General features: G+C 45.5%; 1 protein-coding gene across 1 annotated transcript; it reads right to left on the reverse strand.

Annotated features, from left to right (window-relative positions):
- Window positions 1-19,434: 19,434 nt before the first annotated feature.
- LOC147707757 (trypsin-3-like) lies at window positions 19,435-59,946 on the reverse strand. Its single transcript, XM_086926609.1, has 5 exons — window positions 59,840-59,946; window positions 51,770-51,938; window positions 47,734-47,993; window positions 31,229-31,365; window positions 19,435-20,479 (listed from the first exon to the last, which is right to left on the reverse strand). Exons 1-5 carry the CDS (start codon window positions 59,883-59,885, stop codon window positions 20,327-20,329), a joined length of 765 nt encoding a protein of 254 aa, XP_086782735.1. The 5' UTR covers window positions 59,886-59,946; the 3' UTR covers window positions 19,435-20,326.
- Between the last annotated feature and the right edge of the window lie 12,143 nt (window positions 59,947-72,089).

Raw genomic sequence — 72,089 nt, forward strand, 5'->3', positions numbered from 1 at the left:
CCTTAGGTATCATTTGTGGATTGGTAGTTGCAATGGATAGTCAATTTGGGGAATCCAGGTCAGTCAGGGGTTGGAATGTATTTCTCAATTCCAGGAGGAGAGGGAACTCCTGTCTCACAGTAGGTTTCTTATTGAATGACTTAGTGACTGGGGTATTTAGGCCTGCGCATTCGAGGTGCCTGTAGAAAAACCCAAGTGGCACAATATCAATCCCGCGTCTTGGCCTCTGAATTAGTGGATTTTTCCCGCAGCTGAGCATCTGCCCTGCTAGCATTGGGGATCTACAGTTTATGATAATGCAATCTCCTGCTATATGTTTACGGAGTGGTCCGACCTAGCTTACCCGTCCTATAAACAGTATATCACTATAGTTGGTATTTGAGAAATTTGTATTCTGGGTTAGCCAGTGGCAGACTTTGTTTTTCAACTGGTTTTGTGATTCCATTCGATTTTCCTGTGTTGGGGGGACATTGGTTAGAATTTCTACATAGGAGCAGCCGTATGGGGTAAGATGTAATGTCACCTTATTATCTTGATCCTTCAAACCATTTTGATTCAGCAATTCAGAGTCAGGGAGAGTCTGTTTACTACAATCTGTTATATTCCTTGCGGAGGTGGTGTTAAGAACAGGAGGCCCAGTGTTACTAGAGGGCAACCTAACACTCTCCAGGTGACTAGAAAGTAAGGGTCGTGTCATTCCTATTTGTTCCAGTATTTAGGGTACAGGATGGTAAATCTACATTTCTGATGAAATGCCCCTCACAGTAGTTTAAGACCCCGTCAAATTGTGCCCCCTTCACATATTTTCATGTTTACCCCTGCGCCAGATAATATATTGGCAAACGATTTTTGAATTTGTTCCACACTTGTCTCCAGTTTGTCAAGTCTGGCCGGAATGGGCAAAACATTATTGGAGATGTTTTTTTCTATGCATGACATTAATGTTTCAATAGTTTGAGGGGAAAGACCTTTCGAGTGGAGCGGCAAAACAGTGTCTAAGTCAATCAGAGAAGAAGACCTTTGCCTTGTGTCAGTAGATGCTTCTGGAACTCATTCCTGGATCTTTTTCCTGGATCTAGTCCTTACAACCCATGGAGGTTCCAAGTGTTTCACCTTCTTTCGCTTTTTAGCTGGAGTTTCACAAGGCGGAGTCGCCGTTAGTTGTAGTAGAGGGCGCTGAGCGGGGGATGAGAGAGATGGGCTTTTATTGTGTACATGAATGTTCTGACTAGAATCACTTGTTGGTGCAGTTTGTACAATGACCTCAGCAATAGGAGCAGAAATTAAAGCAGCTGAACCGCCTTCTACAGACAAACGTCGCTCTGCAACCTCAATTTCCTTGTCAATGGCCTTGGAGGCCCGTAGTAGGAAACAGATGAGTGTAGAGGTATACAGAGGTTTTGGAGTGACCGCATTTCCCCCCTTGATTTCAGTTTAGCTGACATTTCAAAAAGGGGAGTATACCTGGTGTGTATCAAACTTACCTGAGGAAGAAGACTCTGTTCAGGCTCCTCCTTGGGATTCGGCGTAGGTTTCGAAAAGTGGAATAGCCGGAACCAAGAACCAAGAGACTAGGCCCGCCCCTATCATCTTCCGAGCTCTGACAGGCAAGGACGCCCACGAGCAGCTTTAAGGCGCCTCCGGGTGCTGGCAAATGACGTGGGGGGCAGCGGCCGCGTGCGAGGCTGGGACCGGAAGTCCTGGTCCTCCTCTCCCCCACTGGTAGCTGGAGGCAACAGGCAGCAGTGACAGGACGGGCTTCTAGGAACGTATAATCTCTCTGTATTTCTTGTAACCACATTTAAGCAGGCATTACAAATACTCCCTTACAAACTGAATAACTGCCTAATCTCCTGATACCTTGCATTGGGGTAAAACCTACAAATGTTGTTGCCCTCAAAACCGTAGTGACCCTGAAGAATCAAGTATTCCTCCAGGTTCTTTTAAATTGCTTGTGGGAGCACCTCAGATCAATTTCCCAAGTAAATCAAGGAACTGCTCCATATAGACCATTTGTGTGTGGACCTTCAAACACATACCTAGATGCTGAATGGCACTCTAGCGTCTTTTTACATACCAATCTAGGGCTTCATTAGCCTCTCAGGCCATAGCGTAGTTGACACAGACCGCTACTATCCTTCATCTTATGCTTATGAGTTACATTGAGTATTTTATGGCTTGGAACATGCTTAAATCGCCTGTCTGGCAGAAAACGTCAATACAAAACGTCTTCAAACTGTCTTGAAAGCCCAGAGTTCACAATGACGAACCCCACTCCCCCCCAAAAAAACCTTTTTCATCCCAGTTTTCTCAGAAAGCCATAGGCTATTCTCACATCACTTCAGGCTAGAGAGTACAAAAACATGATCTCTTTTATGCAGTAATAAACAAATCTATAACAGAACTCCTTAGAGAGAACTGTAAAGACTGATCTGTGTCCAGAGAGGCCAGAATATGGGTGTCATCTCTTCCCCACATTAACCACTCCCTCCAATTTTCCAATTGTCTTTCTCACATACTGCATTACATACTGGGTACTGAGCATTCCCAATAACCCAGACAGCAACAGTTTCTTTATGAAGTCAGGGGAGCGCCCGCTGGAAGCTACGCTAATTGTTAAAAATAAAATGGCAATTAAATGATTTCATTGACATTTTATTTTTAACAATTAGATTGACTTGCAGCAGCCGCCAGCCTGCACCCGAGCCAGGAGAAATGGGGAAGTGCCCTGATTGTCCTATGCTGGCGATTGGCATCACATAGGATTGGCAGATACTGCAAAGTATACATGTCAGTTTGTCTGTCTTATGATGGCCCGCCTGACATGCGCACTTTGCAGCTCTCCACTCAGCTGTCTCAGACAGCTAGGTGGAGAGCAGGCACAGGCCTCCAAGGCCTAAAGGAGCATTGGTGCAACCCGCTCCATCCAATCCTGGTGCTGCTCCCATGCTGGTTAAGGGAGCTCTTTCTTCCACAGACTACAGAAGAACTCAGAGGAGCACTCGTCATAGCCGTGGGTAAGTGCAATTTACTTTTTATTTCTTATATATTAAATGTGTAATGCATTTAGTTTAGTTTGTGTTTAATTTTGGGCTTTTGGAGGGAGGGGTTGTTTGTATTTGGGCTTTTGGAGGGATGGGTTGTTTCGTTTGGGCCTTTGGAGGGTGGGTTTGTTTAATTTTGTTTTTTTTGGAAGTGGTGGGGCACTTTGCTCGCCCGCCACTTTCAAAAGGTATCAGCCGCCCGTTAGGTGTGGGCGGAAAATCCGTTCCGCTCGCGGATTTTGCGGATTTTCGGGAAATCCGCAATCCGCGAGATTTGCGAATTTCCCGCAAAATCCGCAAATCCGCGAGCAGCGGATTTTGCTCGCACTGCTCGCACTGTTCGCGTGAGTTCGCGCCCCGCGAATAAGTGCAAAATTGCAGAAATACGATTTTAGCAAAACTGAAAGTAACTACTTACCAGGTTCAAAAGTTCAGGCACATCATTAGTAGCCATTTCCTGTAGTGCTTCCTGAGGGGCCCCTCCAGAGTTCAGTTGCCAGTTGAAACTATTATGTGACCCTGCTCTGAACCTCAGAATAGTTACACATATGCCACAAAGGTCCTGAATTACAGCTAAGGGAGACAAGCAGGAGCCAGGCTGGAAGTTAAAATCCATTAATCAGCCCCTAATTCATTATTGTCAGTTGGGGCAGGGCAGGTGTTGTAACTAATTTTGCAACAATGAAAGCACTTAGCAAGTGCAAAAGATCACTAATCAGGGCGCACTAAGGAAGCAGGTGCCAGCTAAAAAAATATTCTGTGACACATTAATCAGCCCCAAATTAATTCAGGTCACTTGAGGCAGGGAAGGTGTGCTTTGCTTTGCCGAAAATAATGTACACTGGACAACCAGAGGGTGTGATGATGAAACAGAGGGTGGCATGGGTGGGCCAGAGGGTGGCATGAGTAGTCAGAGAGTGGCAGTGGTGACAGAGAGTGGCAGTGATGAAGAAGAGTGTCCCAAACAGGCTGGACACGTAGAAACAACAAGTTCGCAAAACTTGCGACCCGACAGGTAAGTTCGCAAATTGCGAAATTGTAAAAACCCTCGCGAACTGGCAGAAACACGGGCGAACACAAAAAAAAAAAAATCCGCAAATTCGCGGGAATTCGCGGATTTTGCGGATTGCGAATCCGCAAATCCGCAAAATTCACGAACGCGAGATCCGCAAAATTCGCTCATGCTTACCGCCCGTGAACCCAGATGTCAGTGAGTTAAGACTCTCTTAAATGTAAGCAGTCCTGTCAAGTGTCACGCAACACGTGTGACACTCACGCATTTCAGTGCGGTGATCCGCATCACCGCACTGAAATAAAATGTCACGCATTTTGCACCTGCTGCCAGGCGAGCCACCAACGGCGCCTGTCACTGTGCCCGTGGCTCTCTCTGCTGCGAGGTGCGCCTGCTTCTGTGTCCCATAACAGTTAACCAGACTGCTGCAGCTCTCTGAGAGAGCCGGCGCTACAAATGTATCGACTGCAGCAGCACTGACTCTGTCTGCCAGGGGCCTGTTGCCCTGGAAACAGAATGCGGCAATTGGTGCGGCTGCGGGCGGCGCCAGCAAGGCTCATGACACAGCAGGGGGCCGGGCTGCCTGCCTGTCAGTCCCGATAACTGCAGCGCCAGAGCCAATGAATCATCACTGTGTCACCAGGGGGCCGGGATTTAATCCGGATGTGCGGCGGACTGCCGTCACGTCCGGCAGGGCCAGGAACAGGAAGAAGTAAGCGGCGCGGGCGGGGGAATCAAATGCAGGCTACCTTGCTCACTCACAGCCTAATGGGGGTCCGGCCGCATGATCGATTGCGGCTGCCTGGGCCCGCCGCCGCCGCTGCAAACTGGCCAGCTGAGCAGAGCTCCACCAGGAGGACAAGCGGAGCGGCGCGGCTGCGGGGGTGGTGTCCGACACTCGGGGAGGGCGAGGCAGTAAGCAGTAAAATAGCTACAAATACCCCACTTTGAAATACAGCTTTCAAGTCCTTGTGGCAAAGGCGATAAGGTACATGGACTCTGTTTGCACGACAAGCCGCTAATAATGGCAAAATGTGTGCTTTAAATGGTTTAAATATTTAGATTACCTGAGCCATATTTTACAACGTTCCCTGGCAACACAACTTGCATGAGCACCCCCTCTTTGTGCCCGGGGGCCAGTTTGGTATTACAGAAGGAGTCGCAGGTGTTTGCATAGCTCCAACTCAAATACAGATCTCGTTGGCACTAAATATACATCAGTGCGAGCTCCAGGGGGCTTCCCTCATTTCCTTGTGGTGTGACCCCATGCAAATGAGATAATCTTTTGCTTTTGTGCCTGCGCCACATTAAAGACACTGATGCAGAGGCAAGGCTGCTGTCAGGCAGCCACTGACTGTGCGCAATGCAAAGGAGATGCAGTCAGCGCGCTCATACAGCTTCCGTTTGCAAAGGGGGTATTAAGGCTCCCATAGGCCTCATCCTGAAGGGGGTTACAGTCACTCACTGCACCAACTAGCAGGGGGACCTCTGCCCTCCAGGCTTGGTTACTACTGTAGAATGAAAGGCGGCCTGGCAGCTTCAAACAGCTGGTCTGCCTATGAACAATAAATATATTGTTCCTGTGAGAGGTGCTAGTTTTCTTCTGCGCTAGGAACAGCACATTTGCTGTGATTGGCACAGTGTCTGGCCTGTCCCCGTTGCACAGATTTAACTGCACTGTGGTGCAGAATGCGTCAGTGCGTCACATGTATACTGTGGCTCCTGGTTGGTGTAAATAAGGCAAAGCTTTGCAAAGGAGGGTTGTAAGAAAACCATGTTGATAAAATGACTGCCATATAGACTTGCATTAAACCTCTTCACGGCTCGTCATGAGGCACAGTGGAGCTGTGCTCATGACAAGCTGAGCTCGTCATAACAGCCGTGGAACTCCCACGCGGGGCAAATTCCCCTCCTGTACGGGGCATTCCATTAAGTAGGCGGAGTCATGACGAGCTTAGCTCGTCATGAGCACAGCTCTGCTGTGCAGCATGACGAGCTGGGCTCGTCAAGAGTACTGCGGCACCGCGCGCGGGCCCCCTCCCGCACACCGCGGGGGAATTAGTCCAGCGGCGAAGGCGTTAAAAATATAGATCCAAAATTCCCTAGACTTTAAGTACTAGCCCACAAAGTCCTGCAACAAATGTAAATCACTTATATTCACTTCTCCTAATGTGATTGCTCATGACTTAGTAATTGAGATGATTGTATCCTACTAACCTGAGCTGGGTTTTAAAAAGTGTATGTTGACACTCAGCACATGATATGTGTTGGACCCAGCCCGTTGGGCAGGTTCACCCCTAGACTTTTTGCTTTTTCCTAGCCTGTTTATGGAACCTGGTGTTGGTGATTTTAGGCCTCTGCGCACTTTTTCACTGTGGTACAGTGTAAAGTGCTTGAGCTCTCTGTGAATGAATGGTGAGTGACCTGCCCTCCCATAGGAATGAATGGGGAATATGTATGCCCATGGTAGTTCCTGATGTGTGGGGAGTGCAGGGGCGAGTTTGGTATGTATGAACTCGTGAGAATGAATGCTGCAAAATGATATATGCGGCATGACTGTGTCTAGTCTAGAAGTACTACTTTTGGAAGTTGGCATATTTGTGTAAGTTGGTGCTGGCGTGTGATTGGCTGGTGAGCCTGGCCCAGAGTGCCTGGGCCTGCTTGTGGATTGACTGTCTGGTTTGAGGATGACAGGGGCTGGAGAGCCCAGGAGGTTGTCTGAAGTCAGCACATGGATGAAAGGCAGCATCTGCTGCCATGGAAGTGGGAGGAGATGGCACCTGATAGTGAAGGGCTGTGCCTGCCTAACTACAAAGCTGGCTACACCTCCCGCTGGGCGACTGTCACCTCTGTCCCTGATACTGAAGGGACTTCCCTATAACCAGTTCTGGCTGGTTCTCACACTGCCTGCTTCAAAGGACTTCAAAGGACTTCAAATACTTTTTTGTGTATAAGAAGGGGCTGTGTCCCCTTCCAAAATGTTCTTGTTTCTGACTTGAATCTACCAGGGGCGGGCGCTGCCCAGCCCCTGGATGCCTGGAGGACTTCTGGGGGGACCCCTCTGCCCTGCCTGGGCTGAGGGGGGAATTTGCTGGACTTTCTGCCCCCCTAAGCACCTGGAAGTGCTTTTTCTGTGCTGTAGCGCTTGGGAGCGCTGGATTTGTCCTTCTTAGCACAGGGAGCGCTTTAAATTTCCTTTAGCGCTTAAGAGCGCTTTATTCCTGCTCCTGGGAGCGCTGTGGATCGTCATTTAGCGCTGGGAGCACTTTATTTACTTTGCAGGTGCCCACCCTGCTTATGGTTGCTCTAGCGAGTGCCCACCTCGCTTATTTGCTAATTTTTTATATTTTACTCGAGGGAGCCCACTCCTCGGTAAATTCTCCCCAGCCTCTGAGCCCCTGAAACGGGCCGCCGCGCTGCCCGCGGCGACCCGGAAGTGCTTGGCCGGCTGGCCAATCACAGCGCGGCCGGCCGGAAGTCCCGCCTCGCAGCCCGGGTGCCGAGGAATGGCGACCGTGATGCGAGGGGAGAGAGAGGAGGCAGCATGGCGGCCGGATCGCAGGGCTCCCGTGATGCGAGGGAGCCCTGCTGCAGGATGGAGACCGGAGAGGAGCCTGGAGGTGCGAGGAGGAGGGCAGCTTCAGGCGCAGGCGGGGCTCCGGTGTCGTGGAGAGCCCCGCACTGCCTCAAGAAGAGCCTGCCGACACCAGAGGAAGATTGCCGGTGAGTGGGGCAGACAAAGGGGAGGGGCGCCGGGACTCATTGTCGGTGTCCGCCCCCCCCCCCTAAGCGCGAGCCCGTGCTTCTTGGCAATGTGAAGCCATGAAGGCTTCAAGGGCGGCCCCGGTTGGCAGTGGGTCGCCCCAACGTGCACGGAGCCCGGAGCTCCCCGCCTCATTTTGTATTTAAAGCCCTGGGAGGCTCTGGGGGCATTTTGAGAAGTTAGAGTCCCCCGTAGGGGACTCCACCGTGAATGGAGAGTCAGGGCGGCCCCGTTTGCCAGTGGGCCGCCCCAACGCGATAGAGAGCCCATGAGAGGCTCTTGGGGGCCTATTTTAGTTAAGAGCCACGAGGGCTCTAGAGGGCACAGTGAATTCCTGAGCCAGATGGCTCCAGCGCCCCCCCCTACTTCTTTCCAGAGCCCAGAGAGCTCCAACGCTTTGGGGGCATGTTTTGCTGTGGAGCCTGTGTGGCTCAGGCTTGTTTCCTTCCCAGTGTAAGAATTGGCTTTTGTAGTTTGGTTTGCCCTGTTCCCATCATGCAGTGGGACAGGAACAGACTAATTTGCATACAGCCAGGTTCTGAAACTGGGATGGTGCAGTGAGCTAAAAATCGGTGTTGGATCTAGCCCTGATCTCTTGACTGGGCGAGAGCTTTCTGCTTAATTCAGAGACTCTGTCCCTCACCACCCCTTGTTGTAAATATATGTGTGGCTCAGGTGGCGCAGATTTGTTCTAGGGGCTACTGAGAGCCCTGCCACAGCTTTTTGATCCCAGCTGCCCAGCACTTTGTGGGCAGCTGCCACGTTTAGGTTTTGGTACTTTTGGACTGGCGCTGCATGGCAGCGCGCCCTGACATTGGACACAGGGCATCTGAGCCCCAACAAGGCCAGTTGGCCTAGGGACTGCCACAGGTGGTGGCTTATGTAAGTCATGCGCAATGTGATTCCTATGTTTTTAATAGTAATTGCCTACTGTGTGTTTTTGCGCTATTGACTTATGTTCTGGCACCTCTGAATGTGTAGGTTTATGCATTCTGTGTCTTTCTTTCCTTGCGCTGCACCTCTGAATGTTTAGTCATCATGTGTCTTCTTGCGCTGCACCCCTGAATGTATTTTATTGCATCATGTGCTTTATTCTTAACACCTCTGAATGTTTTAGGCATCCTGTGTTTCTCTTTATTACTCCTCTGAATGTGGTTTATGCATCATGGGTAAGGTGTTCTGGTTTATACCCCTAAATATGTTTATACTTAGGTGGTTGTCTTTTCTACTCCTCTGAATGTAGGTTTATTGCATCATGAGTAATGTATTCTTTCTTAGACCCCTAAATGCTGTGTGATACTTAGGTGGTTCTTCTTTTTTTAGTACAGGTGGTCCTAGTAAGGTCCTGGTTCCTGTTACCAGTGGATACTGGTTGTGATCTTTGTGATTACCATTTTATGTTTATTATTTCTTATTCTAGAAGTACTATATCTGATCTGACAGTGGCCCATGTGGCCCTGTCTTGTAAATAATCCCATGTGAATATTACCCGTGCCAGTTGGCACCATGTATATGTGTGATTTTATCTGATGTGTTTTTACAATACAAAAGTTATTTTTATAATAACCTTGTGTGGAGTCTCTTTTGTGGTGTGCCTAGTATGTTGTTGCTGTTGTGCGCTGGCGCAAATGCTTTACACATTGCCTCCGAGTTTAGCCTTACTGTTTGTGCCAAGCTACCAAGGGGGTGAGCAGGGGTTATCTTGGCGTGTGACTTCCTTGCCCTGACTAGAATGGTGGTTTCTGCCTGGCTTTGGCGTCCAGAAATAGCCAGTTCTAACATTGTTGGTCAGCGGTGCGGATTTGGACTTGTGTTTGCGCAGTGCCATAGCGACAACTGGCTACATTACAAAACTCTGCAATTGTTTTTTTCAGATAGTCACATGTTTGGGATTATTGTTTTTGATTTTTTTCCTCAAGAGTGTCATTTTCAAATGTGTTTTCTGCACTTTATGTTTAGTGGCAGATGAGAGAAATTGACAGGGCGGGACGCCAGTAGAGGGGGAGGTTCCCATAGCTTAGGAATTCCTTGCTGGGTCCAGTGTCCAATCCCAAATCCTGTCCCTGTGTGGGTAGATGGAAGAGAGGGAGTGTGAGGAGAAAAGACTAGCTCAGGAGGGTGGTTGTTCCCTGAGTGTAGTGTGTGTGTCTGGATTCCCCAGTGTGGTAGGATCCAGTGGTGGCAGCTTAAATGTGTCCAGTGTGTTAATTCCCATTCCCCGCTCCCAGAGTTTGGTACCTGTGTCACGTGTGGTCAGGTGGAGTGATCAGGGGTGGTAGAAACTGCCCTACCAGTCCGAGGGGGGGGAGTGTGCGAATGAGTGATGTGCTGAACTGGAGGAGTTGGTGTGAGTTTTCTTTTTGTTAAAGAGCTTGCATGAGAGGTGTACCTTTGGTGGTGTGCAGGAGGTCCTGCAGAGGCACTGGACAAGAAGGTGGATGTCTGGCGGTGTGCTAGATGTCTTGCAGAGGCATTAGGGAGTGATTCTAAAAGGAGTGGCTTGTGTATCTGATGATCCTGTGAAGGGGAAGAGGTTCATGTGTAACCCAGCTAGGTCCCAGTAGTATGGTAGGGTTGTAGGGGCTCACGCCCTGTCTCAGTGGAGGCGGAGTGAGTGTGGGACGGTGTGTCCCACGTCGGCCTGAAACCCTATCTCAGGGCCTGGAGGGTTCCCTAAGGGAGCGCCAGGTCAGGGGCCTAAGCTGTACCTAGGTCATTTGAGGAGGATCTTCCTGTGTCTAGAGGATGGGGAGTGTCTGTAACCAGAACTCCGGCGGTCCTAGTGTTGGGCAGTACCGCTCCTAAGTGGAGGGTGCAGAAGTCCTGGCTCGCTGAGCATCTGACCGTCTAGAGTGCTTGACCATTTGTGGGGCCTCTGGAGGTCGTTCCCCGAGGAGGGGGGAAAGCCGGGTTGGGGGTATGGCCTGACCTGGAAGGAGTACTGGAGGAAAGTGTGTCACTGATACGCCGCTGGCGTGTGCTCTGTCTAGCCTGGGACATACTGAGAATTACCCTGTGATAGGGAGTACTGGAGGAGAGTGTGTCGCTGATACGCCGCTGGCGTGTGCTCTGTCTAGCCTGAGACATACTGGAACTGGAAGGGGGTGCAGAGGGACGGTGTCCATACTTCTGACCCCGGTGCAACCTGAGGGTTTAGATCTTAGGTTGGGAGATTAGGAAACTTCTAGGTCAAGAGGAATCTCCGCCAAAGTGGATCAGCTGAAGAGACTGAGGGGGCTGCCCTTGCTGTGTGTTCTGGGGCCCACCTGCAGTTTTTTGTTTCCACTAAGGTAGAGGAAAGGGGACTTTGCTGTGTGCTGTGTCCCCCCACCTGCTTGAAAAGGGACTGTGCTGTGTGCTTTGTACCTCAGAAGTGGAATAGTTTCCAGGTGGTAGACCAGTGATGGAGTAAGGTCCTGATCTGGTAGGAGAATTGTGTTCTGGTGAGTGCTTCTCTGTGAGGGTGCGGAAACCCAGAAGTAGAGGTAGGGTGGGGCATTCTTGACCGTGACCTCTGGTCAGCCTGAGGGTGTGGTCCCTAGGTTGTTGGATCAGTGGTAGTTGTAGCTACCCTGAGAGAGAGAGTGGAGAATGGCTATTGTGTGCCAGGGGTTACTACCCCCCACTCTGTGGATTAGTTAGGACCTGTGATTTGGATGGCCTATGGCCTGGTCTTGGCTGTGGATGACTAGGAAGTACCAGTGGGGTATCCTAGTTGTGTCAGAGAGTTATTGTTTGGAGGTAACCAGTTGGGTCAGAGTGGCGTAAAACCGGAAGGTGTCCCTGCTGTGCGGGCCCATGTCCGTGTTTTGTCGCCCAAAGCAAGGAAGCCCATCAGTGGAGTGATTGGTCTACCCTGCGTTTTGGCTGGAAGGGGGTTGTGTTGGACCCGGCCCGTTGGGCAGGTTCACCCCTAGACTTTTTGCTTTTTCCTAGCCTGTTTATGGAACCTGGTGTTGGTGATTTTAGGCCTCTGCGCACTTTTTCACTGTGGTACAGTGTAAAGTGCTTGAGCTCTCTGTGAATGAATGGTGAGTGACCTGCCCTCCCATAGGAATGAATGGGGAATATGTATGCCCATGGTAGTTCCTGATGTGTGGGGAGTGCAGGGGCGAGTTTGGTATGTATGAACTCGTGAGAATGAATGCTGCAAAATGATATATGCGGCATGACTATGTCTAGTCTAGAAGTACTACTTTTGGAAGTTGGCATATTTGTGTAAGTTGGTGCTGGCGTGTGATTGGCTGGTGAGCCTGGCCCAGAGTGCCTGGGCCTGCTTGTGGATTGACTGTCTGGTTTGAGGATGACAGGGGCTGGAGAGCCCAGGAGGTTGTCTGAAGTCAGCCCATGGATGAAAGGCAGCATCTGCTGCCAGGGAAGTGGGAGGAGATGGCACCTGATAGTGAAGGGCTGTGCCTGCCTAACTACAAAGCTGGCTCCACCTCCCGCTGGGCGACTGTCACCTCTGTCCCTGATACTGAAGGGACTTCCCTATAACCAGTTCTGGCTGGTTCTCACACTGCCTGCTTCAAAGGACTTCAAAGGACTTCAAAGACTTTTTTGTGTATAAGAAGGGGCTGTGTCCCCTTTCAAAATGTTCTTGTTTCTGACTTGAATCTACCAGGGGCGGGCGCTCCCCAGCCCCTGGATGCCTGGAGGACTTCTGGGGGGACCCCTCTGCCTTGCCTGGGCTGAGGGGGGGACTTTGCTGGACTTTCTGCCCCCCTAAGCACCTGGAAGTGCTTTTTCTGTGCTGTAGCGCTTGGGAGCGCTGGATTTGTCCTTCTTAGCGCAGGGAGCGCTTTAAATTTCCTTTAGCGCTTAAGAGCGCTTTATTCCTGCTCCTGGGAGCGCTGTGGATCGTCATTTAGCGCTGGGAGCGCTTTATTTACTTTGCAGGTGCCCACCCTGCTTATGGTTGCTCTAGCGAGTGCCCACCTCGCTTATTTGCTAATTTTTTATATATTACTCGAGGGAGCCCACTCCTCGGTAAATTATCCCCAGCCTCTGAGCCCCTGAAACGGGCCGCCGCGCTGCCCGCGGCGACCCGGAAGTGCTTGGCCGGCCGGCCAATCACAGCGCGGCCGGCCGGAAGTCCCGCCCCCGCAGCCCGGGTGTCGAGGAATGGCGACCGCGAGGCGAGAGAGAGAGGAGGCAGCATGGCGGCCGGATCGCAGGGCTCCCGTGATGCGAGGGAGCCCTGCTGCAGGAGGGAGACCGGAGAGGAGCCTGGCGGTGCGAGGAGGAGGGCAGCTTCAGGCGCAGGCGGGGCTCCGGTGTCGTGGAGAGCCCCGCGCTGCCTCAAGAAGAGCCTGCCGACACCAGAGGAAGATTGCCGGTGAGTGGGGCAGACAAAGAGGAGGGGCGCAGGGACACATTGTCGTCGTCCGCCCCCCCCACCCCCCGTAGCGCGAGCCCGCGCTTCTTGGCAATGTGAAGCCATGAAGGCTTCAAGGGCGGCCCAGGTTGGCAGTGGGTCGCCCCAACGTGCACGGAGCCCGGAGCTCCCCGCCTCATTTTGTATTTAAAGCCCTGGGAGGCTCTGGGGGCATTTTGAGAAGTTAGAGTCCCCCGTAGGGGACTCCACCGTGAATGGAGAGTCAGGGCGGCCCCGTTTGCCAGTGTGCCGCCCCAACGCGATAGAGAGCCCATGAGAGGCTCTTGGGGGCCTATTTTAGTTAAGAGCCACGAGGGCTCTAGGGGGCACAGTGAATTCCTGAGCCAGATGGCTCCAGCGCCCCCCCCCCCCCCCCCTCCTACTTCTTTCCAGAGCCCAGAGAGCTCCAACGCTTTGGGGGCATGTTTTGCTGTGGAGCCTGTGTGGCTCAGGTGGCGCAGATTTGTTCTAGGGGCTACTGAGAGCACTGCCACAGCTTTTTGATCCCAGCTGCCCAGCACTTTGTGGGCAGCTGCCACGTTTAGGTTTTGGTACTTTTGGACTGGCGCTGCATGGCAGCGCGCCCTGACATTGGACACAGGGCATCTGAGCCCCAACAAGGCCAGTTGGCCTAGGGACTGCCACAGGTGGTGGCTTATGTAAGTCATGCGCAATGTGATTCCTATGTTTTTAATAGTAATTGCCTACTGTGTGTTTTTGCGCTATTGACTTATGTTCTGGCACCTCTGAATGTGTAGGTTTATGCATTATGTGTCTTTCTTTCCATGCGCTGCACCTCTGAATGTTTAGTCATCATGTGTCTTCTTGCGCTGCACCCCTGAATGTATTTTATTGCATCATGTGCTTTATTCTTAACACCTCTGAATGTTTTAGGCATCATGTGTTTCTCTTTATTACTCCTCTGAATGTGGTTTATGCATCATGGGTAAGGTGTTCTGGTTTATACCCCTAAATATGTTTATACTTAGGTGGTTGTCTTTTCTACTCCTCTGAATGTAGGTTTATTGCATCATGAGTAATGTATTCTTTCTTAGACTCCTAAATGCTGTGTGATACTTAGGTGGTTCTTCTTTTTTTAGTACAGGTGGTCCTAGTAAGGTCCTAGTTCCTGTTACCAGTGGATACTGGTTGTGATCTTTGTGATTACCATTTTATGTTTATTATTTCTTATTCTAGAAGTATTATATCTGATCTGACAGTGGCCCATGTGGCCCAGTCTTGTAAATAATCCCATGTGAATATTACCCGTGCCAGTTGGCACCATGTATATGTGTGATTTTATCTGATGCGTTTTTACAATACAAAAGTTATTTTTATAATAACCTTGTGTGGAGTCTCTTTTGTGGTGTGCCTAGTATGTTGTTGCTGTTGTGCGCTGGCGCAAATGCTTTACACATTGCCTCCGAGTTTAGCCTTACTGCTTGTGCCAAGCTACCAAGGGGGTGAGCAGGGGTTATCTTGGCGTGTGACTTCCTTGCCCTGACTAGAATGGTGGTTTCTGCCTGGCTTTGGCGTCAGCCTTAGCCTACCAGAAATAGCCAGTTCTAACAATATAGGAATGATTTTTTGTTTAAACATGATAACTATAAGCAGTTCTGATGGCATTGGTGTTTGAAGATAAAGGGGCCGATTATGATGTGGGCGGAAGCCTCCTCTTGACAGTCGGAATCTCTTCGACCGCGTCGGAGCCCTTCCGACCGACTCGGTTGATTTATATGATGACCACCCGATTACGATGTTCGCGGTCAGAATGCAAACCACGCGGTCATTCTGAATTGGTTCAGAGCGACTCGCGGAGCATTCGTGTTGGTCAGAACTGCATCGTACACCCCCATGGACATCGTTCCACCCTCGGGATTACGATGTCAATTTTCCAACAGCCTTTCCACATCAGCCTGTCAAACACGAAAAGGCTGTTGGAAAGTGACTTTGGGGGTCCCTGGCAGGGCCTTCTATGCCCCGTGGCCTACGGTTGATGTCCAAGGAGGTACCTAAGGGATCCCTCTGTAAAATCCTGCACATAGTGGCAGGCACCATGGGGTGCTTGTGACAGGGTGCAGGGTTGTCGAAAAACACCCCATTTCCCCATAGGAGCCTGTGTTACGACCGATTGTCGGGCGGAACACGAGCTCCCATAGGAAACAATGGGATTCCGACCGAACAGTGTTCAGTCACATCATAACCAGTTAGTCAGAACCACCAACCGCAAACCGATGGGCCCGATTCCGAGTTGATGTTGGGTGACGGCTTTCCCCCGACATCTTAATCGGCCCCAAAGTGTATTCCCAAGAGCACTCTGATTGTTAGGCAGGGCAACCTGGAAAATCAGCAGATCTTCTAGACTCCAAAGCTAATGATGTTTGGCAGAAACAGGCTAAGGGTTAATGTGACTCCAAGTGAAAGAAACATTTTTCCAAGCTCACAGTCTCTGTGGTGGGTGTAATATGGCATCCCCTTTTGATGATATATACATATATATATAGCTTTGCACTGCTCTAACTTCTGCCGTAACGTGAAAAGACAATTTGTGATAAGAAAAAAATTAGCAGTAAAACATAAGGATGCATACCATCTGTGAAACTACCATGTTGATGCATGGACATAATTTTTGGGCTGCAGCTGTGACCACTGGCTTGCAGCTTGTGACCCCTGACTTGCAGCTTGTGACCCCTGGCACTGCTTTTGCAACCACTGGGCTCAGAGCTGGCAACAACACAGTGGTCTTGGATTGTTGACATGTTCCGGTCTTCTTGATTTCTGCTCATTTAGAAAAAAATATAATAATAGAATGTAATTGTGTATTATTCACTATTAGTGTAATAGAAAATGGAGCAGCAGGAACTGTAGCAGGGACCTTTGCTGGTAGCTGAGGTAAGTAAAAATGGTTTTAAATGTATGTTGTGTGCATGCTTGTGTGTGAGAGTGTTTGTGTGAGAGACAACAAGCATATGTGTATGAGTATGACTTAGAGTGAGTGAGAGTAAGAGTGACTGCAAGTGAGAGTGGGTGAATGAGAATTAATGAGTGAGGATGAATTTGAGGGAGTGTTAGAGTGTGAGTGACAATGGGTGAGAGTGACAATAAGTGAGTGTAACTGTGAATGAGTGAGTCAGAAGTGAGAAAAAATGAGAATGTGTGCAAGTGAGTGTGACTAAGCATGAGAGAGTGAGGGTAAGAGTGAATGTGAATGTGAATTTTAATGAATGACTGAAAATGAGTGAGTCAGAGTAAGTGAAAATCTGTGAGAGCGAGTGAGAATGAGGGCATTATTAAGAGTGAGTGCAAGTATGTGAGTAAAAATATATGAATTTCAAAAAGAGTAAGACTGAATGAGAGTGAGTTCAAATTAGTTTGAATGAATAAGAGTGAGTGTAAAGAAGTGAGTGAGACTGAATGACTAGAAGTGAGGGTGAAAGAATAAGTGTGAATGAGCAAATCAATCAATCAATCAATCAATCAGACATTTGTAAAGCGTGCTACTCACCCGCGAGGGTCTCAAGCACTGAAGGCAGGGGGGGCAGCTACAGATCGAACAGCCAGGTCTTGATACGTCTCCTGAAGGTCAGGAGGTCCTCAGTCTTGCACAGGTGGATGGGGAGGGTGTTCCATGTTTTGGCGGCAAGGTGGGAGAATGATCTTCGCCGATGGTCGTTCAGCGGATACGTGGGACCGTGGCGAATGCGACACCGGCGGAGCGGAGCTGGTGGTTTGGGATGTAGAAGGATGGTCATTCGTTGAGGTATGCTGGTCCGGTGTTGTGGAGCGCTTTGTGAGCATGGGTGAGGAGCTTGAAGGTGATCCTCTTTTTTGACCAGGAGCTAGTGCAGATATCTCAGGTGGTTGGTGATGTGGCTGTGGCAGGGGAGTCCAAGGATGAGGCATGCAGAGGCGTTTTGTATGCGTTGGAGTCTCTTCTGGAGTGTTGTTGTGGTTTCTACGTAGAGGGCGTTGCTGTAGTCCAGCCTGCTGCTGACGAGTGCTTGGGTGACCGTTCTTCTGGTTTCGGTGGGGATCTATCCGTAGATCTTGCGGAGCATGCCGAGGTTGTTGAAGCAGGAGGAGGAGACCGTGTTGACTTGCTGGGTCATGGAGAGCATTGAGTCCAGGATGACTCCCAGGTTGCGTTCATGGTCGGTAGGTGTCGGGCGGCACCCAGCGTTGCCGGCCACCAGGAGTTGTTCCATGCGGTGGGGGTGGAGCCAAGGATGAGGACCTCCATCTTGTCCGAGTTCAGTTTCAGCCGGCTCGTCTTCATCCACCCCTTGTGGAGGTTGGATTTGGAGGTGCCCGGGTCCTTGGTGAGGGAGAGGATCAGCTGGGTGTCGTCGGCGTATGAGACGATGTTGAGGTGGTGTGCTCGGACGATGTTAGTGAGCGGTGCCATGTAGACGTTGAAAAGGGTCGGGCTGAGGGATGAACCTTGGGGTACGCCGCTGGTGATTGTGGTGGCTTTGGACCTGAAGAGGGGAGGGGGACTCTCTGGTTTTGCCGGTGAGGAAGGAGGTGATCCAGGCCAGGGCTGTGTCTCGGATCCCTGCGTCATGGAGGCATGTGCACAGGGTGTTGTGGCAGACGGTGTCGAAAGGCGGCCGAGAGGTCCAGGAGGATGAGGGCGACAGTTTCGCTTTTGTCCAGTTTGTTTCTGATGTTGTCAGTGGCAACGATGAGAGCGGTTTCAGTGCTGTGAGTGCTGCGGAAGCCAGATTGGGAGGAGTCCAGGGTGTTGTTCTTCTCCAGGAAGTGGGTCAGTTGTCTGTTGGCGGTCTTCTCAATTACTTTCGCCGGGCACGGGAGCAGGGAGATGGTTTGGAAGTTCTTGAGGTCCTTTGCAAATGTAATTGAGTGTGAATGTGGTGTTACACTTTTGAGTCTGCCAGTGGCATAATGTAAGTAATCATACATTTATAATGGCACCCATGGCAAAATACTGGTGTTTCATACTGGAGGCAATTCTCAGAATGGTGGCCAGTTGTAACAACAAACTGGCACTAGCATAATGGAGTAACTTGTCATAACAGGCATCCCTGCAAAAATGCTGGTACTAGTATACAAGAGGTATTTCTTTCCATATGGGCACACATGGACAAAACCTGATTTTGGCATAGTTGAAGAACCTCTTGGGGTAGTAGGCACCTATGGCAAATAATGGTAGCACAATGGAGGTAATTCTTTCCATAAGAGAGGATAACCGTAGCATATGGGGGTGAGGGGAATCATAACAAAATGCTGGCCCAATATTTGTTATAAGATTCAGCCATGGTATATTGACGGCAATAAAGGCAACGTCCTGGTACTGACATGCTGCATGCAATCTTTGCATAAGGGGCAGTCATGACATATGAGGGTCACCCAGGAAAAAATGCTGACCCTGGCACAATGAAGGTCATTTTCGAAATATGGGGGCACCCATAGCATATTTTGAAAAAAATGGGGTCAACAGCTGGGGAGATTCAGGTTACACTGGCTTGGCACATCATGAATGGGCTTTAATATTTAATAAGTGCCCTCTCAAAGCCTGTGACTTTTTAGCAGGTCTGTGTAAAAATTGTGCTTGAAAATGAGCTATGCCCCCAAGTTTTTGGAAATGTTCTGGAGGCAGAACTTGCCCACCCCGAATCCTTTTGGAAGAGAACTACTGCACTCACTTCATTAGTTTGCTACAATTTTGGGAAAGTAATACACCCCATCCCTTTCAAAGATCATGTCAGCACTCTAATAAGTGGTGTCTAACGTAGGCATTAGTCTGTTTTGTGTTGTTATATTAATCATGCAGTCATTATGGCACTTCAGCAATGTCAATTAGTATGATGTCATCATGGTGAAGGTCATGTGACATCACTTCATAGATGGATTTGCGGTCATAGTTTATGCAACTTCCTTCCTGACATTTCATTAAGGTTATATGGTGTGTGATGCCACTTCTACTACTCCTGCCAGTTTTGTGAATCAACATCCATGTGTTGATGTAGCTATCCAGAAAGCTGAGGACAGAGCATGATTTACATAGAAAAAGGCAATCATGTGACTTTCATAGACAAATAAACAACAATAGCAACAATGAACTGCAAAATGCAACCAACCTTTGGTGTATGAGATTAAAGTCAAGGCTTTAGTGCAGGAGACATCAAGAATTAGCACTATCATGGTGCTGTAGTGCTGGTGCAAGAAAATCACAACACAAGGTAATAGGATTTCGGCGAATTAATAGTCTGGAACATTTTTAGTTGCAGCTTGAATGTTTATTAAGGAAGTACAGAGAATCATGTAGGTTCCTGAACATATAGAAGTCTTGCTGTTCTGGAAGGGAATATTAGATATGGTGTACAATTTACTTGAAGTCACACTATCACTATAATCGTGAATGACAGCAGAAATCTCCAGACTGCAAAGGGCACTGTATTTTTATACACTTTACTTGTTACAGAACTTTCTTTCACTTTCAGCTGGATTACAAATTCATTACAGACCCCTGTTTCATATATGTAAAAGCCAGTTTCTGGCTTCTTCGGGTGCAAAGCATTCTGGTTCAACTCATGGGGCGACCAATGTATCATATGTTGACCGATTCATGTATACTATAGACATGGCCACTGGAAGTATGCGATTCCGCGGGCGAAGCTTGTTCCGCATAAGTATGGATTTGCCACACTTGTCCCATATTCCATCATCTGCTCATTTTAACAGAAATATTATGTGGTTCTAGAACAAATGGATAAAATGTTAGTAAAAACTTGGTGACGTGGTTCGCGCAGTGTTAGGCTAGTTTCAAAGGTTAATTTGTAATATTTCGGTTGCTATTTTCTGTAGCTGGCTGTTAACTGGTTAACTAGTACTAATGAGGAGAAATCTTTGCCCGGACAGTATTACTGTGTATACAAATTAGAAAATAATGAAGTGATAGTATCTAAAGATGTGCCGCATAATGCAGCACAATTTGCCTTTTCTTGCCTCATAATTTAGTCGACCCTGACACATAAATTGGTGCTCCCCTGCCGCACAATTCCAATGGCTCTGACTATAGATGGCAACATGCATTATTTTGTTATGAGATTGTTTTGGGTGAAAGAACAACTTTTAGGTTTTAATTTTGCTTATATAATGTCAATGCATTAATTATTAGCTATGACTTGATTGATCCACGCATTATAGTTGCAGACTTTAGTGTATACAGTTGGGGAGTCCTTCGAGGCACACTTGCCAGGTCCCCAAGAGACAACACCCTGAAGCTGTCTGTTGCACTCCAGGGGTCCTCCCGAGTCTCCCTGCAAAAGAAACACAAAAAATACCTATTAGATACTGTACTTTTTTGTTTCTTGACAAAACAGATGTCCCTTGGTGTATAAACATGTATTGCAGCCTCTTACAGAGGAATGGCCTAAGGATTCGAATTTTTAACAAGTTAATACGTTTTTATAACTACCATTTTTGCTATGCAAAGATATATGGTTGAATATTGCATTATCATTCAATAAAGAACAGTAGGACAACTCACTAAGGTGTACAGCTGCCAGCAGATTCTGGCAACATGATAGCTAAACAATAATCAAAGCCTAATGGGTTTGTAAATGCCTCCAGAAGCCTGGGAAAATATCACATGTGAAATAATAATCTAGGCTTCCCATTCTTCCATAATCTGTAATATGCAGGAATTAAGTGTTTCTTGTGAACTAGGAATTTTGAAACCTCTTCTGTTTCCGCAAAAGGGCATTCCTGTGGTATTTATTTATGTATTTATTTATTTATTTCATTTATTAAGCGCTCTGTCACCATTGTCACCATTGTCTTCATTAGTCTTGCTGTCACAGTTCAAAACCAGCAGCTGCCAAGCAGTGTAGCCTCACGCGCACAGGCCGTGAAGGAAGCCACAGGTGTAAATCCAATGACCAACTGACCTTATGAGAGGGGTACACGCATTTCCTTGTGTTTCTGGGGAACCACATGAGTAAAGTAGAAGGTGCAACCACAGATCAATAATAAAATCAATAAATAAAACAATAATAATAATAACAATAATAACACCTACAACAATAGTAATAGTAATAATACTAAGAAAAAGCAACAATATTAATAATTATTATTATGAATATAATAAAAATTAAAAAAATTATTATAATAATTATAATATTTATGATATAGCCTAATAGTCTGCTGTAGCGGGATATACCGGCCATTAAAGGCCCGCTCCAGCGTTTTGGCTCGGGCCATTAACAAATAAGCAGGACTTTAATGGCCGGTATAGCCCAGCTACGATGGGCTATACGGCTATTAAAACATTCTGCCACTAGGGGGCAGAATGTTCTAACAAAAAAAAACAGCAACAGCTGTGAACAAAAGCAACATTGGAATGTTGCTCTGCAAGCTTTTACCGGCCCGTAGAAGCCCGGAGCACTCCATTGTATTTAATGGAGTGCTCCACATTCCAATGTTCTAATTATAATATAACCTTATAGCCCACCACATCGGGCTATACCGGACATTAAAGGACTGCCCCAGAGTTAAAGGCCCGAGCCAAAGGTGAGGGCCTTTAATAATGGAGCAGGACTTTAATGGCCGGTATAGCCCATCTACGGAGGGCTATACGGCTATTAGAACATTCTGCTACTAGAGGGAAGAATGTTCTAACTAATAAAACAAAGGACTCTCAGAGTCCGAGGGGGTTTAAATCCCCTCTGGCTCCGAGAGGCCTTTGTAAAACAACATTGGAATGTTGCTTTGCGGGCTTTTACCGGCCTGTGGAAGCTTGAAGCATTCCATTGTATTAAATGGAGTGCTCCACATTCCAATGTTTTAATGATAATTATTGTCATTATTATTGGTAATAATATTAATAATTATATTAGTGCTGGACATAAACAGGAGCATATCATACCTTATACACCTTCTGAAGGTGTGTATTTTGAATGACTGCCTGTAAGGCAAGTGATATACCCACCTGAAACTCTTTTCTGATCTTAGGAATTTGTAAAAGGAAGGCAGACATGGATTGAAGTGACCTTTTGCAATTAATTGTCAAATGAACATAGGACCTGCATCACACAGGGCTTTAAAGCATAGGCATGAGCTTTTGAAGGCTATTTGTGTTTTTGGAAACTGATGAAGCATTTGCAGCGCCCTGAGAGAGATTGCGTACCAGGCGTTTAAGCAAAAGCTGTGCTGTGACATTCTGGACCAGCTGTAGATGTTCAGTGGTGTAGGTAGAAAGTCCTAGGAACAAAGCATCTGCATAATCTAGTAGAGAGTCCATCACCACCAGCAAATTGGGATAAGGAGTGTTATCCGGTGGAAAAGGAAAAATCTTAAAGATAATCTTCAGTTAAAGGAAGCAGGATATGTCCTTTGCCAAGAATGTATCGACGGAGAGTTCATCATCAAACACAGCCCGAAGATTTTACCATTCTTAACAGGCAAAGGTCAAAGGCCTAGAGAGTTAGGCCACCCTCGAGGACAAGATCTCAGGTGGACTGCCTAGCACTATCACCTCAGTTTTATCTGAATTATGTATCAGACAGCTTCTTTAGTACCAGTCAGCCACACAATTAGGCCAGAAAAAAATTGGGGTGGCTGCATTGCCGTTTTCATCTAGCCTGCAAATGATATGACTATTATCTACATAACAGATCCAGGATAGATGATGCTCCATAAGCAGCCCTGGAAGAGGCATTACATACAGGTTGAAAAGCATGGGGTTCAGTGAGGAGCCCTGCGGAACTTTGCATAAAATCTGCCAGGCTGAAGAGAAAATGTAAAAACAGTCTTGCTGTGGCCTGCTAAAAATTACCAATCTGGTTCAAATCCGGTCACGCACTTCCATCCCTCAAAGCCTGTCAAGTAATGTGGCAAGAGACAGTGCTGATGGCTGGGTAGAGTGATAAAAGAATGAAATGAAATGAAATGAAATGAAATGAAAACGGGATTTCTAGAGCGCATGGCTGCCCGGGGGCGTCCCAGCGCTGGGATTGTACTAGCCATTGAGGGGGGAAGCAAAAAACGGGAAGGGAATAGGCAAATTATTGTGGGAACAGGTGGGTTTTGAGAAGCTTGCGAAATTTGTTGTGATTTGTTTCTGCTCGAAGATGGATGGGTAGGGCGTTCCACAGTATTGCTGCTGCAACTGAGAAACGACGTCCTCCAGTACGGGCTTTCCTAATTTTATGTACTGTGGCCAAGTTGCCATGGGAGGAACGCAGAGATCTGTTGGGTTTATATGGGAAGAGCCTAGTTTTATGCAACGGGGGACCCTGATCTTGTAGAGCTTTGTGCGTTATACATAGTGCCTTGAATTTGACCCTTTCACGGATTGGGAGCCAGTGAAGGGTCTTCAATGCAGGTTTAGCTGATGTTCTGCGGGAGGTGCCTGTCAGGAGCCTAGCAGCGGCATTTTGAGTTCTCTGCAAGATGTTCAGGGTTGCTTCAGGGGCTGCCAGGAAAAGGGCATTGCCATAGTCTAGCCTCGATGATATCAGCCCTTGTATTAGGAGCTTTTGAGAGGGGGCAGGGAGCAGGGGGAGAATTTTCCTGGCTGAGCGAAGTAGGCCTACGCAGGTACCTGCGGTTTTTTTTGCCTGGGTTTTAAGAGAAAGGTCCTGTTCTAACCAGAAACCCAGACTTTTGAGCTCCGGCTTGGGTTGGGGAAGGGTCCCTAGGCAAGAGGGCCACATTGCGCTGGGGAGGAGTGATGTTTGTGGTCCCAGTAGCATGAGCTCGGTTTTAGAGCCGTTGAGCGGCAACTCTGCCTTGATCCAAGATCAGTGCTTAATTTGAGCTGGTGCTTGCCAGTGGGAGCCACCGGCACTCTTTTTTGGGGGCCAGTACTTATTTTCATACATCAGAAATTTACAGTGAGCAAGGGACAGAATGACTGAAGAGAAAGATGGAAAAAATGTCACAAAATGGGAAAGCAAGAACTGGCAAGAGTGAGATAACTGGGCAGCAGGCTGCGGGCTTCTGAGCAGAGCTTTAGGCACAGGCACTCATTCTTTTACAAATGAACCACTGTTTAAGATTATCTGCGGTTCATTTTGAACAGAGACAAATGCCACTTTGGTAACCCCGGGGGAGGGGGGGGGGGGGGTGATGGCGGTTTGTGTGTGCCGCTGAGCTCTTTGCCAGGGCCGGTTTTCGGCCAATTTTGTTACAGGGCCGATTTTGCAGCTATGCTGCAAATACGGCCCTGTAACTAACTAAAAAGGCCCCCAGGGTCCCAAAACCGGCCCCCACCCGTGCGGCGCACCGGGGGATGGCCCGGTGCTGCACGGCCAGGGCTCAGACCAAAGAATGACTTAATGATGATCATAATTTTTGTTGTTTCCTCAGGAGAGACATGACTGAATTTGGTGAGTGTTTGTGCAGGAACTGTGGTCAAATCACTAAGCATGGAGGCTGAAGATGACAAGTGAAAGAGTTGATAAATAATCAAAATGGTATCTCAGAAGAAATTAGATAGTGAAATGCAGAAAGCGGTGAAGAGGTGATCTACTGTTGCACATGCAATGTGCTGGAGAAATCCCTAATGATTTTAATCATTTCACAGGAATCTCTGCTGCTTTTCAGCAGTCAGGAAGCATGATGCTTTGACAGTGCTTGTCTGACCGGAGATTTACATTTCTTGTGGCCAGTCTTATAAACCATTTTAGCCTCTGAAAGATAATTGTGGTGCCAGCGTCTCTCGAGCAACTTACAAGCTAGTTAAGTTAATGTCTCGAATTCGCCATTTCTGCATAGTCACTCCAATTTTATTTGCCTTTTTCTGCACAATATATTTGCTGGCTTTAATACTCTGTGCACTTTGCCACTGCTAACCAGAACTAAAGTGTTGTATATTTATACTTACTTCAATATGGCTACTTGGTGTCGGTAGTCCTTTCTTAGTGTTCCTATCTTACCTATCTCCCACAGTACCTAAGAGTGTTCTCTCTAGTATGTGAAGATTCCAGCCTTGGCAGTTGATAATCTGGTCAGCTGTGAGGTTTACTACTCTGCTGTCTTATCCTGTACTATCTTAATAAACCTATCTTAATAACCTGAAGATGTGTCCTGTTGCCTACCTAATCTACTTACAACATAAAGTGTCTGTGCTTCCCCTCTAAATCATGTGCTATTCATTGGAACGCCCTATTGGGCCTATTTACGTTTTCTATAAGTCTCTTGTAAATGGTGCCTTAAGTGCGCTTATGACATGAAACGTTAAATGTCAAACTGCTTAGTTTGTAAAATATGACTTAATGGTGAAATCAGATTTACTTGAGCAGAAAAGAAACTTTGTAACAATTTACTTAGGGCTGGCCGTGCTAGAACTAGTTTTAAACCATCTCTACCATTCATCACACCGTCAGCTTGAATACACATTTTTGACATTTAGAGTTCAGGACTCTGACTCAGAGGACAATGACATGCCTCTGGGCCTAGGAAAAGCCAATGAGTGTTAACTGTTGACCATGTAGCAGTCATTAGCTATCTAAGAGTTGATAGGAATAGCTGGCAAAACACTTTAGCGCCACTATCTCTTTTGACTTAGAGATGCCAGGGAGGACTTCTCCTATTTATTCCCAGAACACGCCCAGACAGCAGGTATCCAGTCAAAGTAGGGCAGGGGACCATTGCTGCTACCTATCCCACTTCAGAGCTGGAATACACATCTTTAACTGGGTGAGTAAACAGTAATGGGAAATTAATGTTTCTGAGCGAATGTTAGGTTGCATATGTGGATCTTTGGATGGTGTTGGTGTCCTTTGTGGAACATTGGGGTGTGAGGTTCTTGTGATGACAGGTGGTGCAGACTGGTTTGACTGACTGTGAAATAGAGCTTTTCTCTCCTTACAGCTGTATACATCTTTTCTGTGGCAATGGGTTGGCTGTCAGTCTCACCAGTCTTCTCCAGTGAGTCTTCTACTTTCCATTGCAGAAGGAACCTCTTTGTGTGGTGCGCTGAAGTGCCGGACCACAGCAGTAGATGTTAGCACAGTTGAGGATCCAGCACAATGGCGGCGGGCTGTTAGTGGTCCATGCAGGCCCCACAGCATATTTGGTGCCTTACTGTGGCAATTTATGGTGAGTTGCGTATTTCCCTCTCACTGGATTGAGGAACCCCGAACCACACCTCCATGCCCTATTGCCTCTAGAAACACAAGTTGCGTGTATGATGCCAGCAGCCATTTTGATAGATTGGGAAGATTTCCATTCCATATGATAGTTTTGCTTGGCATGCATTCCCCACGTTCCAACTGGCAACCATTTTGTGCTGTTGGGTACTGAATATGTGCCCAATCTGCTTCAGAAACTTAGTACGTGAGTTTTGGTGACCATCTTTATTTGAGAAGCTCTTCAGGTTTTCTGTGCATTGAGTCTGCGTTCACAGTGACAGGCACACCTAATCACTGTGATTAGTTTCTCATACAATTTAGCAACTATGGTATTAGTGCCAGCAACTCACCCATGCTAGGCCACACTCATGGATAAGATATCAGCTCTACACCAGATTTACCCGTTTGGGAACTCCTCCACTTTATTGGTCACAGTGGAGTTAAGCATTTGAGGCATATTTGGAGGCATTCAACACTGACACGTTCACCTCTAAAAAGAAAAAAGCACTATTGATGTTCAATCCAAAAAAGAACTCTTCTGGATTGGTATACATTTTTACAGCATTCACATCTTCCTGTAGAGTCTATAGAGGACTTTGTAGCTGCCTTGAGCATCCTTACATCCACATGTAATAATGGGATTCAAGGTTGAATGTTGAATAAACAGCTAATTGTGCAGACTAATAATACGAAAATCCAAGAAAGACTTCTAACCAGTGCAGATCCCAACTTGCAAACAGCATTGACGATATCTAGAAACATCGAACACTCGGAGCAAGGCATGGAGGAAATTAACAAAAGGTCTAAACCTTGAACTGAGGTTCAACTGATCTCTAAACAATCCGAAAGACAATCATCTAAGATAGAAAGCGGAAAGGCTCCGCAGAAAGTGGTCAATCCCAGCACCAAGTCTACCCGGGATAAGACATGGTTTGTGTTTCCGATATGGCAGCAAGTCTCATTTGAGCAATGTTGCATTTTGTACTGCGGTCAACCAAACTTGTTTTAAGTGCAGAAAGAAAGGGAATTTCGCACTTGTATGTAAATCAATGTCAGGGCAGAAACAGAATAGTTCAGAGATTGTAAAGTCATTGAAGAATGACTTGTCTGAGGATGATGGCAATTGAATACAAATGCTAACTTCTCCAGAACATGATGAAACTGTAGGGATATCTACTATGAATGGGTGTCACTGTCACAGAAAGAAACCTCCAGAGTGTGGAATTGCAGTAAATGGTAAGATCAGTAAATTAAAGACGGATTCTGGTTCTCCTTTCACTTTTATGAATGTGAAGGACTTTAAAGGGTCCACAGGTTACAATTACACACTTCACACTTTGAAATATTTGCATATATGGGGGAAAGAAAGTATAAGTTAAGGGTCAATTTGATGCCACATTGGAGTTTGCGGGCAAATCCATGGAGGGAGGCGCTGATTTGCTAGGATGGAATAAACAGGGTGATTTGGACATGGGATTGGATCGAAATCATCCTAATATGGTTATTTAAATGAAAAGAATGTATGACTCAAGCAGTGCATATATTGGTCGAATTGGTGAGTGGGTAAGGAATTATCTGAATGTGTTCAACAAACATTTGGGTAAATTGAAGAGTCTCCAACACCACGTTATTTGTGAGGCCAGTTGTGCACATGGTGTGCTAGGTAGCTTTGCGGCTACCTAATGAGCCGAAATCTGAACTTAAGAAATTGTGTGATCTGGGGATCTTTTACCCTATTGAAGTCTGCAAAGTCTGATAAGTCATTGAGGTTATGTGTTGATTTAAGGCAACTGGACGCTAATATTTAGGTTGATCACCAACCATTGCCCTATATTAATGAACTGTTGCCAACCCTTAAGGGGACGGTGTTTTTTACATCATTGGATGTGTCAGCTGCTTACCACCAGGGTGAGTTGTGTCAAGAATTGCAACAACTTACGTCTTTTGTCACGCCTGAAGGTGCGTATCCCTATTTTCACATGCCATTGGGATTAACATCTGCTTGAGCTATTTTTCAGAGATTGATGAGTAAATTGTTTAAAGATTTTCCCGTAGTCACTTATTTTCAAGATGATATCGTTGTGTATGGTCAAGATAAATCTGAACACGACCAAAGGCATACTTTGACATACTGAGATCTAGTGGGTTGCTAATAAAGAAGGATAACTGCAAGCTTTCTCTGGATGGGGTAAAACCCAAAGTCAAAATACTGGAAGCAATGGAGAAGGCTCCTAAACCTCTCAACAAGTATCAACTTAGGTCTATGTTGGACTTAATAGAATATTATGTAAAATGTGTGGGAAATTTTGCAAGTAAGACAACATGCGTAAGGGACCTGCTTAAGACGAATGTAAATTATATGATGAGTTAGACAAGGTGTTTGAGTCAATTAAACATGACATTGTTATAGCATGCCCTCCTAATCCATTTGATACTAATGACACCTGTATCGTTTCCACTGATGCCTGCAATTTGGGCCTTGGGGCTGTACTTATGCAAAAGTAGAGCACTGTTGATGAGGAAATCATTGCATTTGCTTCAAGGGCTTTGAGAGGTACAGAGACCATTTATTCCATGAAAGTGAAGAAGGCTCTTGGTTTGTGGTGGGGTGTGCAGTACTTCAAATATTTTGTGTGGGGCTGCATGTTTATACTAAGAATGGACCATAAACAATTGGTAGACCTATTTATCAGTAGTGGGGGTGGAAGAGCTACCCCACGCATTGTCAAATGACAATATACTGCAAGTGTTTCACAACAACTTAGAGTATGTTGTTGGTGCGAGGAATGTATTTCCTGATTGTTTGTCAAGACTACTGTTATGTGAGTCTGGGTCCTAGTTGAAAATGATGTATGATGACTTGGAAAGGGAATGTGGGGTGAGTTCCATTGATGTTACTATGAATGGTGCTCCTCCTGAAGAAGAGAGGATGGAAACCTTAGCAGTTGACCGTAAGGTTCAAAGTGTGCTGGAATTTGTTGCCAGTCATTGGCCTCCTGCTAAAGAAGTTCAGAGGAACTTAATTCCATATTTAAGGGCTTCAGATGAGTTGCCGTTTGTTAATGGTGTTTTGCATAGACGTGGAATGTTGGTTGTTCCATTGGAGTTGTGAAACTAGGTTCTAACTTTAATGTTGGCACATGAAGCCTAGAATAGCTGATGATTTTTTGTGGCTAGCGTTTGACATGCTGTGGAATGTTTTGTCTGTGAGTGTAGTGTGTCAGTCATGAGTGACAAAACCCAGGTACAAGTCCTGTTACCCCCATAACCACAGTAAATTTGTCATGGCATAGACTGTCTTTTGACGTATCGGAACCATGCAGTGTCTTTTTTAACACACCAAAATATGCTTGCATATTAATTGACTATTTTGCTAAGTGGCATGAAATCATATTTGTGGACAGTGTGAATAATGGTGTGTTTATTCAAAGAAGTGTTTCTGAGGGAAGGGTATGCTTAGGAATTGGTGACCAACAATGGCACCCAGTTGGTGTTGAGGTAAATGGAAGAATTTTAAAAACTATCTGACATAAAACACATCAGAACGTCTTTACATCATCCCCATAGCAATGGGTTGGTGGAAAGAAATGATTGTATTATTAAGAATCAGCCTGCATTTGGCGTTGGTGAATGGTTTGGAAAAGAAGTCTGTGAATAGGTATATGGTTGTGCCATCAGAACCACACCTCATGTAGCTACAGGTACGTCACTTTTCACTATTAAGGGACAGGGATGCCGGAACGAAATTGAGCAAGGAATAGATGCATCAGAAAAGTGTTGATGTTGTGAAGGTTGGCAGTGTTGTGGAGGTGAGATGTGAAGTGCAAAAGAAATATAGCACAATAGGCAAAAGTTACAACAGATTGATTGTTAAGGCACCTGCTCATGTTCAGAAAAGATTTTCCAGTTTTTCAGCATCTGTTCAAGAAAGGAAGTGAAGAAACATGCAATAATTATCAAGGATAGGAGGGTGTGCAACAAGAGTTTCGTGTCATTGGTGCCCGACTCCAAGGCCACCAATGTGCATTAGAAAATGGGTGTGGAACAGATGAATGTGTTGAAGTTGAATGTGACCAGCACCAACCTAGATTCCTCGGAGAATTAGAACTCGTCTTGTGAAGTCTAAGAATTTTGTTATGAAACAGTTATGTATTATATTTTACCTACATGTGTATGGTGCCTGTTGGTTTTCTCTTTGCCTTCGCGACATGTTTGTAGTCACATTTGCCTTTTGTTAATGCTCATTTTACCATTGAGTAGTTGGTTATGTTGATCAACGTAAGTTTATTTTGCATGTATGTCCCTTCCATGTTCCCTATCCCAATATAGGCAGTCTAATTCCATATGGTGCTATATTTTATTTTATTTGCTGTTTTACTTTTATTATTTCTGCTAATTACATTCTTATATGTCTTTGGTTGTGAAGGAAGGGGATGTGTAGGGTTGCATATGTAGAATGTTGGGTGTTGTGGTAAATAAGCTGTATCTAAAATACAAAATGATCACAACATTGGTAGGTTAATTTGTATTGAGAAAAGGCAATGGAAATAGAAGAGAAAGTAAGTAAAAAGACCCTCATCTACAGTAAAACCTTCTTAGCATATTCCTTGCAGACAGGAAGCTCTTTTAAAATGTGACAGATATCTTGTCTGCTGTATTACAAGTGCCATAGACTGTAATAAACAGTGGGTGAGTTGTACTCTTAACTGTCTCAAGTAGAATGGGGGCAGGACTTTGCTCTCCTTGTCAAATAACAACACAGTTTTAGCAATGTTTTATACGCATGCTGGGTCACAAAGCTAGAAAGTGTAGCTAGAAAGTGTTTCAGTTTCCAGCAAAATGGCGCTTTTGCAACCTTATGTTAAATTCAAATTAACAAGGGGCATTAAGTTCTGTATTGTAGGCATGAGCAGGGCTGGATGTCTTCCTTACCCCACAGGAGCTCCGTCCTCCCTGCATGAATCCGGCACACACCATGTTGTCTGTGTAGTAGTAGGGATAGGCCTGCTTGCACTGTGCACTGGAGATAATTGGCAGATCCAGACACTGGAGAACCCGGGGATAAACCACTGGAAGAAAAACACAACGTTAAAAGAAAATAGTTTAGATCCAACGAAAGATACATTAGGAGCAGACCAAATATAAATTTGGGAGGTTTGCAAACTCTTCAATCATCGTGAAGTGCAAACATTACAGCACTTGATCAAAATGTTTTATGCAAATCAGATTTGTGAGATACATTTTTCTTTAAATTGAGTTTTTGCTGAGGTGTTTAATCTGCAAAATCGACTGTATGGGATCTTTTTTCTAGCAGGACACTCTTTGTAACATACGTTTATGGATGAAAAAAGTTACACGCTTATTGATCGTTGAAGAAACGTCTCGTTTAGTATGTTTTACACCTTCTGTTTCATTTTATTGTTCATCCAGTAAATGTCGATGAGCAAAAGAAAGTGTAGTGAAGCACTACATGCTATATGGCGATATGTTATTTCTAGAATCCTACACACCTTCTAGGCTACTTCAAGGTCAGAACTTTATGGACAAGAGTACATGATCTGGCTATCAAAGGCCAATTTAGGTAGCTTTTGTTTTTTTTAAGTGAAAAATGGCTCTATTTCATTTTTCCCCTGCTGAGAAAATCTATCACTTCAATGCAAGTCAATGGAGAAGTTACTTCCTGCCAGTCGATTAGCCTGGAATAACAGATGCATGAGTTACAGGAGAAGTTGAGAGAAGATCAGATTTATTTTATCTTGAATACTACAAACAAATTTAAATATATTGATTGTGGGGAAAATAGTATCTAGAGCATTGATTCTTAAAGTTGGTCCACAGACCCCTGGGGCCCACCAAACCTACTCTACGCAGGGGGCTTGTGACTACTTAGAACATGAAATGACATCAGCAGATTAATAAACTATTTAAACACATGTAAGTTAGAAATTGGATGCAAAAAATAGAGCTTTATGTGGTCTTTGGTGCAGGATCTCCATATGAAACACAGTAGGAGGGATACAAAACTTGGGGACGGCCTGGATGCCTGGGTGGCCCTGGTGGAAAGATTTAGAGGTCCTTTGGCCCTTTGCACTAGGCTGTGATTGGATGTGTACCTTGGATGTTTAACTGTATTGCCACTGATCGATTGCCACCTGCAAATCTATTATTGTTAATGCAATAAAATATACCTCCAGTTGCTCTCTATGTACTGTGAATATTGTAGTAAGAGCTGCACTTTATGGTTGTCATTGATATATGTTAAAACTGATTAAATAAAGGATTTTTCAAAAATATAGAGTCCTATTTACAAAGGTAAATTTACTAGTGTACACTTACTCATGTGTAAATCTACTACTGTAGCTTATAAAAACTTTGCAATTATTCGCTACTCACCATTTCCTGGTGTATTTGTCTGTCCTCCAGAGACACCAGCAATGACTTTGCCAATGCTTTCTGTACTTGCCACATTAATGATTTATGGTATTTTAAACATCATGATTAAAAACCTTCTTTGATTAGTTCCCTGTATCTTTCTACCTGAACTTTAGAGAAAGACACCTGAATGAAATCAATCTGACGATGATTTATGAGTTGTCTTTTATGATACTAAAGCTCATCTTTATTAGCAGTGTTGAGAGAGAAAAGGCATTTATCAAAGCTCCTTTGTTTCCTATTTGAAGGAAACAAAGGACACTGAGTGCTATAAAGGGTGTGTAATTAATACTGCACTCCCCTCTAAACCTAAAGCATACACATTCACGTCTGTGGATGATTGTAGGAAAATGCCTCTTTTTTGCATGATTGCCCCCATTGATGTGAACTGATGGTGCTGCTTTTGTTTAGTCTGTGCTCCTTAACTCAGCTAACCCAGGTCTTATTGCAAGTGTTCTGTCTCCTAAAGCATGTTGCAATTCTCCTAACAGGCATATTTAAGTCCCTAATATATGATACCAAGTGATTCCAGGGCCTGTGCACAAAATGTCACTAGTGGCTTCAGCACATACTGTGCCACCCACTATGGTGTCAGTGCAAACATGACTTCAAGCCTACCATTGTAGCCTGGTTTGGCAGTTTTAAATTGCTACTTTGACCTGTCCACATAAACCTTTTTGAATTATCTAAACTTTCCTTTTTAGTATGAATAGGTCGAGCCTACATAGGCCTCATAAGCCCAAAGAAGCAGTGCATGGTATTTAAAAGTGGGACATGTAGGAAATTACTGTCACACATGTCCTTAGAGTGAAATAGCCATAAAAGCTGATTTTGCTGTAGCAAAGCTGTCTGTTCCAAGTCAAAATACTGGGTTAGAATAGTGCAGTTAATAATGCTAATTGCCGTTAGGAAACAGCTAAAAATATAATTCAAACACTCTTTATAATAATCATTCAAATTCCAATATAACGGCAAAACTGAATTTGTAATAACTATTAAGGAAAATGTACTTTTAGAAAGTAACCTTTTCTCTGCCTAAAGCCTCCAGAGGACCATTTGCATGAGGTCCAACTGGTGGCCTATTGGCCCTTGAAGAGGTGTAAAACCTGCCACCAGAGCCGAAAAAAGGTCTTCAACATGGAAAGGTGTTTCTGTTTCACTAGAAGGTTGACCTTCTAGGCTGTACCCAGTAACCTATTTAATTTCAAAGTGGCCTGCCATGTCACAGGGCAATGTTAGCTGACACATGGGCAGGGCTCTTCTGTGGTCCCAGTCAGGCAGGCACCAGTCCCAGTGATATTTAACCGTATTGGATAGGGAGGAACAGGCAATTACCCATATCCACGGGCTGGTGACAGGCATAAATCTGGTATCCCCAGTACCCTACTGAGAACATTATTGGAGCTATCGAAGATCAGGAGAGGACTGAAACTATAGTTGGAAAACCTGAGAAGAACCCTGAAGAACTGGGCCTTATCTCCCTTTTGTTCTGAGGACAACACGTGACTACAGGGGTCAGTTGGCTGACCACCTGTTAACCTACATGGCTACAAAAAGCTGCAAGAAGGCCCATTTTACTGAAGGGCCCAGCTGATCAGTTCCAACTGGAACTGCCCTGGATTCTCTGGGGGCTTCTGCTGGAGTGAGACTTGACCCCCAAGTGTTGTTCCTGATGTCCCGATGACCCTTGGCTGTGTCAAACTGTACTCCTCCTAAAAAGCCTGGGACTTAGAAACATTTTGGCTCCAAAGACCCCCAGAGTTCAGGGGTCAGAGACAAACCTACCAAGTCATCCAATAAAGGTGAGTTGCTGCTTGGTCAAAGATTTAGGATTTTCCCCCCTCAGAGCTTTTCCTCAATGGCAAATCTATTTTAGCTCGACTTTGTGGACAGATTCAGATTCTTTATTTCCTGCATAGTTACTTAAAACCATTGCAATATTATTACATACAATACAAAAATAAACTAATACATTTATCAAAGTGTGTATCTAGTAAAAACAGAATTTCAAATCCCTTGTTGGGAACATTTTTGCCAGTATAAACCCTGAGTTAGTTGTAGGCATTGTGTGGGGCTTTGTGTGTCTTACTACTATGAATTACGGATACGAGTTATTTTAGTCTAGTCATGGGATTCTTTGCCGGTCATCATAATTATTTTAGTGCAGTTCTCTCCGATTGTTGTAAGGGTTAAACCTTTACTTCTGGCAGTATGTTCTTTTTATGGTCTGGTTAGAAACATATGCTTTTTAGCATTGTGCAGCCCGGGCCTTATTTCGTTTCCGCTGACTTGGGCATTTTTTGTACAGCCATCATAAGGAATTTGACCAATCTACAATTTAATTGTGTATTTCCTGGATTGAAGCATGCTAACACTGCTTGTCTCCTGGTCCTAATGCCTTTCTTTCTGAAGGGTTCTTTAAGAAGCTGATTCCGTGCTTGGCGCAGGTCCTTGCATAGGCAGATTAAGTGTAATATGTCGCTTCGTTTGGTGTTGCACAACTCATGAACTAGTGGCCTTTGCCATGGTGGAAGGCGCTGAGCGCATGGAAGGATTCCCATCCTGTGCCTCAAAAAGTTTGTTTTTATGGACTTCGAGTAGCCCTGGTTGAAATACAATTGTGGAGCCAGTGTTTTATAGGAGTTAAGGGTCATCCAGGCATGCGATCTGTTTGAGAAGATTGCTTTGTCTTCCACCAGAGAGATTTGTTTTAAGGATTTCCAGACCAGTTTCTTGAAATTGGAATAGCCGATTTGTGCATTCCAAAGTTCTGTGAGTTGGGTAGATTCTAGAGCTAGTTGTAGGTAGCTTCTGCTTTGGGAATGCTCCCTGTGCTGTATGTCCTGCCACAGCAGATAATTTAACGTATTTGTAATGGCACTCCTGATCCTGTTTAAACAGATAATATACGCACCATGCCTGGCTAGATCTTGGCATAGGAGACCGAACTCCAGCCTTATTTGAGCCGGTGATGTGTAGGATGGAAGGCTGAACAAGATTCTATAAGCCTTGACCTGTGTGCTTTCCAGCTCTTTTGCATCTCCTCCCCGCATTGCCTCACTGCCATAGGTAATTGAGGGGAGTAATTTGACCCGGACTACCTACAGAAGCGGAGTCAGGGTAGGCCCCATCAATTTGCTTGCAAGATCTTTCATTGTTAAGGCAATCAGCATCCCTTTCCTACTGGCTTCCTCTTTCTGACGTCTAAACGTCCCATCCTTGTCAAATGTCACTCCAAGGTAATTGTATTCTTTTTTTTTTGGGAGAACCTTTATTATTACTTCAAGCAATTACAAGTATGGGCCTACAACCACCCCGGCCGGCCGCTAGTCAAACATAAGTACAGCAGAGCATTGTGGATAGTTAGAGCAGTTCGAAAACCGGGGTCCTACAAATGTCCAGGGCATGACTTATATTCAGGCGTACAGGTTGGAAGTCAGGATTATGAAGGTTCATTTTCCAATAAGGAAAAACTAGAAATAAGTGCCATACGGTCATACACGGTCCCACAATAACGAGCATGAATCAGGATATCCGCAAATAGTACAAATACAAGTGAAGTATTGGGGGTATGGTACACGAGTCAGGATAAATGTAGGTACAAACCCGTTCCGTAGCAAAACTGAACCCCACCCCTCAAAACGAAACATATTGTAGGAGACATGAAGGACGACAACACTAAAAAGGGAGAAAAGACTAAAGGGCCATAGAAACAATAACGGACAAATTGACAAACCCCATCCCCCTACCCCCCCACCCTGCACCCCTGCAGAAGGCCACGGCCTCCCCTCCCCCCCCCCCTCCCCCCCAGCAGCGTGCCTGTCACCCTAATGGAGAACCGAAATATAGAAAAAGAGGAGAAAGAAGAAGAGAGGAAAAAAGTGGAGGAGGGCCCTCGATCTTGCCACCCGGCCCCGTCCCTCACCCCTGCGCCCAGGAGACATTTTAAAAGCAAGATCAGAATATCCATGGAGAACATCAATCACCGACCACACCAGCAATATAATCCCGCCGAATGTCTCCCAAGCACCGTCAGTCAACAATAAGTCCACTAGACTCTGGACGGTATGATCCCTGGCCTTGTCTATCAATGGAACCAACATACGCCCACTTATCAATCGGTATACAGAGCGGCGTGGAGGGTCCAGGTGATCCGGGCGGGCCAGGCCGAGTTATCGCTTCATGGGACTGCAGCAACCCAAACCCATCCGAACTTGTATGGCGGAAATCCGTTTGTGTCGAGATTGACCCCGAACACATCCCCAAGTCCGAACACAGTCTCACCATACAAGGAGGGATAGTCACACAATCCGGCAAGTGCCGCGACGTCGCCGGGGCAGCCCAAAAAATAGATCGGCGTTGTTTTCCCAGCCGCCAATTAGACATGTGCCCCGAAGAGACACTCGCATGTACAACAGAGCTGTCCAGGGCGGTCACTTGAGCCGGGTCTTTCAGCATCTCCATGAACCTAGGCGTTGCTGGAGCACTCTTCATGGACATAGAGGCGGGCACGTCGGCACTCCGTTGAGATCGATCTGTGCCCATGTGGAACGGCGGGACAACAATGGCGGCCATCCTTCTTCCCAAGTCCCGGGCATTACAGATCAGGGTCTCATGCAGGGTCGTTAGAGCAGCCAATATATCTTTGGACGTGGGCTCCTTCTCGCACCGCCAGTCCCCTAATCTCACCCGCACGGCAGCTGTTCGACCTGGATGTGGTCCACAGGGGAGGGCGCCGGCCGCCATCTTAGCTGATCCGGCCTCGTCCTTCTTCACCTCACCTCAGGGACCGGGCCCCAAACCAGGGCGCTACAGGATTCACAGCCGGGAAATGCAAGGCAGGCTCCCCGGAGAAGAGTCACCAAAGGGCTAAACAAAATCTCTGCCGCTCTCCGGGAGCCGCCTGCCGATTCCGGGGCCAATCCTTGATTATGCCCGGACACAGTACTGGGAAGGGGGGCCAGATATCGTGTACTCCCCTCGAGCCTGCTTTGCCACGCAGCCCCACGAGGCACTCCGCTAGGTGAACTGGGTCGTCACTGTCGCCATTGGCCCATCAATTCACCGGTGCCCTCCGGCCGACTCCTCACCTCCACCAGTGGCCGCTGTTGTCGCAGTCGCGGCCGGCTGCTCCTCTCACTCGGCACCCCGGTCCCAACACCGCGAGGGCCGCAGAACAGTCGGGGACATTTCTCCGGGTCTGCCGCACGTAGAAGCCTCAGGAGCAGACGGTAAGTGAAAGTTCTCCTGCGCCTACTTAAATATGCCGTTACGGCTCAGGATAATTGCCAGGATATATGCGCGGGGTGAGAGGGCTCACGGAGCCTAGCGTCTATGCGGCCATCTCGGTCGCTGGCTTGGCTCCTCCTCGGTAATTGTATTCTTGAACTGGGACAAGTTTTGTACCGCCAAGGAACCAGCTTTTTTGGAGGCTCTTTTTGTTGTTTATTGACATTGTCCGTGCCTTGCTCAAGTTTATCTTTAGGTTGTTTTCTGAGGCGTAGTTCTGCCTTATTGTCAGTAGACTCTGGAGATCAACATGCGTGTGACTGAGCAAAACTACGTCATCGGCATACATGAGATTTGACAGTGTTTGTCCTTCGATCCTTGGTGAGTGGGAATTGCAGGACTTGAGCGCCTTTGGAAGATCAGCCATAAACAGATTAAACAGGGTCGGGTCATGCACACAGCCCTGTTTCAGACTCTTTGTTGTGGGAACCTTTGCGGAGATGTGTGTGCCACTACCTAATTTCACCTGTACCCAGGTATCCGTGTGCAGCAGTTTTAGCATGTTTAAAGTGTGTTTAGGTATGCCCCATTGAGCCAGTTTTCCCCATAATCTGGCCCTATCAACGTTATCAAAGGCAGTGCTGAAGCCAATATAACATAAATGTAAAGTTGTTTTTGAGGCTTTGGCTGCATCGATTATTACCGAGATTGTGAGGATGTTTGTGGATGTACTTGCCATTTTGCGGAAGCCAGTCTGATTCAGCAGTGTTATAGAATTCATCTCCGCACAGTTTGTTAGCTCCTCTAATACAGTGCCCGAGAAGTATTTAGCTTCATTGTCTATTAGAGCTATTAGGAGATAGTTATTGGCTTCGGCTTTATCACCTTTTTTGTGGATTGGCACTATAGTGGAGCCTTTCCATGATTCCGGTATTCTATTTAACCGCCTAACTTCCAAAAATAAAGGACACAGGATTCCGCCCAGTCCTCGCGCTTAGTTTTAAACAGGGCTGGTGGAATTCCGTTCGGACCCGGGGCCCCTTCCTTCCTCCCTTTGGCTATCAGCTTCATGATTAGGAGGGGCTGAGAGCAGTTGTCTGAAATCAAAGGGCTGATTTCTTTGAGCAGCAGCTCCTGATCCCTCGTCCCCGAATTACTTGCTCCTCTAATACAGTGCCCGAGAAGTATTTAGCTTCATTATCTAGTAGAGCTATTAGGTGATAGTTATTGGCCTCTGCTTTATCACCTTTTTTGTGGATTGGCACTATCGTTGAGCCTTTCCATGACTTTGTGGACAGGGTATCCAGACCTGCAGGAGGAATCCAAGCTACCTTAAAATTGACTACATCCGAACGTAGAAATCTTCACTGTGCGAACGTCCGAAAAGTATGTGGCCTGCTGAGGCATGAATTTTGAATTTTTCACACTCTGAGCTTTTTCTCCAAAAGTCAACGACCTCACTTGGACCTCATCTGATGGCTATGCAGCTTTGTGGAGCCCTTCTCAGCCACAGCCCAGTGCCCTGCCCAACTGAAGATTTTTGAGTTCCATTTCAGTGGCTAAGTTAGAAGGTAAAACTTCTGACCATGTCAAACCTAGTTTCCATAGCAGTCAGCTCTAAATTGTGCCTTGATCCTGGTCAAGCGCAGCCAGATGACAGCGGTTGGCTCTTAATGCTTTTTTGAAAACTTGAAAAATTCATATTTCCAGTGCCCCTTATTGTTGTGGTTTTTGTTGTTTTGGTGCCATTGTGTTCATGAAATAATTTTGCCAATGATGCTGTACTACTGGCCTATTCCGAACATCTATAGACAAGCTACTGAGAGGCTTCGAAAAGTATTGCCTGTCCAAAAATCTGGTGATTAACACTCCAAAAACTAAATTATTGATATGAAATTCACAAAACATATTTAAAATCAAAGACAGGGCCCTTGATCGTTTCAAATATTATGATTAGCTGGAGATTAGATTTGACGAGAAGTTGTTCTGGGCCAAACAGCTAGTACAAAGTGAAACAATCACTAGTCAATGTGCAAGTGCTGTTTTACGGTTCTGTAACAAATGCAGATGAAGATCAATTGAACCCGCCCTCTATGTGCAGTGCTATGGCCGTGTTAAGGCTGAAATGGGCATGCACAATGTTGAAGCCCATCTAGCACTTAAAGAGACCTTGCATTAAATCCGAATATGGACCAAATCCAAGCTTGCTATCTATTTAACCCTTTCGATGCTGATGACGAGCTCAGCTCGTCATCACCCACGGGTGTCGTGTGCTGATGACGAGCTGAGCTCGTCATAGTGCAACTAAAATGGCATTTTCCAGCACTGGGGGGGAAAACGCCCAGCAGCCATGTGGTTAAAAGCCCTTGGCAAAGCATTGGCTCATGCAGACTACTCTGGTCTAATGTTATTGCCAGTTTTCTAGCTGCTGTAGGTTTTGCAGAAATCTGGACTAATTCACAGTCAGAAAATATTGGGCTATCAGAAGACTGGAATCAAGTTTAGGAGACGCTTCTAGGAAACTAAACCCTCTGCCTCGTATGGGCTGTACTTGTACCGGTTATTTCCAGAGATAAAAAGGTCATTGTACATGAGGTTCAGAATGGGCACACTGCCAACAATAAGTTACACCAACAACAGGTCCAACCATCTTCAGCCTCAGCTGCCTGTAACTGCAAACAAGGCGGTGATGAAAAGTTTTACATTTCATGTTCCTCTGCACTAACTCCTTGGAGGCAAGGAGGCTCTACCTTCTAGCCCTTGTTAACAAATATAACATAAGGTGCCCCTATGTCTTCGAACTGATTACGAAGATTTATTGTATCCTGGTGGCACCATATATCTATGCTGCTTGGAAAGACACCCAACATTGCTTTCCAGAAGTTTATTGTAAATGTATTGCGACTTATATAGCGCACGTATCACCCGAAGGCATCAAGGCGCTTGCCTTGGGAACCCGTCCTGGCTTTTCCCTGTGAGATAACCCCTACTGGGTATCCCCAAGGTGAAAGCCAGGCATCCCGCAGTGGGTGGGCCGCCGTAGTGGAGATTAAGCAAGCTATTGCCCAGAGTTGCAGCGTGGGACTCCATGATTAGAGTAGGCACCGAGGCGAGAATTATCGAGTCCGTGGACATTTTTGGGCTCAGGACCCTGCCGCGTCGGGAATTGAACCCTGGTCCCGAGCCAGACCTCTGCATCAGGGTCTGCCGCTCTAATCAGTGAGCCACACTCCTCCACGTATAGCACTGACTTAACATGCTTTGCCCGCTGCCTAGCGCCTATGTCATCAGTGGGGAGTAGGCTGTCTTAAATGTATCTCACGTTATGCATTTTGAGCCCGGGGCGACCCTATGCAACAATCTTCGTTTGTCACTATAAGTTGACTAGTTGTCTAATAGTGTTCTCCCTCGACTGACTATCCTTAAACTGACTAGACAAAAGTCATTAAGAACCAAGGCTCACTATTAGAGCCTGCGGTGCAAGGAAAACTGAGTGGCAAAAATGCTTTCTGCATGTCCACAAAGGGCTGGAAACCCACTGGATCGCTGCATCTGAACTCCACCTTAAAAACATCCTCTCAAGAGTTGGTATCAAAATCTTTATTAAATACCTGTCACTCTCTCTATGTTTGCTGTGAGCCCTCTAGAGGCGCTGCAAGGGGCCACGTGGGCTATAATAAAGCCTCAATGCAATATATGGGATAATTGTTATTTATTTGACATAGACTTGCGCAGGGGCCTCAAAGCCAACATGTTGGTGCTTACAGGGAGAGGGATGCCTTGACAGGAAGCAGCTCACACGTCTCGCTTCTTCCGCTAAGGAGTACACCTCGCTGCCTGCTGCCGGAAGCAGGCAGGATAAATTCACTTTTCAGCTTCATCGAAAGTATTTAAGGCGCAAAGACACCCATGCATCTTTTCCCTTCCACCACGAACGTATATAGGCAGGGCCTCATGTATTAGAAGCGACGCATCGCTGCGTGAAAGCAGTGATGCGTCACTTGCCAGTGCGCTCTCCCTGCGACCCTATGGATGCGTCATATTTACTGTATGATGCATCATGTTGCAAGGAGTTACAGATACGTCAGTATTTCTGACGTATCTGCAGGCACAAAAGTGACGCCTTGCTGGAGTTTCTTTACAAACGTGACGCAACTCCAGAAATGTGTCCTTTCACATGGGGCATGCCCCATGTGAAAGGGCCTGTGTCAGTCTTACGCCTGCTGTGAAGCAGGCGTAAGTTTTTGATGCATTTGCACCCTAGAAGTGACGCAGTAAAATCGCGTAGATTTCTCTGTGTCACTTCTACGAGGCTTACTTACGTGGGAACGCCCACCCTGCATACATTATACCTGATGCAGGTATAATGTAGCACAGGGAATTACAAAGTGACGCATCTGCTTAGATGCGTCACTTTGTAAATAGGGCGCCCGAGGAGGCATGTTTTACGCCGCCGATGCGTCACAAAAAGAGACGCAAGAGAAGCGCAAAACTGTCACAAGACCTCATAAATAAGGCCCGCAGTATATACGTGAACTGTACTCTGTGGCTTCAATAGCTCAGCAGTGAAACCAAGTGCGCTTCTAACAGCGGTCGTTCAAGGGCTCAGGTATCACAGTTCCTTTGTATTATTATTTATACTTGAAAATAACACGCCTGCTTTTTGAAAAAATCCGTTTTAATGTTTCTCGAAGTGTTGGTTTTGTCATGTGGCTGCACTAAAGTGCAGCTGGCGTCTCTTACCAGGCGATACTATGCAAAGTAAAATGTGCATGTACCAAATAACATAATGATGACCGTGATGTTCACATCACAAGCTAGGGTTTTCCACCAGCCCTTCCTTTAGTTTTAGTGGTTTTCAAAACTAGGGGTGGCCTCCCTGGGGTGCCTAAATTGACCGCGTGTCGGTACAAGACATTGGCTAAGATGCGCACCATGGCCAAAACAGTGCTGTGTTTTTAGTGAAAACAACAGAGTGGCAATTACATCTTTTGTCGCTCTTGTCCTGGCTGGGAGTGGGGGTCAAGGGGGAGCGGCTCTGAATAAGCCTCTAAGGCCCTCCCTCCTATTCCGGTTAAAAGACACAGAGGGGCAATATTTACAAGTCCGTACGCCACATGTTTGCCGCCGTTGCGTAACTTTTGTGACGCAGCAGCAGCCCAGGGTTCCGGTGCAGGAACGCCTTGGAAAAGTGGCTGATTTCACTCAGTCACTTTTCCGACCCCGCTGCGTCAAAATCTGAAGCAGGCGTAAGGAATGCAAAAAACACAGTTGATGGACAGAATGTATAACAATGTCATACATTCACCCCAGTACAAGGATCTGGGCCTAAATCCATCGTTTTTATGCACTCCACACCACCCTGGGTTAGATACTGGCTATATGCAAATCAGCTCTGACCCTGTGCCCCATGGAAACAGTCCAGTCCGAACTACCAAGCCATGTCTTTCCCAGACCGGAGTCAAGCATCCAAGGACCGGTTTCTGGCTATCAGCCTTCATTCAGCCTGGATAGCTTGACTCCAGTGGTGTGGAGAGCCTGGGACTCACGTCTGAGTATACCCAGCACACTCGTGGTGAAAATTGCAAAAAACACAGTTGATGGACAGAATGTAGAACAATGTCATACATTCACCCAGTACAAGGATCTGGGCCTAAATCAATCGTTTTTTGCACTCCACACCACCCTGGGTTAGACGCTGGCTATATGCAAATCAGCTCTGACCCTGTGCCCCATGGGAACAGTCCAGTCCGAACTACCAAGCCATGTCTTTCCCAGACCGGAATCAAGCATCCAAGGACCTGTTTCTGGCTATCAGCCTTCATTCAGCCTGGATAGCTTGACTCCAGTGGTGTGGAGAGCCTGGGACTCACATCTGAGTATACCCAGCACACTCGGGGTGAAAATTGCAAAAAACACAGTTGATGGACAGAATGTAGAACCATGTCATACATTCACCCCAGTACAAGGATCTGGGCCTAAATCCATCGTTTTTTTGCACTCCACACCACCCTGGGTTAGACACTGGCTATATGCAAATCAGCTCTGACCCTGTGCCCCATGGGAACAGTCCAGTCCGAACTAGCAAGCCATGTCTTTCCCAGACCGGAATCAAGCATCCAAGGACCGGTTTCTGGCTATCAGCCTTCATTCAGCCTGGATAGCTTGACTCCAGTGGTGTGGAGAGCCTGGGACTCACGTCTGAGTATACCCAGCACACTCGGGGTGTATATTGCAAAAAACACAGTTGATGGACAGAATGTAGAACAATGTCATACATTCACCCCAGTACAATGATCTGGGCCTAAATCCATCTTTTTTTGCACTCCACACCACCCTGGGTTAGACACTGGCTATATGCAAATCAGCTCTGACCCTGTGCCCCATGGGAACAGTCCAGTCCGAACTACCAAGCCATGTCTTTCCCAGACCGGAATCAAGCATCCAAGGACCGGTTTCTGGCTAACAGCCTTCATTCAGCCTGGATAGCTTGACTCCAGTGGTGTGGAGAGCCTGGGACTCACGTCTGAATATACCCAGCACACTCGGGGTGAAAATTGCAAAAAACACAGTTGATGGACAGAATGTAGAACAATGCCATACATTCACCCCAGTACAAGGATCTGGGCCTAAATCCATCGTTTTTTTGCACTCCACACCACCCTGGGTTAGACACTGGCTATATGCAAATCAGCTCTGACCCTGTGCCCCATGGGAACAGTCCAGTCCGAACTACCAAGCCATGTCTTTTCCAGACCGGAATCAAGCATCCAAGGACCGGTTTCTGGCTATCAGCCTTCATTCAGCCTGGATAGCTTGACTCCAGTGGTGTAGAGAGCCTGGGACTCACGTCTGAGTATACCCAGCACACTCGGGGTGAAAATTGCAAAAAACACAGTTGATGGACAGAATGTAGAACAATGCCATACATTCACCCGAGTACAAGGATCTGGGCCTAATCCATAGTTGTTTTGCACTCCACACCACCCTGGGTTAGGCACTGGCTATATGCAAATCAGCTCTGACCCTGTGCCCCATGGGAACAGTCCAGTCAAGCTATCCAGGCTGAAGAAGGCTGATAGCCAGAAACCGGTCCTTGGATGATTGATTCCGGTCTAGGAAGACATGGCTTGGTAGTTTGGGCTGGACTGTTCCCATGAGGCACAGGGTCAGGGCTGATTTGCATATAGCCATTGTCTGACCTAGGGTGGTGTGGAGTGCAAAAAAACGATGGATATAGGCCCAGATCTTTGTACTGGGGTGAATGTAAGACATTGTTCTGCATTCTGTCCATCAACTGTGTTTTTTGCAATTTTCACCCCGAGTGGGCTGGGTATGCTCAGACGTGAGTCCCAGGCTCTCCACATCACTGGAGTCAAGCTATCCAGGCTGAAGAAGGCTGATAGCCAGAAACCGGTCCTTGGATGCTTGAGTCCGGTCTAGGAAAGACATGGCTTGGTAGTTCGGGCTGGACTGTTCCCATGAGGCACAGGGTCAAGGCTGATTTTCATATAGCCATTGTCTGACCTAGGGTGGTGTGGAGTGCAAAAAAAGATGGATATAGGCCCAGATCTTTGTACTGGGGTGAATGTAAGACATTGTTCTGCATTCTGTCCATCAACTGTGTTTTTTGCAATTTTCACCCGAGTGGGCTGGGTATGCTCAGACGTGAGTCCCAGGCTCTTCACATCACTGGAGTCAAGCTATCCAGGCTGAAGAAGGCTGATAGCCAGAAACCGGTCCTTGGATGCTTGATTCCGGTCTACGAAAGACATGGCCTGGTAGTTCGGGCTGGACTGTTCCCATGAGGCACAGGGTCAAGGCTGATTTGCATATAGCCATTGTCTGACCTAGGGTGGTGTGGAGTGCAAAAAAACGATGGATATATGCCCAGATCTTTGTACTGGGGTGAATGTAAGACATTGTTCTGCATTCTGTCCATCAACTGCGTTTTTTGCAATTTTCACCCCGAGTGGGCTGGGTATGCTCAGACGGGAGTCCCAGGCTCTCCACATCACTGGAGTCAAACTATCCAGGCTGAAGAAGGCTGATAGCCAGAAACCGGTCCTTGGATGCTTGATTCCGGTCTAGGAAAGACATGGCTTGGTAGTTCGGGCTGGACTGTTCCCATGAGGCACAGGGTCAAGGCTGATTCGCATATAGCCATTGTCTGACCTAGGGTTGTGTGGAGTGCAAAAAAACGATGGACATAGGCCCAGATCTTTGTACTGGGGTGAATGTAAGACATTCTTCTGCATTCTATCCATCAACTGTGTTTTTTGCAATTTTCACCCCGAGTGGGCTGGGTATGCTCAGACGTGAGTCCCAGGTTCTCCACATCACTGGAGTCAAGCTATCCAGACTGAAGAAGGCTGATAACCAGAAACCGGTCCTTGGATGCTTGATTTCGGTCTAGGAAAGACATGGCTTGGTAGTTCGGGCTGGACTGTTCCCATGAGGCACAGGGTCAAGGCTGATTTGCATATAGCCATTGTCTGACCTAGGGTGGTGTGGAGTGCAAAAAAACGATGGATATAGGCCCAGATCTTTGTACTGGGGTGAATGTATGACATTCTTCTGCATTCTGTCCATCAACTGTGTTTTTTGCAATTTTCACCCCGAGTGGGCTAAGTATGCTCAGACGTGAGTCCCAGGCTCTCCACATCACTGGAGTCCAGCTATCCAGGCTGAAGAAGGCTGATAGCCAGAAACCGGTCCTTGGATGCTTGATTCCGGTCTAGGAAAGACATGGCTTGGTAGTTCGGGCTGGACTGTTCCCATGAGGCACAGGGTCAAGGCTGATTTGCATATAGCCATTGTCTGACCTAGGGTGGTGTGGAGTGCAAAAAAACGATGGATATAGGCCCAGATCTTTGTACTGGGGTGAATGTAAGACATTGTTCTGCATTCTGTCCATCAACTGTGTTTTTTGCAGGCGTAAGGAATGACGCAGCACAGCTAGTATAGGGCCCCCCCAAGCAGTGTTTAAGTTGTGTCGCGCTTGCGACACAACTCCAGCACTGCGTCACTTTTACGGCATCAGATGCGTCACGCATCTGTCTATACTTGCGCCATGGTGCACCGCATTATAAATGTGGCGCATCCATGGAGGCGCAAGAGGTGTCTGACGTGACCCAAAATAACTGGCGCATCCCTGCTGATATGCAGGGATGCACCAGTTATTGTAAATCTGCCCCAGAATACATAGTTTGACACTAGGGAGACCAGACTGACTGCCCACAGCAGGTTGGCAATCGTGTATTCGATCGTATTTTTAAAAGGGGTGACTGAACACAACTGCAATGTCTGACTTCCAAAATATATTTAGAGATACTAATTAGAGAGAATAGTTGTGAACAAATATTTTAGTCATTTTGGGGCACCACGGCGATTTTGTTTTACACGAGGGGACGCAGCAATAAAAGGACCACTGCTTGAACTGGTTGCATTTCTGTTCTTCCACAGCTAGACTGTTTACATGACCTCATGTACCTTAAGTTCCCCATGTCAGGTGTCACACACTCTTGTGCATTTATAACTGTAAAACAAAACGACAGTAACGACAATGCAAAGCAAAAAGCAACTTACAGCAACTTCCTCGCATCTTCTGAACTTCCAGTTCTACAGTCAACTTAGTCTACTGCACTGAAGGGCATTGCCCTTTAATTCCAGCATCATTTTGGATTTGTTGATTGCAAACTGGACAGTGACAAAGACAAACATGTATACTATACACTTGAATGTACAGTAGAAATAGTGGATTCATGGGCTTTTACCTGAATCGGGCACTGTATTTCCCCATCCAGATGTGAGGCACCAGGTGCCAGCTGCTGCACAGCTGGTTGGCAGAGCAATCGGAGAGACGAAGTGGTTGTACTGTGCCGGCTTGGACAGCTTGACCAGCATGATGTCGTTATCTTGATTCTGGGAGTTGTAGTTCGGATGCTTGATGACTTTAGAGACTTGGATGGCCTGCTCCGTGCTTTCGGTGTAAGTCGTGTCATACTCACCAAGGTAGGCTACCAAGGTGTTGGCTCTAGCAGGGAAAAACATGAATGGAGAATGAGTTAACTAAAAAAGAGATAGAGACAGAGTGGAAGATGGATGGACCGACAGCTCGTTTGGACCTATTGGGAATGTGCAGTCATGTAATTGTGACTGTATGTTTATGACAACTTCTGCAACTTCAAGTGAACTCTTATTATCGCATTCCAAATGTGGTAATAACCCACTACACCACAGGAAAGGCACAGCCGTTCCATCAGCACAATCTGGTGCAAGCTTTGCAGCTTTAAATGCTGAAAAATGCACAGAAACATTCTGCGTGTTATTCACTATTGAAATCCGCATTCGTTGTAATTTGTTATTCACTATTGAAAGCCAAATTTGTTGTAATTTGTTATTCACCATTGAAACCCGCATTTGTTGTAATTTGTTATTCACTATTGAAAGCCAAATTTGTTGTAATTTGTTATTCACTATTGAAGTCCTCATTCATTGTAATTTGTTATTCACCATTGAAAGCCGCATTTGTTGTAATTTGTTATTCACCATTGAAAGCCGCATTTGTTGTAATTTGTTATTCACTATTGAAAGCCAAATTTGTTGTAATTCGTTATTCACCATTGAAAGCCGCATTTGTTGTAACTTGTTATTCACCATTGAAACCCGCATTTGTTGTAATTTGTTATTCACCATATAAAGCCGCATTTGTTGTAATTTTAGTAATAACTAGTGCGGTAATGCTATTGCCACCTCGTGGTATTACTGCACTTTTCTTGACCAATTTCAAATGAGGGCCGGAAGGAGAGATGAAGTGACAGAAAGAACACTGTATAACATTTTTACATAAACTATTCGGAAATCGGCAACCATGTGGCCGCACTGTAAAAGTTATTGCTGTTACGCTCTTTCTTACAACAGCTCATAGACTACCAGATGCCTACATCTTGAACTAGGTATCATTCATAAGAGTCATACATGTCTCATTCCAGGAATAGCCACAATGAGTCAAAGACAGTTCTAATGGTAACTATGCTGAACAAATCAACTTCTCACCCTTTGGAAAGGTGCGCTACATACCCATCTAGGATCTGACCTTTCAAAGCTAAATACCCAAGAGACAGCTCACCTTCCAGGCTTAAGTATTATTAAAAATGAATAGACTATTGCACAACAGACAGCCAGCCTTCCGACCAGTAAGGGCACAGAAACCCCAACTGCTGACATCAGCGAATAGCTGCTCTTCTCCTTCAATGCTTGCAAAATGGGGATTTTGTTTTTATTTCACTTTTCTGTGGTCCATGGGGCAGTAGACCACAATATTCTATGTGATCTTCTGAGTTTCTAGAAAAGTGGGCTAGGTAATTGGTCAGTCATTTTATGTGTTCCATTCAGACTACATTCAATAACTTAAATGGAATCATCATCGGCTCTGACATCGAACGCAGGGTTCACCAAGACAGTCATAGCAGTATTTAACACTTACACGAGACATCTTACTTAGGTCATATCCCATTACCGACTGAATTTCCTCTGCATGCATTTGGAAATTCAAATGTGCATACTTTGGGGCTATTCCAGAGGTTAAGAAATGGATAGCAACAAGGAGGTAGCCAGAAAATGTAAATACCCCTCACTTGAATCATACGTCTTCTCACCCACCGAGCAATAAGGCAAGCAAACCCAACTCTCCTTAGGAATGTTACCATCACACTTTAATCATCCATCTATCCCTTCATATATTCACCAATAAATATCTCCACATATCTATATATACATGCATTCACACATCCATCCTTTCATATTTGCCATCTTTCCATTTATCATCTGTCTACTCATTTCACCCTATACCCTTGACCCTTTTGCTCTTGCATCTATCCTCTCATCCTTCAGTTTATCCACCTTTTTACTCTTCCATCCTAGCTCTCTTCACTTGACTGAAACAAGCACTCAAATCCTAACAAGCAGTTTCCTGCTTAAAAGGCAAATGGAAGGCACAACAAAATATCTCTTTTGCACCCCAGTACGACATACGGCAGCTTTGACCTTCCTCAACCTATCAGCAGCCTTAAACACTGTATCCCACCTCACACTGATCGAAAGACTCCACCACATCAGCATTCAAGGAGACACGCATAGATGGATTGCCTCTTTCCTCACTGGAAGAACCCCGAGGATCCATCTCCCACATTTCACCTCTGAACCCAAGGGGATCACCTTCGGCTCATCCCTCAGCCCCACGCTCTTTAGCACATATATGACCCCGCTTGCAAACATCCTCAGACCCCAAGGTCTCAACATAATTTCCTATGTAGATGACACCCAACTCATACTCTCACTCGCCGACGACCCCACCACCACTAGAACCAACTTCCACAGATGCATGACAAAAATCGCCGACTGGATGAAGAACACCTGCCTGTCGCTGAACACAGACAAGATGGAAGTACTGATCTTTGGTAACAGCAGCAACCCACGGAGCAACTCCTGGTGGCCATCAGATGTAGGACCCGCACCCATACCCTCCAACCACGCCAGGAACTTCGGAATCATCATTGACAACAAGCTAACCATGAAATCACAGATCAATGCCGTCTCCCCCACTTGCTTCCTCACTCAGCGCATGTTAAGCAAGATCTTCAAGTGGCTACCTTTACACAAGAGCTGCACCGTGACACACGTCCTCTTCACCAGCCAAGTGGACTACGGCAATGCCCACTATGTGGGAATCACTGCACACCTTCTACAAAGATTGCAGACCATGCAGAAGGCCGCAGCCAGATTAATCCTTGGCCTTGGTTGACGAACCCACATCACACCCCACCCCAGGAAACTCCACTGGTCCCCGTACAGAAAAGATTCCAATTCAAGTTGCTGATCCATGTACACAAGGCTCTACACAACGAAGGGCTTGCCTACATTGACCACCGTCTGAACTTCCATCAACCATAGAGAAGACTATGCTCCACCTTACTTTCACTTTCCCATAATCCCTGCATCTACTGAAGCAGAAGTGGAGGATGCTCCTTCTTCCGCATCGCAGCAAAGAGCTGGAACAGCCTCCCCACACACCCCAGGACCATCACCTCACCTCAGGAATTCCGAATGGCCCTCAAGACCTGGCTGTTCGAATAAGCTTCCGGGACCTGCCAGCGACCGGATACCCTATCAAATGATTAGCCATGTAGACACCCAAGGGCTTCACTAGTGATAGCCATTTAATCTATAGGATGAAAAATGTCTCTTCTCAGAGCCACATAATAAACCAAATGCAATGCACTCCAGAATTGGTTTTGCTTAATCTCTTCCAATCATCCTACATCAACCACGACTGAATTTCCATCTTCCCTTGAGACACCTGCGCTCCACTCCACTCGCCCACGCATACGTTCCCTGCATCCATCGCACTGCCAGCAGGGGCAGAACATTTCCCTACATCGCCGGCAAAGCCTGCAATAACCTTCCACTCCACCTCTGAACAGCACCCTCCCTAGCAGATTTCAGAAAGTAACTCAAGATCTGGATTTTCGATGCAGATCCCGCAACCTGAGCATCCAGATACCCCTTATGGGTGATAGTGTTGTGCTATTTAAATGACCTAATGATTCATGAAGGAATATTGTTCTAAAAGTCATATTTCCCTGCTGTGCTATACTTTGCAGCCTTCCTTTGTCCTGGGTCACAGTTAGAACAGAAAGAAGGCATGGGGGAAAACGTGGAGGAGACAACTGGGCAATGGCCATCATTTCATGGTTCAAATCGGCATATTTCGACAACTGATATATTGTACAGGAGAAGAGAAACACTCACGGCTGGTAGCAATGGGCGGCTGATACGATCCAGTACTGATTGATCAGAGACCCTCCACACCAGCGACCTCCATTGCACATGAAGTAGACCTGCCAGGGCGCGGTGCCCCTGGCGCAGTTGTAGCCGTTGACTACATCATTGATATCTTCAACCTTTGTCGGGTAGGCAGCTGCAAGCAGAAATGAGGGGTCAGACAACTGGTTCCATAGCTATGGGATCAAATCACTCATAGAGCCAGTAACTATCACTCTTACCTATGAACACTTCCACTCAGGATTAGAAACAGATCCTGAATGGTGCAGTAATGCCAAGCTCACTGAAGACCAAACAGTACTGATGATGCTAGGTTTGGCATTACCGCATCAGAGGTTGTATCATGAATGGCTGTGCTGGCTCAGTGCAGAGCAGAGCACAGCTTCATATGTATTTGTAGTGTGCAAAGGACACTACAAACTCGGGATTTCCTTGAGTTAGTGCATGAGCAGCAGACAGCAAAGTACAGACACAGAGAGAGGCAACATTACTAGTTTTTTCATCAAAGAACTGAGAAGAAAAATGCATATTATTGTATTGCCCTCCCTTTCTGAAGCATAAACCTGGAGATGTTTAGTAATACTGCTCCCATGTTATTAGTATTTCCAAGATGTGGTATTACAACTGCTAATTACAGGTCATTGTTACTGAGGTTAAAGATGTTACTGGGCCTAGGGCCCAATGTAGGTAATTCTAATTTACCACTTCCTAAATACCGAATCATACCGATTCGGTATTTAAGAAGTGGTAAATTAGAGGGGGGGAAATGTAGGTAAATCAGAATCGGTAAATACTGAATCGGTAATATTCGGTATTTACCGATTCTGTAAATACCGAATAGGTATCACCCATTGATTCCTATGGGCCTTGAAGCCCATAGGAATCAATGTGGAATACTGAATCGGTATTTACCGATTCGGTAAGTTCCGATTTTTGCAAGGGTGCAGGGGGTGTCACTTTGACACCCTCTGGCACCCCAATTCCGGACTTGTGTGCCATGTGGCACACAGACATGCCCTAAGGGCATGTCTGTGTGTCACATTGCACAGGTGTGCATGCACAAATGTGCATGCACACCTGTATTCGGTATTTTACCACCTAATAGGATTGGGTGGTAAAATACCGAATCTGACTGGCCTTTGGGACTCAGAAGAGTCCCACCTACATAGGGAAGTTACCGAATCGGTAAAAATACCGATTTGGTATTTTACAGATTCTGTAAATTTACCGATTCTGTAAATTTACCGAATCGGTAAAATAGGCCACCTACATCAGGAATGACCATTTACCGGTCTGTAACGGCCGAATTCGGCCGTTACCGGTCGGTAAATGGCCACCTACATCTGGCCCTTACTTCGGTAGTAATTGACAAAGCAATATTGTGAGATACTTTCATTGATAATGCATTTCCCCAATGAGATAGGCGTATTTTGAATAAAATGCAAATTATTAATTCTCCCATTAAAAGGTGCTACAGTCAATTGAGGTAGAAAGACCCCTCTGTTAAAATTGTATATAATAAAACACCCAGGAAACTGTGAGAAAGTATCAAAAAGTAATTCATTGAAAAATAGGAAGAAAGGGTGAGAGAGGATGAAGGTGGTGGAATTCAATGGATCTTCCCCATTGTTCAAGAGCAGTCAGGAAAATAATCCCCCAAATTAAACGAACAAGGGGGCATATTATCAAGAAAGGGCGTTACATTATCGCCGCTTTTATCGGCAAGAAACTGCCGATAAAGCGGCGATAATGGGCTTGATAATATGCTCTATGAATTCCAATCGAAGCCCATGTTAGATGTAAAGACATGTAACATGGGCTTCGATTGGAATTCCATAGAGCATATTATCAAGCCCATTATCGCCGCTTTATCGGCAGTTTCCTGCTGATAAAAGCGGCGATAATGTAACGCCCTTTCTTGATAATATGCCCAAAGTTATGGCCAAAAGTGTTTTTCAAACTACATTTACAAAGTGGACTCTATATAATGACAGTACCGCAGAAGTGAACACTAACTAAGCATCCAATATTTAGGTCTGGCCTTTGAGATAACTTTAGCTGTGTTGCCATATATTGTTTTTCCCCCAAAGCAATTGTATATAACATATATACAAAGAGGTATTGGTCAGCTGACTTGATCCATTAGTATGTTAAATGGTCACTCACATTTTGCTTCCACCCTCCAAAGCATAGGGCAGAGGTCCTCAAACTGTGGGATGCAGCCCCCTGTTGGACTGTGGATGTATTCCCAGGAGACCACAAATGACACTCTAAGTACTTGTAAATGAGTTTTCCAGGCTGCCTTTATTTACATGCAGGGTTGAAGTGCTTAAAAAGTAGAGAACTGTAATCCATACTGAGGTGGTGAGGTCAAAGGCTTACATAAAAAGAACCAAATATATTGTGTCTTATTGTTTCTTCACTTTTAGGTAACTGCATATAAAAAACACAAACCTTAACCCCTGGCCATCATACGTCATGGTGGGCATGTGCTAAAGATGGCCGGGGGCTGTCCAAACCCCGCCCGCTCATTAATTCTCCCGCACAGCGGGAGAATAATCACAGTGCGCAAGGGGTTAAAGGCAAGTTAAACTAAACAGCGGGAATGTAGTATACACTTCAGTTGGATAATGTGACCATTGTAGATGTCTGTATGTGGAATCAAAGAGCTAAAGATCTGAAATCTTATTGGTGCAGAGGGCAATCGTGACAAGTGTATTTATAGTGCTGCGAGGTCCCAGTCTGTAACAAAAAGCACTGTGAATATGTAAGTCATTATTTTAAAATTCTATTATATACAGTATGGTGCCACAAACTGATTTATTGTTTAAGATAAAACAAGTGCTTTCAAAGCATATATTTTAGTAACACGTAGACTGTACATAGTCCAAACATTGTTATAGTGCCTGTTAAAAGTACGTTTTCCAGGTGTCTGTTGATTATACCCTTACATTCATTCTCAAAAAGAATAAACCTCTGTCCCTGTAAATATTCAAGTGACTCCCTCGATTAAAGCCTTGGCTGGGCCCCAAGCAGCCTTTTCATTTCCTGATTAATCAAATGAACACATTGCATTCCTTTTAGGTAGCAGGCATCCTGGTAAGGAGTCCTGTTCCAGCTTTCTTTCCCTTCTTCGGCTTCACAGCACAGGAGACCCCAGACCCTCTCCCACTTCCCCTCCCTTCATTTTCACCAAGATGATTCTCAAGATCTACATTAACCATTTACGGTAAGTTGTTTTTTTAACAAAAAAAGAATGTAAAATTATAAAAGCATGTGCATGTTGTTCCCCATAGACCCTACCTACAGATGTCCTTCCAGGTGAAATGAGGGGGGCGATGGCAGAAAGGAGACCAGCAGAGTCCTATTGAGACCCCGAGCCCTGATAGTCCAGGCACCTGGGGCCTCAGAGTTATGTCCCAGGTGAAACAGGATAAGAGCAAGATCCATGCATAGTGTCGACGAGATGGCCCAGACGAGGGGGTGCTATGTGGGGGTTATTTATTTCATTTATAAATGGACAGAGGCAGCTTTCTCAGAGGGGTGATCTGAGGACGGTGGGGAGATATTGTTGCTCATTTAGGGCAATCACTGCCATTAGTGCAGAGGATCAGTATCACTGAGGCCAGGGGTGTGAGGGACCCCTGCACCCAAATCATGGCTGTATTATTAGCAAAAAGGAGTTTGGGCCTGGTTTTCTTGCTTGCATTAAGGTACAGGCAACCTGCGCTTAAACAAAGGGGCAAAGAGACTACTTCGGGCCTCAGACCTAGGAGTAATGGCCCAGTGGAATGGGCAGAGGAGACAGCCTGCTTCGCAAGGCTGTAGGCTACGTTGGCTCCATAGGTGCAGAGGTGTGAGGAACCAACCAAGCTGTTTTACTACCTTTCCTTGCTTACTTTAGGGCCCACTGCACCTTTTCTATGCCAGATTTGCTTTGGGCTTTGGACCTATGGTCCAAGGGAGGGGAACATTGAAGCAGAGGCGACACATTCACTGGGCCTCAGTGAGAGATGGCAGAGAGGGAGATGAAGCAATATGGGGGTCCTTTTATTTTAGAAATGGATGAGGAGACTGCTGCTTTGCAAGGCAATAGCTTTCGTTAATGAAGTAAGTGCATTGGCACTGGCACCCAGGGGGTATGAGAGGCCTGCTGCATCACAATTATGATTGTCTTACTTTACAAAAAGAGGCATGGGTTGGGCATGGGATCTCCTTTTCCATGCTAGCTTTAGGACAGAGGGCACCGTTGCCTCAAGGAGGGGGGGGGGGGGCATGGGGCAACTCATTTCTTTCTGATCAGGTAAGGGAGTCTGGTTCAACACTGGGGTGATGGCCAGGTATGGTGGCCAGATATAGTGAGGAAGGGGTGAAAGAGGCAGAGAGACAGGCTGCTACTCAGGACTGCAGCCATGGTTTGCTTTTGGCAGGGGTGAATTGGACCCAGGCCGGGGGCAGCTAGATTTAGAAGGGGGCACATGCAGCTGACCTTGCGAGCTTCCATGAATAATGCTTGCATTCCAGACTGCGGTTCAGTTCATTACCACGAGGCAGGCTATAAAACCATGTTTTCTTTGTTTTCTTTAGCCTTCCTCCGGCCCTTTATATCGGTTCAAAAACTGAACAGGCCCTTTAGGACAAGAGCCAAATGTGACTTCACAGGCTGGTCACTGCTCTGAGATATTCAGCAGGACGTGACCAATGAGCACAAAGAGGCCCCCACTAGGATCACCATTGAGAGGGGCAGATGGTGAAGGGGTGGAGAAGGAGGACCAGTAGGGGTGCCAAATGTAGTTGTGCCCACAGAGCTCTCTGAGTAAAGGCCAGCCCAGGCTGCTGCTATCATTAATGCAGCAATTGGACTGGGGCCCAGGAGAGTGACGGGCTCATAACACCCCAATTAAGAGGCATAGGGGCATATTATCAAGGGGGTTTATCTCCGCTTTTTTGGCTTTAAAAGCCAAGAAAGCGGTGATAAAATTATCTCCCTATTACCTAGCTGTCGCTAACACCAGTTAGCGACAGCTAGTAGGAGATAGCGACCATCTTGGGCCCCACTTTGCATGTCAGTGATATTTATCACTAATGACATGCAAAGTGGGCGTGCCAAGATATTAGAGACTGAAAACAGTCGCTAACATCGCTATCTCCTATTACCAACTTTTGGAGATATGCGCGCTACGCGCGAATATCTCCAAAAGCTAACACCTGCCCTGAGCAGTTCTTAGCCATGTTATCCAATGGTAGGTGTATAACATGGCTAAGAGCATTAGCTCGGTAATGCATGTATATCGCTGACTTTTCAGCGATATTCATGCATTGCGGCGATTTTTATCGCATTTGCGATAAACCTTGGTAATACCAAGGTTTATTTGCGGTACAATTCGCCGCAGCTCAGCGGTAAATTTTTGTCTCTAACCAAGCAATAGCGATAATTATCGCTATTGCTTGGTAATATGCCCCATAGAGTTGTTGGCCAATTTCTGGTTTTGTTCGATATATTTAATCTTCCATAAATCTTGCAATTATTATAGATTAACAACTACAGAAAAGATTTGACAGAAATGGTCACACCTCTGCCTCTCCTGTTCCCCCAAATCTTGCCATAAAAATTTGGAGGGAGGCCCGATTTAAAAACATCTCACTTGAGGGCACTTAGAGCAGAAAAGTTCCAAGACCTCTGGCTTAGGCAATGGCTCAACCCAATATACCCATTCGCTCCCTTCACTTTGAGAGAATGCACAAGTTTGCATATTTGTTGCACCTCGCCCAGGAATAGTTCCTTTCTCTTCCGTTGCAAAGCTGGTTCAAAGAGGGCTTTTTTTATTTCTCGTTTTTTTATTAACTTCAAATACCTGTTGTTTGTTTTGCTTGCACTCCTTTCTTAAGTTTCGGTCGTAAATGTGTAAATCTCTAGGCAACAATGTAGCTTAGTGCTATTGAGTAATTGGTTATGTGGCAATTTATTCTTCTCTCCTTCAAAAATGAAAATAAAAAAAATGTGTGGCACAATTGAAAAGCTTGTTGTTTAGAAAACATCACTAGTAAAACAGCTCCATGCGTAAAGTTTATTTTGAAATCAATATTGTTATTGCAATTATAATGCAGCCACGCGTAGGTGATGGCACATTTCCTTTTTGTCTTTTTATTTTTTTGTGGCATGTGCTTGAAATGAAAGAAACAGAACTATCCACTGCACCAGCTTGCAAAGAAAAGACATACTGGATTTATAAATGGCTGTTTTATGTGTTGGGAAAATGTACACTTTTTGGAGAAGTGAAGAAGTGTGGCTCAATAGAGCGGCAGACCCTGATGCAGAGGTCTAGCCCGGGACCAGGGTTCAATTCCCTGTCTCGGCAGGTCTTGGGCTCAAAATTCCACGGACCTGATAATTCTCGCCTCAGTGCCTATTCCAATCATGGAGTCCCACTCTGCAACTCTGGGCAATAGCTTGCTTAATCTCCACAACGGCCCCCACAACGCTAAGGATGCCTGGCCTCCACCTTGGGGGTGCCCAGGAGTGGACGTCTCACAGGGAAAGCCAGGATGGGTTCCAGAGCGGTATTTGTACAAGTGCCTTGAGACCCTTGCAGGTGAGTAGTGCGCTATACAAGTATCAATTTACATTTACAATTTTTACTCTTCCCGTAATTTGATCCTTCTTTTGGAGTTCACTGCAGGCAGAGTTGCTGGTGTGTTTGCGATGAATGGAGGCGTTTGGGGGGAACAATGTAACACAAATCAATCTACTTCATGAAGTTTGAGCTTGCCAAATGGGAACTGCTTCTTCAACGTTATTCACTATAGACAAAATGTTAATTCCTTTTGGGTATAGCCAACTTGCCCCATCAGAAATTTCAACCACTTATCAACTGAAACCGGAGCAAGGGTCAACTTGGTTGATTCTATGTTGTCGAGAATTCTCGTGTAACATTCAGAGTTCCCTCCACAAATGTAAACAAGCATTAGCAAAGTCAATAGGTCTGTTGTTGGCTGCCATCTTTTTGCCTTTGTCAGTGCTTGTTTTGTTTTGTGGCGGGTATTGCACAGGTTTACTGTTGGAAAAACTGCTGAGCCCTTGTCAAATCTTGAAATAAAATGACTAAAAGGCAAAAATATATTTTGGTCACAAAAAAGGGCAGTTAATGGAACTACTTTGTGTGTGGATGTGCTCCTTGTGCAATGAAAAAATGCCATCACTCACAGTGAAGTAGGTAACGGCTAAGATGGGCTGACCCATTGCTCCATGCTGTAGGGTATAGTGGGCGTATCAAAAACATGAATGATATAATACCATGCCAATCGATGAAGAGCGATAGCTGAAAAGCTCTATACGTATGTTCAACACATACTTTTAGTAACATCAAAAGGTCTTGGCTAACACCTTATCTAAAAAAATTCAGCAGTAGATAAAAATGACATGTGAGCCGAAGTGTTCTAGAAAATGGATAGTTTGACAGTCACCAAATGTTTCCTTGTATAAATGCATCATTCTTTGAAAGACAACTTGCAGTCTATCATATCATTTCCTAAAGGAAACGGATACAAATAGGCAGGACCAGGAGATGGATCAATGGTATGAGAGAGCTCCAGAGCTGAGCTTGTCTAGCTACACCGTATGCAGCTCCTGCTTAGTTTATGTTGTCTCATAAGAACCTGAACTATCTCCTTTGGTCTGCGATTCCTGAACGCCGAGAATTTACGCACCTACTGATTCTATTTGATGATATGAACTAGTGATTATTATAGTCGGATCTAGTTTCTACCACATACAGGATGCTTCTGTTACTTGTTACTTCAATAGGCTCCCTTTCTAAGTGACGCTAGAGCTCTGTTCTTTACCGGCTTACTCTCGCTCTATGGCCGGCATATATTTATAGAACATATGGGATACCTACAGCCTCAGTTTCAAGAAGAAAGTGAGTCCTCTTATAAAATACACTTCAAACTCAGAGTATAAGGTTCTGTATAAGGATCTAAAGGCCTGAATTCCACAGTGATGTGTTTCGCACATTGACGCTATTTTCATTGTCTTACCTGCCTGATGCCCCAGTGCCAGAACCACCAGCAGAAAGAGCTTCATCTTGGAGGATTGGTCTTCTGCTATGTCTGCCTACAACTGTTAAAACTGGATGGACCTTTTTATACAGTTTTACATCAGGTCGCCTACGTCAGAGATAACATAGAACATTGTGCGGAATATATGGGCTATATGCCTTATCTTGTCCAAATTCTGATCTGTTTTTCAGAAATAACTCTTAATACAAACAGCAAAATGAAAACTGGCCCACATCCCAGAAGTATACAAGTGGAACATAATAGATTAGTGTGTCCCACAATCTCGGCCAAGCGTTGGTGAGTGACATTGGCAGCAAGAATAGCATGAGTCTTTGGCTTAAGGTCACCAAAGGTTCAAATTGGTGATATCAATGTTAGAATAAACACAGACAGGCACACAAATACATAGAAACTCCCCTGCAAGGACAAAGATGTATATACTCTTGACCTTTTTCTAAAAAGCGAATTCAATTGTTGTTACAGGTCCACACAAACTGTGTGCCCTCCTTGACTTTAGGATTTTCAAAGGTTGACGAAGGTTCTAAAGACTAACAAAGTCCAAGCAGGAAACTAACAATTGAGCAGATGCAGCTAAAACACAATTCCAGTAGTGAGAATACAGATTACACCGTAAATCACCATTCTTTGCAAAAAATATACCATCCTTATGGATATCATGTTCGCACACACTACTGATGGTCACTGTACTCACATATGGGGCCATATCATGAAGAGCTGCGCTGGTGCAGAGCCGAAGGTCTGTTTATGGGTTCTTGCGCTGCGTAAAGTGCATTCATTTAGCATCATATTTATTGAAATAACACAGCTCAGAAACAGAAAGAGACAAACTTTGCTCACAGTTTCCGAGCTATACTGTCTGCATCTCAGGCACTCGTTCAGACAAATATCGGGTACATGAAAACAGACGTTCAGCGTGGTGTTCAGCCAGCGCAGCCCATCCTGATATGGTCCCTCGTCAGCTTCATATACTCTGAGGCTTATTAATGGGATTTTGATGAAGGGCAGAGCAGCAAGGCACCTAGCTGCGCTGCCCTACGCCAAAGGGCATTCCTGTCCTTTCTCCCTAAACTGACGCCTTGGTGCAAGGGTGCCTTCGTTGCATGCAGGACTTATTTGTGCACGAAAGGGCACCTTCCGGCACTAAAACAATCCACACATGAGTCCTCATCTCTTGATCATGCTGGGTCAGTTTTGTCTTTTGGGGTGGAAGACGTAGAAAAAGCTATAAATGAGACACTTAAAAATAAGGCCCTAGGCCCGGACGGGGTTCTGGCGGACCTATACAAGTGTGCACCGAAATTTTGGGCCAAGATATTGACCAACGTTTTTAATGCCTCAAGAGAAAACAATTTTCCCGAGTCCTGGGCAAGGTCCATTATAATTCCAATCTTTAAAAAAGGCCAAAGGAGTGATCCTGCCTGCTATATGCCTATTTCCCTAATAGACTCTGCCGTTAAAATCTTGGGCAGAGTCATTTTAGGCAGACTAATATCATGGCTAGAAGGCAGAGGAACCTTGTCTAACACCCAGTATGGCTTTAGGGCTAAAAGGAGCACACTCGATCAATGCCTAAACCTCCAACTGCTCATCAGCAAATACACAATTGTGAAGGAGGGGTCCTTGTACATGGCCTTTATGGACCTCTCATCAGCGTTCGATTTAGTAAACAGGTCAAGGCTATGGAGGGTCCTCTTGGACATAGGCAGCGACCCCGCGCTGGTAGGTTTTTTAGCTGACCTTCACTGTGGACTACAGGCTTCCGTTAGAGTCACTCGAGAGGGAAGGTGTACCAGCTATTTTAACTCGGAGAGGGGGATGCGACAAGGGTGCATCCTCGCCCCCCTCCTCTTCACATTATATATAAATGCCCTCGAGCCAGCCCTGGCCGCATCAACGGTGGATGTCCCGCGTGCAGGGGAGACCAAAATTCCGGTCCTCTTGTACGCGGACGACACCGTTTTGTTGGCACGCACAGGTGTGGCCCTCAACAGACTATTGGCCTCTTTCGGAGACTTCATGACTTCACTAGACCTGAAAATCAATACCCAAAAATCTCAGGTCATGATTGTTGGACCGTCCAGCAGGAAAAAGAAATCAATGACATTTTCTTGCACAGGCAGAGAAGTAAAGAGGGTTCCAATCTTCACCTATCTGGGGGTTTTCTTTGACGACAGAGGAACTTGGGGGCCTCAACACAAGTCTAAAAGTAATGCAGTAGCAAGATCGGCTGCAGCCCTGTTGAGTTTTGCCAAAAGGATGGGGGCGTGACCAATTGAGGCTATTCTCAAGGTATATAAAGCCAAATGTTTGGCTATAGCCACCTATGGTTCTGCCATCTGGGGTTACACAAAACCTGATTACATCCAGAAGGTGGAGAACAAATTTCTTAGATCCCTGCTTTCTGTTCCCCAGTCCACCCCCACCTTTACAATACACTCAGAGCTAGGCATGGGGTTTGTAACAGACTTAATAAAATCCGCACCTGTAATTTGCTGGTTAAAAACTTGGCTTAACCATGAAATCTCCTTAAATCATTTGATTCTCAAAGACTGCCTTGCCCTGGACAGAGTTCACAGAATCCTATGGTTGGTTTATGTTAAAGGAATGCTCATGAACGTGGGGCGCATTGAGCTTTTTCATTTTCCTGAACGCATCAAAAAAGAGGATCTCATGGAGATAAAATCCAGACTGGTAAACTTGTTCACGGCAGAGAGGGAGGAGATAGAGATGAGAAAACCTCTTGTCAGAAGGAACTTCGCACTTATATCTGTTCCAGGTCCAGAACCTTATCTTGTTTTTGTAACTAGACAGTTTCATCGCTTTCTCCTAACCAGATTTCGTTTAAATCTGATACATTTTATGTTGGGTTTTTATCCTACTTGGGACACGCCATCAAACGCAAATCCGTGCGATTGCGACCAGTTCTCTGCACAGGACACACTCCATTTTATTATTTTTTGTGAACATTATGCCCAGATTAGGAAAAAATATTAGTTATCCATTTTGCGGGAGGCAGGCTTTTTACAGGTCAGGCCAGCGATCCTGTTTTTACAACTTTTACCTAGTGCACATGTTACATTTCTCGTAGCAAGCATTTTAGTGGCAGGTGTTCGCATTAATAAGAAGCGTTCTAATTTACGGCTCATACCAATTACAATTGAATTATTTTAATAGAGCTGGTGCCTTTTAATACCCTGAAGCTGACTGTCAAATGGAACATTTTTTAAATGAAAAGACATATATATTTTTTAAATTGTTTTAGTGAACACATGAGATATGTTCATTTTAAACCTGATACGCTTATATTTTTACTTGTAATTGATTGTAATTATTGTATTGTATTGATTGTTTCTATTTGTATTTTGTATCTTGTGTCTTTTTCTGATTTTTATTAATCGAATAAAAGTGATTGACTGACTGACTGACAATCCTAAGAGGCGTTTTCCTCTTCATGTGTGCGCTGAATAATGCAATACACATGGAAAGAGGAAAAAACGGAGACAAATAACCATTTCTCTACTTTATGCCTCACCTCAAAAGGCGTACAGCTTTGGCGCTTTACCAGGTTTACATCACTTTGCAAATTGTAAATCTGCACCAGTATCAAATTGGTGTTACATGGGAAAACCCACCGCAACCCCCATGGAACGCCTCCCGGGATCAGAGTAAGGCGATGCAGCGCAAATCGCTGTGTCGCCTTACTTGTGATTCCACTCAAAGCCATGCTTTGTGGCTTTGCGTGGCTTCATAAAACAAAGTGAGAGCCCTTCATAACACATGTACCAATTTACACAGTGCAAAGGTGATGCAGGGAGTTCATAAATAGGCCTCTCATTGTCCTCACAAACGAAGTGAATGTGGAAATGAACTTCCATTGTCTCACATGACTCAGTAAAGTAAAAATTGATACTTGCATAGCGCACTACTCACCCGCAAGGGTCTCAAGGCGCTTGTACGAATAACGCTGTGGAACCCATCCTGGCTTTCCCGGTGAGGCGTCTACTCCTGGGCACCCCCAAGGTGGAGGCCAGGCATCCTTAGAGTTGTGGGGGCCGTTGTGGAGATCAAGCAAGCTATTGCCCAGAGTTGCAGAGTGGGACTCCATGATTAGAATAGGCACCAAAGCGAGAATTATCAGGTCCGTGGAATTTTTGAGCCCTAGACCCGGGAATTGAACCCTGGTCCAGGGCTAGACCTCTGCATCAGGGTCTGCCGGTCTAACCACTGAGCCACACTTCTCCACCCATTGAGCCACACTTCTCAGAACACGGCCCACACCGAATAGAGGATGAAACGGGTGTCCAGTGATTGCTGGGTTTTAAAATCATGAAAATAATTTATGTAGGTGTTTAATAAGGTGCTAATATGTCACCTTAATGTCACTACAGAGAAATGCAGAAAAGCAATAGGAAGCCTAAAAGCATGGAAATGGAAGAAGCGCGTGCAGGGCCAAACCTAATGCAATTTGATTTATCATCATCCAGCTTCTCTGTCACTACCTTTCTCTTTTGACGTGTTTGGTGGAATAGCAGCCATCGAATGTCACTGCACTACTGGACCCACAATGCGTGATAATCTGGGTGATTGTTCTACTGAATATTGACTCAGAATATTGTGGTATAGGAAAGTCAAGGACAGAACATCGAGGGACAAAATAGCGAAAGGTAAGTGTACATAGGAGAGTATAGGTGTACAATTCCTAACTTCACATCTACGGTCCTTCAAGATATATGTACCGCGTAGGTCCAGATATTTGGAGTTAGGAATAGAAAATCTAAACTTACTTAGTGTTTAATTTTTTTAAAGATATATTGTCATCGATTCCATTTTGGAAGCATTGCGATTCCACATACCCACCAATCAGGAATTGAAGCACTCTCTTGGAGGTAAATTTGGAAATGGGGTATTAGAGAAATGTAAGGCAACCGTCATTTGGTCTTTTACGTAATGTTTTATATCCTGCCCTGCCCCACGTACTGTGAGTTGTTTCTAACCTGATTGTACAGTACACCAAACCCTATTTTTGGGTAGAGTGCGCAGTATATAAAGTGCAACACAGCATCATTCGTTGAAATTGGCAAAGTAAGTATGTACGTCTATTTATTTGCATGGTTAATTAAAACTATTGCACCAGTAGATCAAATTATTTCAAAAAAACAGTAAGTCCTAAAAAACTGTTTCTCTAAAATGTAACATTGTTGTTATCTTATGTACAGTTAAAAACAATCATTTGTGCAAGAGAGCAAAAGTGCGTGCTTTTCTACCAAGAATGCCGTTCAGGGATCAATAAGATCAGTATAAAGCAGTTGGTGGGTAAAAAATAATTAAAATTCAGCAAGACCCCAGACCTATCCCAACCCTATGTTGACAAGAAGACAGGATTCAAACACATTATGCTTGCAAAAAAGAAAGTCTTGCCTGACCTCAGTTCTCAGTGAGATCATGGGAAGGTCTTCATACCAGTTTGAATAAGGCAGGGAGGTGTCCCATTAGGGCCTGGTGCCCCTTCCCATCTTACTTTGAATACCTGCCTCGTGATTGGCTGTGCCGAGATTTCAAGCATTGATAATATGGATTTGCCGTGTGATTCATGAGTTGGTGCCTCTTCTGCAACTCCTGCACTGGTATTCGCTTTCGGATCACTTTTGAAATGTTCCCACAGAAACCTCGCCCAGGCCTCCTCCGTTAGGTACAAAAGGGGGTGGTGATGGACGGAGCATCCGAATCAATCAAACACTCACACCCAGTCAAAAGATCTCGGCTTAATCCATCACCGCTCTTTAGCCCACTCTGCCACCCCAGTTCAGACATGGCCATATGCAAATCATTCTGACCCTGTGCCTCTTGGGAACAGTCCAGCCCGAATTGCCAAGCCATGTCTTCCCTGGACCGGAAACAAGCTTCCGAGGACCGGTTTCTGGCATTCCAGCCGTCTTCAGCCCGGCTTGCTTGAATCCAGTGGCAAAGTGAGCAAGGGACTTACGTCTGAGCATACCCTGCCACACTTATGGCAGCCAAAAGCGGTACAAAAGGGGGTGGTGATGGACGGAGCATAGGTGGCAGCTAACTGCACCATAAGTGGGGGTTTGGAGTGTGTTGATCATACGCCAAAAGCACGCACTAATGTTGCTCTTCACATCGTAGATAAGCTTTGCCCAAAACGAGTTGTCCTCCTCGTTTTTTAAAGACCAGTTTATTTTTTTTCAGCCCTCTTTAAGTTGTCTCAGCTCCCTCTGCAAGTTGACGTCCAATGCATGAAAACAGAGCTTTCTTAGTCTTTTTTTATTGATCTCTTGAAGAAGCTGATTTGCGCATACTGTGCATTAGTACATCTTCCCTGTCGAGATCCTTCCTGTATTTTAGGACTAGGCTTCAATGAGGATGCATGAGCTTTTGCTAATGCCTTTGTGAAGTTTTCCCAACCAGGTATAGGATTCAAACTGAGCATTTGTAGTTCTTGTAGTGAGGTTTTTGCTGATGGCATCAAATGTTCTATTTATATGTGATTCTTTCATTATTCGTTGTATAAATAGAGTGAGGAGCTTCTACTGGACGAGCAGGGATCAAGGCCTGTGCTGTGAGCATATTTTCTTGTGGAAGGTGATCACTGTTATTATCCCTCTCTCCTAGATGATAAGAAGAGATTTTGTAGAATAAAGGGAGACTTACCAAGGGGAAGCCTATTCTTGTGCTGGCTGTTGCTGAGTAAAATGTTGCTGCTGACAGGCAATCATTGGGGAACCAGCCATTCAAGACCCAGAAGCTAAGATGTTTAAGATCCCTCCAGTGGTTTCTTAGCTGCTTCATTCTGCCTTCTCCATTTGTTGCCTGCCTGAGGCGGGCTATGCCATTGAAGCGATTGATTTGCCAAAACGTCGAAATTCCTCTATTGTTCCTAGCAAGTGCAAATTAAAATCCCCTGTGATTATGAATTTAGATGTTTGCTTCACTTTTATTACCTCAGCTACCAGTAAGTTGACTCCCTTGCCTTGTCTCTTGGGTGCATATATGCATTTATTATCACCAGCTGCATGTCTTTGTCTTCACATTTTACTGTCGCTCTAACGGCGTGTTTCGCATTTGTGGTACAAAACTTTAAGTCCAGCTTTTTGATGTTGTTGATTCTTGCTATTGATGAATGTATTGCTGGACCTCCTTTGAGGTGTCCGGATCTGGCTCCTTTGCAGGCAGGGAGATAGTAAGCCATGAAGTCCAGTAGATAGAATGTCTGGTCCATCCAAGTCTCCTGTAAGGGAATAAGGTCAAAAGATTGGCGGTAGAGTATCAGTTATGGGTCTGCTGTTTTGTGTCCCAACCCATTTATATTCAAAGTGCATAGGCATAGGATGCCCTTACTGGTTTGTAAATGATTCCTATTGTGTCAGCGGTTGCAACTTTGTCCATTTATTGCGCTTGCTAACCAGGCCCAGTCCTGAGTAGCTGTCGCTCCTGTCGGGTTAGGTATTGACCATTGGGGTCTTGATATGGTTTATGCAGAGAGGTTGCACTCTGGGCACTTTTCAATACAGAGTAGATGCGCTTCGTTGAATGGTCATGGCAGGATCCTGAGTGGCGCATTGCAGATTGCAGTGGCTTAGAGTGCAATGGCGTAGAGTGGAGTGACATGGGGTGGAGTAAAGTGGCGTAGTTTATTGTGGCGTAGAGTACATTGTTTGGTTCAGAGTAGAGTGACGTGGCATAGAGTTGAGAGGTGCAGGGTAGAGCAAAGTGGTGCAGGGTAGAGTGCAGACGTGTAGATTATAGTGGCATAGAGTAGAGTATGTGCTGTGCAGAGTGCAGTGGTGTGAAGTGCAGTGGTGAGGAGGTGATTAGAAAGGCGCGGAGTGCAGTGGCGTAGATTGGAGTGATGCAGATTAGAGTGGCGTAGCAGAAGCTGACTGCACACACATATACCGTTATTATCCAAACGTTCCCAATATTATATGCGTAGCAAGGACTGGCAACATTTATTCCCAAAATAAATGGCTTATAGGAAATTAGGAGAATAAAGGGTATGTGTTTGGTCTTTGGTGTCAGAATGAGAGATGTGGGGTCAGTGACTCCTCAGTAGAATTTGATCTTTCCATGCTGTCTACATAGGTTCTCGGGCAGGGTCAGGAGGCTGACTGAGGAGCTTAGGTTTCATGCCCATTCCGTTTTTGACCTATCAGCTTTGACCATCAGCAGGTGCACCAGCTTTCCTCACAATGTTGTCAGTGATGGAGGTTCTCTGAGGGCTTGGGGGGCAGTTCAAATGAGAAAAGGGGAAGATTGTAAGCGGGAGTAGCGGTGGGGCCTACAGAAGGTGAACGTAATGTACATAGGTGGAAATTACGGTAAAAAAACAACAATGTGGAGCATATTATTCGTGGAGCATGACAGTCATACTAATATTAGTTAGTACGTGGCACACTGCTGCTGTTCTTGTCTAAGGGCCTCTTTTCCAGGGTCTGTGACTCAACAGATGTCTGCTACAGTGCCTGCATCACTTGGCCTGTGTCCATGTAGTCGTACAGTGTCACAGTGTCCCTCAGTCATTTCCCATGATACTACAGTGCATGGTTAGCCTGTGACCTATGGGATTATAAGAATTTGTATAGCGCCTTTTACAATGAGGTCATGGTACTGAAGCGCTTTTTCGTCCAGCTAACATTTTCATACGCTTCTGGGCTTTCCATTACTTGACTGTGATGGAGAAAGGTTTAGTGAAAATAAAACCTGCCCGGATCGAAACCTTAGTAACTTTTACTAACAGTGTGCTGTGAACATTTTTATTAAAAGAAAAATAAAGTAAAGGGAAAATGCTTTTGTGCATGCGTGTACTAATGCATGGAACTAGGCCGCAAGTGCTTTTGGCTAAAGAAAATAAAAGACTGATGCTGCTTTTTTTCATGTTAATAACATTTGCTAGGAAATAACATGGGTTATGCATGGGTTAGTGTAGCAATGGGTGAGGTGTGGCCCCGCGTCCAGGGCGACTGATTCCGGAATCTGGGGATCATGGTTCGATCCCTGGCACCGGCGGCAGATTAGCCCAGCACCATGTGACTCTGGGCAATAGCTTGCTTAATCTTCCCGAAGGCGCCTAGAGACCCTTACAGGTGATTATGCGCTTTCCAAATGTGGATTATTATTATTATTATGGGAGGGTGCATTAATGAACAACAAATTTAGGAAAATAATAATGCATGTGTTTTGTTTTTCATAGAAGTAATGCATTTTTCTGTTTTGTGGAGACGGCCAGAGATGAATTTCATCATTAAAATGAAAAATAATTTCTGCATGAAGAAGGGAGAATACTAAGGCTGTGTGTCCTTGACATAAGTTGTGTGACTGCCAAGCTACGGTGACAGATGAGATAATGAGTGGAAGCAAGTAACTTCCTTCTAGAAGCGGCAGAGACAAACAATGGAAGCGCAAAGACTTGCAACCTGAAATGTGCCACAGGAAATGTGTATTATGACTGTGGTTTGAAGTTATTTTCCTGGGTTGGAAGTCAATGTTTGATAATTCTAAAACAAAGGGACATTTACTGAAGGTGGTCTTGCTAAGTATGCTGTGACAGTACACCCCCATCCTTAACCAATGAGAGTTAGAGTTTTCTCTCAACTTGAAACAAATGTGGGTTGGACATTTAGGTTTTAGTGTATATTTATTTATTTAAGAGTTTTATATAGCGCTGGTCAGACCCGAAGGTATCGGAGCGCTTTACAACATTTTTGGTGTAGAAAACGAACACACAGTATGGCAGTCGAACACACAGTAAAAACAATAGTAAATAAATGAGTCGCGATGCGTCCAGTTCAAGGAGGGGGACAAACGAGCGCCTCGAGAGGTAGGTGGGGTGGAAGCCTTAATTATCCACGTGGCTAAATGCTGCGATGTGCAGGATTCAACGTTAGGGGGCAGTTATCCATTCGGAAGAGTACGGTGGAGGAAGAGGTCCTTTAGCTGACTTTTGAATTTTATGAAGGAGGGGATAGTCCTGATATGGACTGGAATGGAATTCAAGATTTTGGGAGCATTTCCAGGGAAGGAGCGTGGTAAGGTTGTTTGCTTGCGAGTTTTCGGGGGGGGGGGGGTGAAGAGTAGAGTGTTAGAGCTCCTGAGGGTCCTTGTCTGACCGGCCTTTTGAGTTTGGCGGCCAAGTAGGCAGGTTTCCCAGTGTGCAGAGCTTTGTGTGTGAGACAGGCAGTTCAGAAGTTGGCATGCATTTCGATTGATAGCCATTTTAAATCTCTGAGAGCAGGGGAGATGTGTTCATATTTCATTACTCCGGTGACCATCCTGGCTGCTGCATTAAGAGTTGATCTGAGGGTAACAAGTTGGGATTTTGCAGTGCCTGTGAGGGTTGCATTCCCATAGTCCAACCTGGACAGCACCAGGGATTGAGTTGCCTGTTTGAAGTCGTTGGGAGGGATGAAGGGTTTTATTTTGTAGAGTAGTTTTAGGTTGAGGAAAGCTCTCTTTGCAGTTTTCTTTTTTTTTTCTTTTTTTTTTTTTTCAAAGTTTTTTATTTGCATCAAAGGATCACATAGGCAATAAACAATTCATTTTTTCACGAAAGAAAAAAGAAACAAAAATATGACAGAATTCCATAATTGCATTTAGATAAATATATAGCATTATTTAAACAGTGCGAAACATAAAATTAAGAATCGATAAACATGTATTTTGAAAAATATTTGCTAAGACATGAATAACCCCCATATTCTGTCGATTTTTCGTCTGGCCTGCACTCCCCTTGAATCTGCAATAGCGGCTTCCATACTATGGATCTCCTTTACTAAACTCCACCATTCTAAAACTATTGGTGGGTTCTTTTGAATCCATGCTCTGGCAACAATTAACCTTCCACAAGTGATTAGGATATTCAACAGATCTTTAAACCTTTCACCCCCATTGACGCCTACGCAAACATCAATATTTGAGAATAAGAAAGGTTGCTCCAACCTCTCAGTGATAACCTTAGTTATTCCTTCCCAGTATTCCTTGAGGTGAGGGCAAGTAAAAAACATGTGGACAATGTCCGCACCACTCAAATCACATTTAGGGCATTTCGTTTTATCTGAATGAATGTTGTTCGTTGCCCATTTAAGTATCCTTTCAGGCGTATAATATAATTGACAGATTGTTTTAAACATCTGCAATTTTAAGCTGGAAGATTGAACTGATGTATTTAGGCTTTTTAATGATGTGACAATTAAATCTGTAGGAATACTCATTGCCAGTTTCCTATTCCATTTCTCTGTTAAAATAGTAGCATCACCGGTCTTGAGATCAGAAAAGAGCTTATAACCCAGGCTTATGATAGATTTATCAGCATCCCTATAGATACAGTCCCATATCTCAGATTCTGAGACTGTAGTGAGTTCTATTTTTTTCACTAAGTAATCTCTAATCTGATAGTATTTAAACCTAGCTATTTCTGGTAGGTTGTAGCAAAGTTTCATTTTATCAAATGCCATAACGCCAAGATGGGGTGCCCGATCACATGGTTTACCTTGGATGCGCAAGACGGAAGCCACCGGACGGAGCCCTTAGTTGTTTAACTTAACTCTTAAAATTTAACGCCGGCTATTACTGTTCAAGGGGACGCACGAAGGAATATAAGGTCCTCGTGAACCATTACTACGTCCCCCTCGCCTACAGCAACCGGTACATTGCTCACTGCTTTACCGGACTAGGCATTATTGATTACGTGAATCATAATCAAGTCCTCCTCGCCTACAGTAACCGGTACATTACTCAATTCCTTACCGGACTAGGCATCATTAATATCGGCTACTCGTTGTATACCAACCGTTCATCCACTGAACTCGGAGTCAGAGGTGTACTGCCCAACTGATCTGGCCTTGCTACACCTCCCAAGTCTTTCATGGTGCTTTCCTGTCCCCCGCCCCCCCACTGTCCTGAAGAAGACCCGCAGCAGAGGTCGTGAACTTCCCTTTCAGGGCCAGGGTCGAAACGTCGACGATCCCCCATTTTATTTTTTAAAGCCTACATCAGCCCTTCCCTGTCCCCCTGTATAATAGTGTATATATACTGTGTATGGGTAGGCTTTACATGTGCAAATGTAAAAATATTTCTTTTGTTGCACTGAATTATTATAAACCTTTGTTTACATCCTTTCTCTTCTCATCACTTGAGCACCAACTTTCCCTTTTTTCCTCTCGTTGAAACAATTTTTATGAATATGTAAATAAAC

Source organism: Lissotriton vulgaris, chromosome 6 (assembly GCF_964263255.1).
Source record: "Lissotriton vulgaris chromosome 6, aLisVul1.2, whole genome shotgun sequence".
Taxonomy (NCBI): domain Eukaryota; kingdom Metazoa; phylum Chordata; class Amphibia; order Caudata; family Salamandridae; genus Lissotriton; species Lissotriton vulgaris.

Excerpts from the sequence above, each read along its gene's own strand:
- LOC147707757 (XM_086926609.1), bottom strand. The coding sequence starts at position 59,885 with ATGAAGCTCTTTCTGCTGGTGGTTCTGGCACTGGGGCATCAGGCAG. Across the intron at positions 31,366-47,733 it reads AAATACAGTGCCCGATTCAG|TGGTTTATCCCCGGGTTCTC; the intron begins GTAAAAGCCCAT and ends TTTTTCTTCCAG. Across the intron at positions 20,480-31,228 it reads GAGGACGGAGCTCCTGTGGG|GGAGACTCGGGAGGACCCCT; the intron begins GTAAGGAAGACA and ends TTTCTTTTGCAG.